This window comes from Castor canadensis, chromosome 11 (genome assembly GCF_047511655.1).
Source record: "Castor canadensis chromosome 11, mCasCan1.hap1v2, whole genome shotgun sequence".
Classification (NCBI taxonomy): Eukaryota; Metazoa; Chordata; class Mammalia; order Rodentia; family Castoridae; genus Castor; species Castor canadensis.
This window is the reverse complement of record NC_133396.1, coordinates 39,529,533-39,601,621: the sequence shown is the minus strand read 5'-3', so window position 1 is coordinate 39,601,621 and position 72,089 is coordinate 39,529,533. Positions and strand designations below refer to the sequence as shown.

General features: G+C 40.5%; 2 protein-coding genes and 1 pseudogene across 2 annotated transcripts; 2 read left to right on the top strand and 1 right to left on the bottom strand.

Moving 5' to 3' along the window:
- Nucleotides 1-21,018: 21,018 nt before the first annotated feature.
- LOC109674460 (C-C motif chemokine 8-like) lies at nucleotides 21,019-22,937 on the top strand. Its single transcript, XM_020151413.2, has 3 exons — nucleotides 21,019-21,275; nucleotides 22,003-22,111; nucleotides 22,615-22,937. The coding sequence occupies exons 1-3, from the start codon at nucleotides 21,200-21,202 to the stop codon at nucleotides 22,718-22,720; spliced, it is 291 nt and encodes a 96-aa protein (XP_020007002.1). The 5' UTR covers nucleotides 21,019-21,199; the 3' UTR covers nucleotides 22,721-22,937.
- Nucleotides 22,938-52,857: 29,920 nt separating this feature from the next.
- Nucleotides 52,858-58,719, top strand: LOC141413624 (protein BTG1 pseudogene; annotated as a pseudogene).
- A 591-nt stretch (nucleotides 58,720-59,310) lies between these two features.
- On the bottom strand, nucleotides 59,311-65,174 carry Ccl1 (C-C motif chemokine ligand 1). The gene is made up of 3 exons (XM_020154702.2): nucleotides 63,458-65,174; nucleotides 62,228-62,339; nucleotides 59,311-61,375 (listed from the first exon to the last, which is right to left on the bottom strand). The coding sequence occupies exons 1-3, from the start codon at nucleotides 63,531-63,533 to the stop codon at nucleotides 61,279-61,281; spliced, it is 285 nt and encodes a 94-aa protein (XP_020010291.1). The 5' UTR covers nucleotides 63,534-65,174; the 3' UTR covers nucleotides 59,311-61,278.
- Between the last annotated feature and the right edge of the window lie 6,915 nt (nucleotides 65,175-72,089).

Sequence of the window (72,089 nt, the reverse complement as noted above, 5' to 3'; positions counted from 1 at the left end):
CATTAAAGATACTTGGGACAAAGCTGGAAAATGAAAACAAAGCTAGATTCTCAGGAAAGAACTCCCATCTCATCACCTTTCTTGAGGACCAGGAAAGAATCCAGGTAAGTTTTCACAGGGTTACCATTGCCTGCCCTCCATTCACAGGGCTGACTCTGATCTCAGGCTCCCTTATGTTAAGCACTGTGCAAGGTGTCAAATCTGCCTTAGGAAATTGCTCACTGAGAAGCTAGCAAGGAGAAAAGAAAGAGAAAAGGTAGAACGACTATTTCTCTAAACAACACAGCCGGACCCAGAGACAACAGCTGCTTAACTTGCATGGCTAAGTTTCATTTCAGCTTTTCACATTGGGATTCCTTGAATGCAAAATAAAAATAAGACAAAAGAGGGAAATTGCCTAATAAAAACAGCTTTCCAACTGAAATTCTGAACAGCCTAGGAGGATTCCAAACTCCCTAGAACTAGAATTTCAATGCTTCTTGGTATCTGCCAACACTGGGATATGATTCCCATTTCCTTGATATGAAAGGAATATTCTTAAGAAGCTCCAGAACTTTATTTCTCCCCTGTTTTAGAGAGGCACTTTTTTCTTGGTTCATCTACAGTTCAGGCATTCCCTCAGGTCTACCCCTTCAACATAGTTGCATCTACGTATCTTCGGGAAACTACGTCCACCTTACCTGCTTATTGATTACAGATAGCTTATTGATCACTCACCATACACTACTCACTCTTTGAAGCAAGTTTTTTATTTCAGATAATCTAATATTTACAGTAGACCCCATTTCCACACAAGGAAAGTAAAGAATTGGTAAGGAAATGTAATATAAAGAAGTTAAATAACTCATGTTTTCTTGACACCAATATAAACTAGTTTTCCCAGTATCCAAGCCAGACTTTAAGCCATCATGCTATTCTGCATCTCTTAAGGGCTAACAACAAACACTTCTCCACCAATTCCTAGCACCCTTGCCATTTGCTCTCTGATATGATCCTTCACACACAGTCATAGGTGAACAAAGTAAGAGAGGCTATTTAGTGCCGAATATCAACTGTGCTACTCTTGTGCACATGACAGATGTTCATATGTCTGTCAATCACAGCATCATATACAATAATCCGGGGTAAGACCTCGCTGTTCAGTTTTGATTTTTGTGTTGTTACATGCTGGTTTGAGGTGTTGCGGGCAGGTGTCGAGGGTCCTTGCCTTCACAGGCCAGGGAACTGGCTCGTGAGGCAGCTCAATGATGAGCCAAAGCCGGTGTATAAAGTAGGGTTTATTAGAGAGAAAGAAAAGGCTACAGCTAGAGAAGTGCAGCACAGCCCAAAGTCAGTAACTCGCTGCTCAGGTGAAGGCTGGGGCTTTTATGGACGTTTTAACTCTAGGTTAGGTGGGTTTTTCTCATTGACTGTGGATTCGCCAGCTTTCTCAGGCAAACTAGTTTGGTTTGCACCTTATTGAGCAGGGAAGGGGAACAATCTTGACAGCATTTTACTCATCAGCCCTGTGGCAGATCTATCAGACCCTTCATCTCCTCTTCAGGATGCAGAAATGCGAGTTATAACTCCTTCTCAGGGTGTAGGAATGCAGATTTCAGGATGCAGGACTGATAGTGCTCTTCAGGTGGGGGATACTTACTCATCTGCCTTAGGTCTCCAGACTCAACAGTGTTTACAACAAAACTTTCTGGTCATTCACCACCAATCTATAAAGATGAAAGATAATTGAAAACTGCCAAAATTCCCTACTTAGTATCAAAGTCAAGAAGGTTTAGCAGTGCTCACACTGGGCAAGTTATTGGCTAATTACTGGATAAATCATGACTACCTCAAGTTGCTTAACACTTAATTCCCTTTTCGTTTTCACTATCCCTTTTGTTTCCCAGTAACTATGACTTTCACAGCTATTTCTGTTGTCTGCTCATGGGTGTGCCTTCCATAGGAAGCCAGCTCAGAGGAGAAATAATGTTAGGTAAGACAACGACTTCATGTCTAAGAGATAAATGTATACTAACCTGACCTCTAAGCCAGCACAGCCCCACAGAGGTCAGAACTACTTGACACACCTGCCAGGGGACCATCCACAGAGATTAGAAAGCAACCATCCTGTAGCACCCTAAATTCTTTTCTGCCTACACTTTCATTCTAAGGACATTCCTGGGCTCCACGTGATGCAAATTCTTTCCTACTAAAAGTTTTCACAGTATTTATAACAAACAAAACATGAGTGAAGTATGTTCTTAAAATCTCTTTGAATTAATAAAACTAAAAGATATCTGATTAAAGAATGGGAATATATTAATCACAAGAAAAAATAAAGCAATGAACATTCACATTTGAAAAGCAAGTAGGCTGGGTGCATTTGCTCATGCAAGTAATTCCAGCTATTCAGGAGGCTGAGACCAGGATAATTGTGGTTCAAGCTAGCCTAGGAAAAAGTTAGTGAGACCCCTGTTTCACCAAACAAGCTTGGTTAATCTCAGCTTTGAAGGAAGAATGAGTAGGAGGATCATAGTTTGAGGACAGCCTACAAACAGTGTGAGACCCTATCTGCAAAATAAGGCAAAAGGGATGGAGGTATGGTTCAAGTGGTAGAGCATTTGCCCAAGTTAAGTAAGCACAAGGCCCTGAGTTTAAATCCCAGTACTGAAATAATAATGATGATGATAATAAAGCAAACAAAATCTATGTGAAATACTAATACTGTGCTTGTTTCCATTTTTGACTTTATATTGAAGTATCATTTGTATACAGTAAGGTGTAGATTTTTTAAGTATATAGTTTTGTGAATTTTACATATGGATGCAACCATTTAACCTCCACTCTGATGAAAATTCAAGATGTTCCTGCTTCCCAGAGCCTCCTTCAGTGCAGATCAAGGAAGCCATTGTGCTGACCTCTACTAGCACAGGTTAGTTTCACCTTTAACACAATAAATGTCTTTTTCTTAGCAATTGCCAAATATTCTTAAGAATAATAGACTCACATTTCTGTAAAGGTGCAAATATTTCAACAAGGTAATAATTTGAGTAAGATCCTTAATTATATTCACATTTTTTGATTTATTAATCCATTAGCTATGGAATTAAATGGAGACATTAATGATGATGTTATATCAGCTTTTTCACAAGTATTGTTTATAATTATGAAAATGGAAAATTCATGACTCTCAACTACAGAAAGGTGCTTCAATTAATTATAGTGCATTGATATATATAGACCTCTGTGGAGCATTTAAAGTTTAAGATTACTGGAGAGTATTTAATGACTTGTGAGAAATCTAGACATGTTAATTGAAAAGGCAGTATGAGACCTTCAGATGTTGATGAGATTTTACATATGATGGGAAAAAAAAGCAAGAACCATGATAAGAAAAATTGATAAATTGAGCTTTAAAAAAATTTAAAACTTCTGCTCTGGGAAAGACACTGTTAAAAGAACAAGCCATGGACTACCAAAAATATCAGCAACATGCATTTCTGATAAAAAGAATTGTATCCAAAGCATATGAAGAACTCTTAAACTCAACAGTAAGAAAATGACCAACCACCAATTTTTTTAATGGGTTAAAGATCTGAATAAATACCTCACCAAAGATTATATTCAAATGGAAACTAAATGTATGAAAAAAATACTCAATGAATTTTGGTTTCCTTACTCTGATCTGGAAAGAGCTTGGAAGTCATCACTCCTGTCCTCAACAGAAGGAAAATGCTCAGCAAACTGAAGATCAACAACTCTTCTTAGACCTACCTGTTGACCTCCTAAGGAAAATTGCTCTCCCCAAAACTAGAGTGAGAGGCAGATACTGGGAACCACAGCTTACCAGGAACAGAAGCCAGTGGAGCTGGGAACTGTTAGAAAGATAAACCGCAGTTGACAAACTTCCATGTCTTAAATGTTAAGAGAGCTTACTTGAGAGCTTATCTCCACCCACCCACCCAAGGGCCCAGTGTCAGAGGGACCCACACGTGCATAGGTTCTACCTTCAGGATCTCCACCAGGTTTGCATGGAGAAGGGCAGAGAAATATTCCCTCATGTTTCCAGTAGGAACAGGGGGAAAATAGCCATTTTGAAATATATTCAGAGGAAAGGCAGCCATTTTGAAAAATGCTCAGAGCCAGTGTTCTCGGCCTGTCCTAAAAGAAAACTGATTTAATTGGGTCTAATAAACACCAGAAAAGGGAAATACCCAGCTCTAGTATCCCACCCCCTGCCTTCCCTATGGTGAAAAGGGGGCCAAACTGCTCCTGTGACAGTCACAGCCCAGGGGCACCAGTTCACTAAAGGACTGAGACCAAATCACTCAATTATAGCATGCTTCTCCTCCTAGACACCTTGACACCACATTAATAGGGCTCCTGTGAAATACCAGAGGATCGCCGCTAAAAGAACTGCCCTGCCCAGATTCAACTTAAGATGAGGTTTCTGGAGAAACTCAGTCTAATTCTTATCTAGATAATGATGTATTTACTTCAGTTTCTATTACCCAATACATTATGCCTGGCTTTTAACAAAAGAATTTTAAGACATGCTAAAAGGCAAGAAAAATACAGTCTCAAGGTAAAAAAACAAGCAATGGGACCTGATTAAGACATGGCAGATGGCTTACATATGTTTCTGACCTAGCTCCTAGCCCTTCAATGACTTTTTTTAACACCTGGGAGAGAATGACCATTCACAACCTGACTCTTATTGCTATGGGTCTTAAAATATTCAAATAAATACCATAAAGCTTTTGAGTGCAAATATAGATGAATGGTCCTATACAAAATCACAAGTACTCTTATATTTGAACAAATGATTTGTGGTTGAGGGGCTATTTTTTTAATCATTGTCATTTTTATGCTTTGTTCCATCAGTAACAGTAATTAAGTAACATGTTAACACACTCCTAAACAGTTAACATAGACTCAGATAAAAGGTCAGAAAGAGGTCATCTCTTCAGCTGCTTGTGTTTAGGTATAATAACACCAAAAAAAAAATATGGCAGAGATTTCTTAATCTTCTTAATCACCAGACTGAGAACTTAAAATAATTATGATTAACAGTATAATGGCTTTCGTCAAAAAAGTGGATAAAATGTAAGAACAGATGACTAATGTAAACAGAGAGATTTGGTTGTGTTTCATAAAGAATCAAAAAGGAAGCACCAAAGATCAAAAACATCTTAACAGAAATAAACAATGTCATTCAAGGGCTCTCCAACAGAATAGACATAGCCAAGGAAAGAAGTAACAAGCTTAAAGATATGTCAATAGACACATCTAAAACTGAAATACAATGGCAGAGAATATTTAAGTTCTACACAGGACAAATACAAAAAGTATAATGTGCAGAATGAGAACATCAAAGGGGAGAGAAAGGAGAAAGGAGCAGAAAAAAAATATTTAAAACCATTAAGGCTGAGAATTTTCCAAAATAATGACAGATATCAAATCCTTACTATATATAGTTGAAGACTTTAACACATAACTATTAGCAATAACTGATATATCCAGCAGGAAAATCAGTAAGGCTACAGATGACATGAATAGCAACATCAATCATCTGAATTTAATTGACATTTATAGAACATTTTATCCAATGAAATAAAAACAAAAGTACACGCTCTTCTCAAGCCCACATATAACACTTACCAAGATGGACCACATTCTTGGTTATAAGCAAATTAAAAGAATGGGAATCATATAAATTATTCTTTCAGACCAGAATGGAATTTAACTAGAAATCCATTACAGGAAAATTGCTAGAAAATCCCAAAACTCTTGGAGATTAAACTTTGTACTTCTAAAGAATGCACGAGTGTTCTTGAGAAATTTTTAAATATTTTGAAATAAATAAAATTTAAATTGGTGTCTCCACTCCTATTTCCTGCATGGGGGCAGAAAATGTTTCTCTGTTATTTCAATTTCTCCCCAATTTTATTTTGTTATGCTAAATTTCTTTCCTAATAAATTTTGCTATTATTTTTACTAAAAAAATTTAAATTATATTGAATTAAAATCCAAAGTACCAAAATTTGTTGGATGAAACAAAAATAGTGCTTAGAAGGAATTTCATAATATTGAATAAAAATATCAGAAATAAGCAAAACCTAAAATCTACAGCCTATGCTCCTACAAAAAGAAGAGAAATATAAACCTAAGCACACAGAAGAAAAGAAAAACGCAGCAGAAAATAGGAAAACAATGAGAAAAACAATGAATCCAATGTTGGTTCTTGAAAAAAATCAATAAAATTGATAAAACTCTAGCTAGAATAACCAAGAAAAAAAAGGCACAAATTACTAATATCGGAAATGCAAGAGGGGCCATGACTATTCATGCCATGAATGCTTAAGGTGTAAAAAAGAAATATTATGAAGAACTGTTTGCCCACGAATTTTAAACTTTAGAAAAATGAGCCAATTCCTTGCAAGATACTCTACCAGAACTCATACAAGAAAAAACAGAACATGCTTATGTCTGCTAAAGAAGTTGGATTATTATTTATTCCAAATCAGAAGCACTAGGCCCATCAGGATGTTTTCAGTGAATGCTAGTGAAATATTTAAGCAACAAATGGTACTTCTTATCTACAATTTGATCCAAAATATAGAAGCTGAGGAAACACTTCAAATTCATTATATGAGGCCAGTATTACCCTGACACCAAAACCAGATAATATATTACAAGAAAAGAAAATTACAAGACTAACAGAAAACTACAGACTAATCTCATGAACATACCTTCAAAAGTTCTCAACAAAATATTAGTAAAGAGGAGCCAGGAAAGTATTTTAAAAGTTGATATTTCAACCAAGTAGGAAAGGCTGTTTCAACACTCAAAATTAATTAATGTAATCCATCTCATCAACAGGCTACAGAAGAAAAACTCTTGGGATGATACCAACAGATACAGAAAATGCATTTAACAAAATTCAACCTTCATTCATGACAAAAAAATCTCAGTAAACTTGGAATATAAGGATACTTCCTCAACTTAATAAATTTTCACAAAAGACCTATAGCTAACATCCTATTTAATGGTGAAAAAATAGATGTTTTTCTCCTAAGATTAAGAACAACAAAGCAAGGATGTTCCCTTTTAACACTCAAATTTTAACATTATACTGGAAGTCCTTGATAAATCATTAAGTCAAGACAGGAAAATAAAAAGTTATACAGATCAGAAAGAAATAAAACTGTCCTTGCAGAAGTGATGATTGTCTGATGCAGAAAATCACAAAGAATCATCAAATCACCAACAGCAATAATAAAAAAGTTCTTATAACTAATCAGTGATTATAGAAAGGTTGCAAAATACAACGTTACATATAAAATTCAATAATATTCCTACATATCAGCAAGGAACAACTAGAACTTGAAATTAATAGCAATACCATTTATATTAGCACCAAAAAATGAAGTACTTAGGAATTAATCTAGAAAACATGTACAATATTGTGATGGTTAATCTTAATTGTCAACTTGTCTACATTGAGAAGCAATTAGGAGGTTAGTAGCACATATCTCTTGGTGTCTCTGAGGGCATTTCCAGAAAGAATTAACTGAGTGGGGAATGTGGGCAGCACCGTTTCATAGGCTGGGGCCCCAGAGAGAATAAAGTGGGAAAAAGGAGAAAGCCAGCTTGCACAGTAGTACAGTCTCTCTCTCTCGCGCTCTCTTTCTCTCTCTCTCTCACTCTCCCTCCCTTCCTCTCCTTCCTGGAGAGGCAAAAGACTAAGATTAGGTAGCAAAATACTGAAGGAAAAGGAGAAAGAGAAGGGGGAGGAGGAGAGGAAGAGGAGAAGGAGGAGGAGGAGGAGGAAGAAGAGGAGGATAGTCAAGTCATAGTACTGTCTTTGAGACTTACTACAAACCTACAGTAATCAAGACACTGCAGTACCATTGAAAGATTTAAAAAAAAAAAATCAATGGGACACAACAGAGTTCTGAGAAAGAGATCCACACAGGTATTTTTGAAAAATGAACAAAGGCAATTCAATGAAGAAAGGATAGCCTTTTCAAACAATGGTGTTGTAGCAACTGGGCAAACATGCAAAAAATAAAATGCATCTAGACCTTAGGCTTTTCACAAACATTAATTCAAAATGAGCCATAGACCTATTTGCAGTTTTAAATTCAAAACTATGAAACTTTGAGAAGATAATATAGGAGAAAATCTTAGTGACCTTGGATTCAGAGATGACTTTATAGATGCAACATCAAAAGCACAATCCATGACAGAAGTAATTGATAAGTTGGTAGTCATTAAAATAAATCATTAAATGAAAATCTACTCTGTAAAAGACACTGTTAAGAGAATGACAAGCCACAGATAAGGAGAAAATCATTGCAGGTAGGGGTGAGGGCAAGATGGCAGATTGTTGACATCACTATAGCCGAGCAGTGACTAACTAGCCTGAAAAAGGAAGACCGGAGGATCCCCAAAAGGCACCCATGGGATCGCATAACCACTGAGAAGCAAAGCCTTCTCCAGAACAGCAAAATAGAGAAGCAACTAACCATGGGAAGAATGGGAAGAAAAACTCGCAGCTCAATACTCACCATCCCCCACCCCTCTCCAGGCTCCATTACTCAGCACTTGCTTGGCAGTAAGTCCTGCTACCCAGCACACACAGGAACTCAGAGATCCATGTTCTCCCCTACTACACAACCTGCTACTTTCACCCTGAAACAGTAGGGATAGCAGAAGGCATAAGCCAGCAGACTCAGTTCCCTGAAGCCTGTGTGGGAAATCAGACCCCAGGACTCCCACTATCCTAAGGCTTAGTTCCCCCATGCTTGCAGTGCTACTGCACTGCTCTTCTGGAGCCCACACCTGTAAAGCAGGCCCCAGAACTCCCACTGCCCACAAGCTTGGCTCCCCTATGCCTGCAGCAGTTGCTGTGACTCTGAGTAGCCCAGTGCCAGCAAGCAAGCCTCAGGGCTCTTGCTGCCTGTAGACTTGGGCCCCCCACACCTGCAGCAACTGCCATGGCTCCTGTAAATAATGCCCCAATGCAAATAGACCCCAGGGCCTCCACAGCATTGTGGGCACCAGACAGTTCAAACCTATTGGCTTTGATGCCCCACAAGTACCCTTAACTTGCTACTCAGTGCCAGGAGCTTGTCACCACACATCTAAGTGAACACTAGGCTCCAGGCTTTGCTATTCTGCTGGCACCAGGAGGCTTCCTTCCCTACAGAGCATGGAGGCCCAGCCTCCCCACTGTTCCTGACAGCAAGAGAGCCCTCATCCCATTGTCAAAGAGTGAGAATGCCAGATTCCCCACTGAGAGGAGGAAAGCTATAACCTGCTACTCTGCAGGTGACACAAGAATCCTGTTTCCCCAAGGAACACAGAAGCCCAGTGCTTCACGTTGCACCTCCCTGAAGTAGAGTCATGTCTCTCCTGTCCAAGAGCTGGAATCACAGCTCCTCCACTGAGTGGTAATCCACTTCTCTGTTGCAGGAAGCCTGTCCCCCACAGTGCACAGAGACCCAGTGCTCCCCACTGTGACTTAGGAGAGTCTCGGCATCCCCATCAAAGAGTGAGAACTCCAGCCCCCTCAGTGAGGGGAGAAAAGAGGTAATCAGCACCACAATAAGAATCTTGCAAGGAGTAACATATCCAGCATATCCCTCTCTGAGGAACACTTCTGGAGCTCCAGGAGAAAAAAACCCTAAAAACCCCAACTACAGGGAAACAGGGATTAAAATCCTAACCCAAAACAACTCCAGATGCATAAATCTCAACACAGAATGAAACAGTAAGACAGCTACTTCCCATCAAAAGCCAATCCCATAGAGTAAGAGCTATCAAATAATGAATTCCAAAAAACAATAGTAAAAATGATTAATTACTTCAAAGAAAACACAAAAGTTAATATTTGACCTCAAAGATAACATGAATAAACAATTAAATGAGCTCAGAGAGAATACAAAGAGATGAATGAAATTAAGAAGACTATCCAGGATATGAAAGAAGAAATCAATAAAGATATGGAAACCCTGAAAAATAATCAATCTGAAATAAACAACTCAATATCCCAAATAAATAGCACAATCAAATGCTTGGTGAACAGAAGGGACAAAGTTGAAAATACAGTATCAGGAATGGAAGACAAAGTAGAGGAATTAGACCAAACCATAAAAGATCATGAAAGAGTGCTAAGAAAATATGAATGGAACATGCAAGATATCTGGGCCACCATGAATAGAGCAAACCCACGAATCATGGATGTAGAAGGAAAGGAAATAAAAACTAAAGGCATTGACAAACTATTCAATAGAATAATAGCAGAAAACTTCCCTAACCTCAAGAAAGAGAGAGTCATCCAGGTGCAGGAAGCTTACAGAACACCAAACCATCAGGACCAAAAAAGAGACACTCCCAGACACATCATAATCAAAACACTCAGCACACAGAACAAAGAAAGAATTCTGAAAGCTGAAAAAGAGAAAAAACAAGTTATATATAAAGGCAAACCCATTAGAATAACAGTAGATTTCTCAACTCAAACTCCAAACACAAGATCATGGAAAGACATAATTCAGGCCCTGAAAGAAAGCAACTGTCAACCTAGACTAGTCTACCCAGCAAAACTATCCTTTATAACTGAAGGAGAAATTAAAACCTTCCACAACAAGGAAAAGCTAAAGGAATTTGCAACCACCAAGACAGCACTACAGAAGATACTTAAAGGACTTTTACATATAGAAGAAACTAGAGTGAGACAGAAACACTCAAGAAAGAATTAAACACTTTTGAGCAAGCAGACCAGTGAACAAGGAATAGGTAAGACTAAACAACTGGGAAACAAGAATGACTGGAAACAATAGGCACCTCTTAATATTAACACTGAATGTAAATGGCCTCAATGCCCCAATCAAAAGACACAGAATAGCAAATTGGGTTAAAAGATAAGACCCAACCACATGTTGTTTACAAGAGACTGATCTCACTGAAAAACAATAAACACTGGTTTAGAGTTGAAGGGTGGAGAAAAGTTTTCCACACAAATGGACTCTATAAACAGACAGGAGTAGCTATACTCATATCTGACAAAGTAGACTTCAGACTAAAATCAATCAGAAGAGACAATGAAGGTCACATCATTTTAATGAAAGGAACAATACATCAAGAGGATTAACATATATGCGCCAAACACAGGGGCACCCATCTACATTAAAAGAAACGCTAATGGCCCTAAGATCACAGATGATGTTAACACAGTGATAGTAGGAGACCTGAATACCCCACTGTCACCAGTAGATAGGTCATCCAGACAAAAGATCAACAAAGAAACTTCAGAGCTACTCCTCACATTAAACCAAATAGATATGGCTGATAGCTACAGAGTATTTCACTCAACAAGTAGGCAATACACATTCATTTCTGCAGCTCATGGAACTTTTTCCAAAATAGATCATATTTTAGAACATAAAGCACATCTCAACAAATTCAAGAAAATAGAAATAACCCCCTGCATCATATCAGATCACAAGGGAATAAAACTAGACCTCAACAACAAAAGAAACCCCAGAAAATATTCAAATACATGGAGACTGAACAACCCACTGCTGAAAAACCAATGGGTGACCAAAGTAATAAGGGAAGAAATCAGAAAATTCCTAGAATCCAATGAAAATGAAAATACAACCCACCAGAATCTGTGGGACACAGCAAAGTCCTGCTAAGGGGAAAGTTTGGAGCTGTAAGTGCCTACATCAAAAAACAGAGACCTCTCAAATAAACAACCTAATGATGCACCTTAAGAAAAGAAAAGAACAAACCAAACCCAAAACCAGCAGACAGAGAGAAATATTAAAATCAAGGCAGGGATTAATGAGATTGAAACCAAAAAAACTATACAAAGAATCAATGAAGCAAAAAGTTGGTTCTTTGAAAAGATTAACAAGATTGACAAACTCTTAGCCAACATGACAAAATGGAGGAAGGAGAAGACCCAAATTAATAAAATCAGAGATGAAAAAGGGGACATAACCACAAATACCAAGGAAATCCAGAGAATCATTAAAGAGTACTTTGAAATCTTATCTTCAAGTAAACTGGAAAATCTAGATGAAATGGGTAAGCTCCTAGATGCATATAACCAACCAAAATTGAACCAAGAAGATATTAACCCGTTAAATAGTCCTATTACATGCAATGAAATTGAAACAGTAATAAAGAGTCTCCCTACAAAGAAGAGCCCTACCTAACTCATTCTATGAAGCCAGCATTACACTCATTCTGTAATCCAATAAAGACGCAACCAGAAAAGAGAATTATAGACCAAAGCTTTAATGAATATAGATGCAAAGATTCTCAGAAAATACTGGCAAACAGAATCCAACAACACATCAAAAAGATCATACACTATGACCAAGTCAGTTTCATTCCAGGGATGCAAGGATGGTTCAACATACGTAAATCCATAAATGTAATAAAACATATAAACAGAAGCAAGGACACCACTTGATCCTCTCAATAGTCACAGAAAAAGCTTTGAAAAAATCCAACACCCTTTCATGATAAAAGCTCTGAAGAAAGTAGGAATAGAAGGAATGTTCCTCAACATAACAAAGGCTATATATGACAAACCTAGAGCCAACATCATACTAAATGGAGAACAACTGAAACCACTCTCATTAAAGTCAGGAATGAGACAGGGCTATCTACTTTCTCCATTCCTAATCAATATAGTTTCAGAATTCCTAGCCAGAGCAGTAAGACAAGAGCAAGAAATAAAAGGGATTCAAATAGGGAAGGAAGGAGTCAAACTATCCCTATTTACAGATGATATAATCCTATAGCTAAGAGATCCCAAAATCTCTACCAAAAACTACTAGAAATCATAAACTCTTTTGGCAAAGAAACAGGATACAAAATTAACACACAGAAATCAGTAACTTTTCGATATACCAACAACACACAGACTGAGAAATAAATCAGAGAAACAATCCCATTTACAACAGCCTCAAAAACAAGAAAGTACTTTGGAATAAATTTAACAAAAGAAACCAAAGACCTTTTTAGTAAAACTATAAACCACTGAAAAGAGAAACCGAAGAAGACATTTGAAGATGGAAAGACTTTCCATGCATGTAAATCAGTAGAATCAATACTGTGAAAATGGCCATACTACCAAAAGCAATCTACATGTTCAATGCAATCCCTATCAAAATTCCAATGACATTATGAAATAGTTCAGAGGAGGCATCATAATGCCTGACTTCAAACTATACTATAGAGTCATAGCAATAAAAACAGCATGGTATTGACACAAAAACAGGCAGGAAGATCAATGGATCAGAAGAGAAGATGAGGACATAAACCCATGCATCTATAGACAACTGATCTTTGACAAAGATAGCAAAACACATAATGGAGAAAAGACAGTCTCTTCAACAAATGCTGCTTGGAAAACTGGATATCCACATGTAGAAGACTGAAACTAGATCCCTGTCTTTCACCCTGTACCAAAATCAGCCCAAAGTGGATCAAAGACCTTAATATAAGGCCTGAAACTTTGAAACAACTCTAAGAAGCAGTAGGAAATATGCTGGAACAGATAGGTATAGGGAATGACTTCTTAAACAGAACTCAAAAGGCTCAACATCTAAGAGAAACAATGAACAAATGGGACTGAATCAAACTAAAGATCTTTTGCACAGCAAAGGAAACAGTCACCAGACTCAAGAGACAGCCCACAGAATGGTAGAAAATCTTTGCCAGCCACTTCCTCCGATAAGGGACTAATTTTCAGAATCTACAGGGAACTAAAAAAACTCAGCCCCGAAAGGATCAACACCCCAATGAAGAAATGGGCACATGAATTAAATTGGGAATTCTCAAAGGAAGAGGTACAAATGTCCAGTAAATACATGAAGAAGTGTTCAACTTCCCTGGTTATAAAAGAGATGCAAATTAAAACAACACTTAGATTTCATCTCACCCCGTTAGAATGGCCAGAATCAAGGGTAACAACAACAAATGCTGGCATGGAAAGCAGTATGGAGGTTCCTCAAACAACTAGAGACAGAACTACCATATGATCAGTGATACAGCTCCCGGGCAACAATCCAAAAGAATGTTAAGACAGGATACAGTAGAGACAGTTGTACACCAATGTTCATCACAGCACTATTCACAATAACCAAGCTCTGGAAACAACCTGGATGCCCTACAACTGATGAATGGATAAAGAAATTGTGGTACATATACACAATGGAGTATTACTCGGCCACAAGGAATAATGACATGGGGTTTGAAGGTAAATGGATGCAATTGGAGGACATCATGCTAAGTGAAGTAAGCCAGGATCAGAAACACAAAAGCCGCATGTTCTCTCTCATTCATGGAAGGTAGATCCAAAGATAAACATATGCACAAAACAAGCGTGATCATGTACAAACTCAGATGTAGAGCATGTTGGTAGCAGGGGAACTACTCTATGGAACTCTGGGAAAGAGGGAAAGGGAAAGAGAGTGACAGAGCATCAGTAATATCACATGACATAGTATGTGAAGGAAGAGGATATAAGGATGAGTACTGAAAGCTGTTGAAAAATGGGGGGCAGGAGGTCAAGGAGTAAGGGAGAACAATCAAAAGGATTAAACAGCCCAAAGTAAAGCACATCCACAGTGGGCATACATTGAGACACCCCTTTGAGTGTCGACTTAAATATTAATAACAAAAATCAGAACTCTAAAATAGGCACAGTGTGTGCGGTGGGGAGGAATACTAGTGGGGAGGAGAGGTGAGGGAAGCAGATTAAGGTGACGGTATATGGTTGATGGATTTCATATGCCTACATAAAACAGAACTAAAAAAAACCTCTTGTAATTGCTTTAAGTCGGGTGGGGAGGGGGCTGGGGGGATACACGATGGAGGAAATGTAAATAATGTACAATATAAGTCTAATTGGAATTGTCACTACAAATCCCCCCGTATAATGAATATATCCTATTAAAAATGTATAATAAAAAAGAAAAACCTTAGCCACTGTAAACAGCTACAGTAAGGTGGCAGGATACAAAATCATTAGCTTTTCTATACACCAACAATGAACAAACTGAGAAGGAATATATGGAAACAATTCCATTCACAATAGCCCCCCCAAAAAAAATCAAATACCTAGGAGTAAATTTAACAAAGGTTGTGAATGATCTCTACAAGGAGAACTACAAACTCCTGAAGAAAGAGATCGAGGAAGACTACAGAAGATGGAAAGATCTCCCATGCTCATGGATTGGTAGAATCAACATAGTAAAAATGGCTATACTACTGAAAGCAATCTACATGTTTAATGCAATTCCCATCCCAATGACTTTCGTCACAGAGATTGAAAATCTACCCTAAAGTTCATTTGGAAACACAAGAGAATGTGAATAGCCAAGGCAATACTCAGCAAAAAGAGCAATGCTGGAGGTATCACAATACCTGACTTCAAACTATATTACAAAGCAATAGCAATAAAAACAGCATGGTACTGACACAAAAACAGACATGAAGACCAGTGAAACAGAATAGAGGACCTGGATATGAATCCACACAACTATACTCACCTCATTTTTGACAAAGGTGCCAAAAATATACAATAGAGAAAAGACAGCCTCTTCAACAAATGTTGCTGGGAAAAGTGGTTGTCCATCTGCAAGAAACTGAAAGTAGATCCATGTCTATCACCCTGTACTAGTATCAACTCAAAATGGATCAAGGACCTAAATATCAGACCTGAAACTCTGAAGTTACTACAGGAAGGAGCAGGAAACACTCTGGAACTAATAGGTATAGGCAAGGACTTCCTTAATAGAACTCCAGCAGACCAGCAGCTAAGAGAAAAGATGGACAAATGGGACTTCATAAAATTAAAAGGCTTCTGCACAACCAAAGAAATGGTCTCTAAACTGAAGAGACCACCCACAGAGTGGGAGAAAATATTTGCCAGCTACACATCAGACAAAGGACTGATAACCAGAATATACAGGGAGCTTAAGAAACTAAACTCTCTTAAAATCAAAGAACCAATTAAGAAATGGGCAGTTTCAGTTGAACTAAACAAACTTTCTCAAAAGAAGAAATTCAAATGGCAAAAAAAAAAAAGCACATGAAAAATGCTCACCATCTCTAGCAATAAAGGAAATGCAAATCAAAACCACACTAAGATTCCACTTCACCCCTGTTAGAATAGCCATCATCAAAAATACCACCACCAACATGTGTTGGTGAAGATGTGAGGAAAAAGGAACCCTAATCCACTGCTGGTGGGAATGCAAGCTGGTGCAACCACTCTGGGAAAAAACTTGGAGACTTCTTAAAAATCTAAACATAGACCTGCCATATGATCCAGCAATCCCACTCCTGGGGATATACCCAAAGGAATGCAACACAGGTTACTCCAGAGGCACCTGTACACCCATGTTTATTGCAATGCTATTCACAATAGCCAAGTTATGGAAACAACCAAGATGCCCCACTATTGATAAATGGATCAAGAAAATATGGTACTTGTACACAATGGAATTTTGTCAGCCATGAAGAAGAATGAAATCTTATCATTTGCAGGTAAATGGATAGAACTGGAGAACATCATTCTGAGTGAGGTCAGCCAGGCTCAGAAGACCAAAAATCGTATGTTCTCCCTTATATGTGGACTTTAGATCTAGGGCAAATGTAACAATGTGGCTGGACTTGGATCACATGACAAGGGAGAGCACACATGGGAGATATGGAAATAGGTAGAAAACCCAAAACATGAAAGCATTTGATGACCCCACTCCAGAGGAGCTAATACAGAGACCTTAAAGCGACAGGGGTTATCATGAGAAGAGGATCAGTAACCAGTGTAAAGATCAGTTAGAGATGAATCAACATGTGTACATGAAAGCAATGCTAAGAATATTTCTGTATAGCTATCCTTAACTCAACTAGCAAAAACGCTTTGTCTTCCTTATTATGCTTGCATCTTTTCTTCAATAAAATTAGTGATAAAGGCAGAACAGGACCTGCCTGGAACTGAGCGGGGGAGGGAAGGAGAAGGTGGGGGAGGGGACCAGGGGGAAGAAATGACCCAAACAATGTATGCACATGTGAATAAATGAATAATTAAAAAAAGAAAAATCATTGCAAAACATATCTGAAAAGGTCTTGTATCCAAAGTATATGAAGAACTTTTAAAACTTAACACTAAGAAAGCAAACAATCCAATTAAGAAATAGACAACTTTACAAATGAAGATATGCAGAGGAAAAGTAATCATATAAAAGTGTCCAATACAAGCTGAGCATGGTGGCTTACACCTGTGGTCCCAACTACTGGGGAGACAGAGATGGGGAGGATTGTAATTTGTGACCAGCCCAGGCAAAAAGTTAGTAAGATCCCATCTCTAACAATAAATATCTGGGTATGGTGATACATGCCTGTCATCCCAGCTATATAGCAGTCATACATAGGAGGATTGCCAGGCAGGGCATTAAAAAAAAAGAGGAAGACCCTTTCCCCAAAATAATGAAAGCATAAATGGCTGGAATAAGACACAAGTGGTACAGCACTTATCTAGCAAGCATAACCCTGAGTTCAAACTCCAGTATCACAAAACAAAAAAGAGATACTGCTACATACCTATTAGGTCAGTTAAAATCTTTTTTTTTAAAAAATGAGAATATCAAATACTGATAAGGATGTAGAACAAATGGTAACTTTTATCGATTTTTCGTGGGAATGCAAAATGGTATAACCATTTTGAAATACTATTTGGCAGCTTCTTATGAAGTTAAACATTCTTACCCTATGATCTAGCAATCCTGGGTATTTACCAAAATGAGAAGAACTCATAGTCACACATACAACTTCACACAAATGTAGGTATAATCATAATTGCCCCAAACTGGAAGAAATATTATGTCCCTAGATAGATGACTGGATAAGCAAACTGTGGTTTTTCCACACAATGAAATATTATTCACCCATAAAAAGAAATGCACCAAAGTCATCCAGTTGGAAAGAAAGAAGTAAAATATCTCTGTTCACTTGATATGATATTTTTTTCTGAACTGGTGATTGAACCCTGGGCTTTGAACACACTACGCAGGTGAGCTATATCACCACTGAGCTATATCACCAGTCTGATGATCTGATCTTATACACAGGAAACCCTAAATATTCCATACAAAAATACTGTAGAACTAATAAATAAATTCAACAAAGAAGTAAGGTACAAAGTGAACGCACATCAGTCACATTTCTATACACTAACAATAAACAATTTCAAAAGAAAATTATGTAAAATATTCTATTTATAATAGTATCAAAAAAGAATAAGATATTTAGGAATTAAGCAAGGAAGTGAAAGGATTATACACTAAAAGCTATAAAGCATTTCTGAAAGAAATAAAGAACACATAAATGAATGAAAATATATTCTATGTTCATGAATCAGAAGGTTTAATTGTATTAATGTAAATACTATCCAAAGCAATCAACAGATTCAGACCCCTGTCAAAATCCCAGTGACTTTTTTTTTTTGCAGAAACAGAACAACCCATCTGAAAATTCACTTAGAATAACAAGGGATCCAGAATAGTCTAAACATCTTTAAAAAGAACAAAACTGAAGGATTTGGGCTTCCTGGTTTTAAAACTTCCTACAAATGCACAGTAATCAAAACGGTAAGGTATTGGCATAAAGGCAGACAGACATACAGACCAAGGGAGCATATTAGAGTCCAGAAAAATAATCTTGACACAGTGAAATGATTTTTAACAAGGGTGCCACAAGACTTCAATTGTCTTTTCAACAAACAGTGCTGGGAAAACTGGATGTACACACACACACACAATTTGGACCTGTACTTAACACCATATACAAAAATTTACTCCAGATAGGCCAAAGGCCCAAATTCATGATCTAGAACTCTAAAACCCTTAGAGGACAGCATGAACAAAAGCTTCATGACATCGGATTTGGCAGTGATTTTTTGGTACAATAAACAAAGGGAAGAACCTAGACAAGTTAGATTTCAAATTTTGTGCATAAAAGGACACGATCAACAAAATAAAAAGGGAAAAAATATAAAATAAAATGGGAGAAAATATTTGAAAATCATTTATCTAATAAGGAATTTAGAACAAATCAAGAATTTCTAAATCTCAACAACAAATAAATCAATAAATAGGCTGATTCAAAAGTAGGCAAAAGGCTTGAACAGACATTTCTCAAAAAAAAAACACATACAAACAGCCAATGAGCACATAAAAAATACTCGACATCACTAGTTATTAGAGAAATAAAAATCAGGACTGTAATGAGATACTCTTGCATATCTATTAGAGTGTCCACTATTTAAAAAAAGACAGAAAATGGCAAGTTTTGCCAAGGATATAGAGAGAATAGACTCCTTGTGCACTGTTGATGAAAATGTGAAATGGTCCAGCCACTATGGAAAGCAGTATGACACTTCCTTAAAAAATGAAATGTGCAACTGTACAATCTCATATGCAACAATTGAAAGAAGGTCTGTGAGAGGTATTTGTTCACTTGTGTTGATAGCAGTGTTATTTACAGTAACTAATACATGAAAGCTATCCAAATGTATTCTAGCTGATGAATGGATAAGGAAAATGTGATATAGTCCTCAATGGAATATTATTCAGCCTAAAAATAAAAGAAATTCTGTTTGTTTGGGGGGGATTATTTTTTCTGTTTGCTCACTCAGTTGTTTAAGACAGAGTCTCACCGTGTAGTCTAGGCTGGCCTAGAACTCACCATCCTCCTGGCTCAGCCTCCTGAGTGCTAGGATTATAGGTGTGTGCCATTGTACCAGGTTCAGGAAATTTTGACAAATGCAGCAACATGGATGACTCCTGAAGATATTATGTGAAGTGAAATAAGCCAGTCATGAAAAGGTAAACACTTTATGATTCCACTTACATGAGGAAGAGAAGTCAAGATCACAAAGAGAGTCAATGATGGTCCCCAGGGGCTGGGGACAGGTACGCAAATGGGGGGACTGAGTTTAATAGTATAGAGTTTTAGTTCATAAGGTGAAAATAGTTATGGAAATTGATTACACAACAATATAATGTATTAATGCCATTAGACTGCTTACTTAACGATTACAAGGGTAAATTTTATGTTGATGTTACTTTTTTCCACAATAAATAATTAATTTCTAAAGTAAGAAAGGTGCTAACAAAGTATAAAAAGGTAGGGAGCAACCTTAAATTCATATTTCTTACTAAACAGAGCCTGTCTGAAAATGCCACATACTCTATGAATCCAACTATATGACATTTGGGAAAAGGCAAACCTATAGAGAGAGTAAGATCAGTGGTGGCCAGAGATTTGGGGAAGAACAGGAGGAACTGGGGGGATTTGTAGGCAGTGAGACTTCCTTATGCTGCTGTAATGGTGATACATGAGGAGAGGGTGCAGATGAGTGCTTTGCAAGCCTGACTTTTTTCCTTCACGTCCATCCAGCCCCTCTCCTCCTGCTGCTCCACTCTGTGTCAATGAAGAGAGTTGGGAAGTCATTAGTGAACGTACTCCTTCCATCTGAACTTGAATGAAATGTTGAGCATCTTAATGTGGTATCACTTGGGAAGAATCTATAGTGCCTAAATAAACTGCTTGGAAACCACCTGCTGCAGGATCAGTACTGCTGACACATCCACTAAGATTCTGGGCCAATAAGACCCACAGGCTCCTGGACTCTATCATTCCACCAAGGCTCTGTGGAGCACCTGTCTGTGCCTAAGGCAAGGCCTTAGAGCTTTGTCCTGGTCCACCTGCTACCCTCTAAGAGGCAAGCCCTTGGCTCTCTTTACTCCATGTGACCTCAGCTCCACTCTTTCTTTCCTACAGAACATTTTTCCATTTCAAAGAAATCAGAATCATTAGTCCAATGAAATCACTTCCTGCATGGTCTTGGCACAACCACATATCCTTCCGCCTCTGTTCCACAAAGTCTAAATAAGCAAAATATAGAAACTGTACAGCTTCCTTCTCTTTGTCTGGAAATCACCACAGGATCTAATACTTACTCAGCACCTTCAGGATCTTACTTCATCTTTCCTTGATCACGACTCTGCCCAGACTCTCTACTATCTATAAGAGGCAGACTGAGCCACCAGAAGAGCAGGGAGAGGTTGAGAACAACCAGAAACCTCCAACTCTCACACAGAAGCTTGCTCTCATACCGTCCACCATGAAGGTCTCTGCAGTGCTTCTGTGCCTGATGCTCATAGCAGCTGCCTCCAGCACCCATGTGCTGGCTCAACCAGGTAAGGCTCCTGCTCCTTCCCCCAGGTTTCTGTTTTCACTACCACAGATACTAAGGTACCAGTGTGCTTCCCAGACTTGCTGCATAGTCTGCACTTTGAGGGTGGAGAAAGTAGAACTAAGAGAGGAATTAGGAAAAGCCATTATGCCACAGCTTGTTGGAGAGAGACAGAATTAAATACCCAGGCTATTAAGGCCACTCAGCATGATGTCTCCTGACATCAGCTTAGGGATGAGATGCTGAGTGCAGCCACTACCTCACGTTGCTTGAGGAAGTGGCACAGAAAGGACCATTTCTCACCGTGGGTGAGGACGTCTGAGGCAGAATAGAAGCAAAAGGACAAGTACATGAAGTTGAAAATTTTGAATCATGGTCCAGTGCAGCTTCCAAAACAGCAGCTATGTAAGCATAACCCAGAGGACTCTCAGCATGTGACCTAGGTTGGCTCTAAACCCCATGGGGACAAGTAGCTGGGAAGCAAGGTCTTAGAACTTATTTTCCCAGTGTCAGAAGTTTTGGGTAAGGAGATGAGATTTCTCCATCACCAGTCAACAGTGGGGAGGCCCATAGTTCATCAGAGGAAACAATTGCATTTTGTGGCTGGGATCTGAAACAGGGTGCTGAACTTGGGAGCAGTGACACCTAGGTGTCCTCCTGCTTTCTCCTTCCCTTGGGAGAGCCACTATAGTATCTCCTAGTGGTCTCATTCTTTGCAAAATTGTTTTCAGAATCTGTGACAGCCCCGATCACCTGCTGCTTTAATATGATCACTAAGAAGATCCCCATCCAGAAGCTGAAGAGCTACACCAGCACCCAGTGTCCCCAGGAAGCTGTGATGTGAGTAGACAATGTCCACACACCCAGTCAAGTATTCTGTCTGAGGAACAAGAGAGAAGATCCATGGCTAAATGAGTCTGACAAATATAGCATCTAATCCCATAGAGGAACTGAGAGCAGACTATAGTCATCTGGCTGTCTTTCCAGGACTTGGTAACATTGTCCCTTTAGTCAACAGCCCAGAGGGCTTCAGCTGGGACAGTAAGAGCATGACTTCCTCTTGAGACCTCTTTATTCTACCCTTCCTCCAGATCCAGGTCCTCCACCTACTGATTGAGGCCATTCTGCATTATGTCTCCTGACATCAGCTTTGGGACGAGATGCTGAGTGCAGCCACTACCTCACATTATTTGGAGAAGTGGCACAGAGAGGACCATTTATCACTGTGGGTCAGGATATCTCAGGCAGAATAGAAAGAAAGGATCAAAAATAGGGACTAATGGGCCATACTGCTGGGCAGGAAACTGAAGGTACTCTGTCTAACTGTACTCTCTCCCCCACAGCTTCAAGACCAAACAGGACAAGGAGATCTGTGCTGACCCCAAAGAGAAGTGGGTCAAGGACTCCCTGAAGCTCCTAAACCAAAAGTCCCAAACCCTAAAGGCTTGAACCTTCACACCTGGACTGAGAGATAGTCAGAGTCTGAGGAATACCTTATTTATTTCCCCCAACCTTTCCCAAGTGCAGTATTTTATCATAATTCCCCCAAAGAGATGTTTGTTTAATAATTTTAAACACAGTATTTCTTAAATAATATTGAATTGTATTTAAGTTATGGATATGTATTGACTTTCTCTGCCAAATAAAGTGACTGTAAAATACAAAATCCTTGTGATGTGTGTATTTTTTTTCTATGAAATGAATTAAATTCCTGGCAAATGTCCTTCACCTGTCTGTAGGGTTGTGAGATCTACCATGGATCATCAGCATATACAAACTCTGTATATACTGATTTGACAGAATCAGCTTTTCTTCAAGTAGACTGATCTTTGTAATGTTGTGTTTAAATTAATGTTATTATGTGACTGTGGAATTTTCAAAAGAAATATGTGGTGTAATTTTAGATGACTTGTTCTCACTTTGCATGTGGTAACATTTAGCAGGGAGGGAGCACAAAGGAGCAGGAGGTGACAGGTGGGGATATGTAAGACCAACTTGCAGGAATGTCCTTTGGCTGGTCTGGACTCAGCCGAAATCAGGGAGAATTTGGCAGGACTACAACAAACAGCCCTTTGGCTCCAGCCTTAATATCACTTGCTCTCATTCATTAGCTTCTGTAAGCCTGTTTCTTTTTTCATGATGTCTATTTTTGCCCAAAATCTCTCTCTTGATCTCTTCAATATTCTACAAACTTTTCTCCCTGGCCCCAGATTTTCTCTGTCTAATAAATTCTCAAACCCAGAGTAATATCACAGGAACAAAATCAGGCCTATTAGGAAAGTAGATGTCTGTGATCACATTCATTTGAGGATTTTCGTGAAGATGACTCCTCCAGATGTCTGGTCTAGAAGGATGATGTGTGCAACACATTGCAAATGAACAGGCTCCTCTGAACTTTGCTAAGAGAAAGGGGAGGGCAGTGGGCCAGAGGGAAGAGTTCCATCTGGCCAGACTCTGAAAAGACAGAGGAGTTGGGATTTTAGAAATAAAATGTTGGAGCCTTATGGTAGGGGATCTTAAACTTGAGACCAGGAAGTCATCAGTGAGTACTGGTTTCAATAAAAATTCTGAAATATAGCAGAATTATGACACTACACGATTAAAGGTAGCATTAAGAAGAACAACCTGGTGTCTGAGCACAGAGTGGAATGAGAAAGGAAAGGTCTGGGAGCAGCCACTGCAGTGGTGCAGGGGAGACCAAGAGGGTCTGAGCAGGGTAGTAGTGAGGGTAAAGTTAGAAGAATGGGCCAGACTAGAGTGATGATATGCAGAATGTTGTAGAAGGAAAACAAAGGACACTGGACATCAGCCCCTAGCTCATAGTCCTAAAAAGCAGTAAGGACTGGCAGTTCTGAGACTCAGAATTAACTAATTTCTGTTATGGTCTGAATGTTTGTTCCCCTTCAAAATCCATATTGAAACCTAATCCCCATTTTCTTCAACCGTTTGTGCTGCTACAAAATAAAGTACCTGAGTTTGTAAACTGTGTAAAGAAAAGTTTATACAGTCTGGTAGCTGGAAAGTCCAAAGCACATGTTGTTATGTCTGACAAGAACTTCCTTGGTTTTGTCACAACATGGCCAGAGAATCAGAAAGAAAAACAGATGTGTGCAGAAGGGGCCCAGTGCATGAGGTGAACTTACTTAAAAACAACCCACTCTCATAATAACTCATGCCTGCAAGAGCCAAACCACTTGTAGCTACCAGTATTAATCCACTCATCAGGATGGAGCCCCCATCACCTAAATAACCTTCTACTAAACCCCACTTCCCCCAGCCTGCCTGCCTGCCTGCCTGCCTTCCTTCCTTCCTTTCCCCCTTTTAAGTCTTGTCCCGTAGGAAAATGAGAAGTCTTTGGGTTAAAAAATGGGAGATACTGAAAGTAAAAAAATTCTAAACTAAAAAAAAAAACAAAAAAAAAACCCACTTCCTTTGTTTAAGGAGAAGGTATATTTGCTAGAGTTCTATCATCCATACTTACTTTAAATTCAATCTACAAATAAAGACATTATTTTCATTAAGATATACACTTTAAAGATTTTTACAACAGGGTGATCACGGAAGGTCTAATTATTCACAGCACTCCAAGCATCCACACTGGAAAACCCTGTCTTGGAGTTCCAGGGGGTTTCAAATGTAGACCCCACTTCTTAAAGGTTCACACTGGGAACCAAGCCTATAGCACAGGAGCCCTTGGGGGGCAACCAGAACATAAATCATAGCACCTGTTGTGGTGATGTTAAGAGGTAAAAGATGGGGCCTTTAAGAGGTGATTAAATCATGAGGAGTCTGCTCTCATGAGCGATATTAGTGATAAAAGGGGCTTGAGGAAACTTGGGTTTTTTCTTTCACCTTGTGAGGGCACATAGAAGGTACAATCTATGACACTGACTCTAGCTGCATGTTGGTCCTTGACTTCCTAGTCTCCAGGACTGTGAGCTATAAATTTCTGTTCTTATAAATTAAGAGTAGAAATGTGGTATTTATACACAATGGAATTCTACTCAGCCATGAAGAAGAATAAAATCTTATTATTCACAAGAAAATGGATGGAACTGGAGAACATCATTCTGAGCGAGGATAGCCAGGCTCAGAAGACCAAAAATCGTATGTTCTCCCTCATATGTGGACTTTAGATCTAGGACAAATACAACAATGTGATTGGACTTTGGTCACATGATAAGGCAAGAGCACACACGGGAGGTATGGGGATAGGTAAGAAACCCAAAACATGATAGTATTTGATGTCCCCACTGCAGAGGAACTAACACAGAAACTTTAAAGCAACAGAGGTCAATATGAGAAGGGGATCAGGAACTAGAGAAAAGGTCAGTTAGAGATGAATCAACTTGGGATGTAACACATTTGTACATGGAAACAATGCTAGGAATCTCTCTGTTAGCTATCCTTATCTCAACTAGCAAAAACACTTTGTCTTTTTTATTATTGTTTATACTCTCTGTTCAACAAAATTAGAGATAAGGACAAAACAGATTCTGCCTGGAAGCGAGGGTGGGTGGGGAGGAGAGAGAAGAGGCAGGGGGTATGGAGGAGAAATGGCCCAAACAATTTATGCACATATGAATAAATGAATAAAAAATTAATTAATTAATTAAGAGTAGAAAAAGGAGTAGAGGCACACAAAAGATCCACCTAATTCTAGCCTCTTGCTTCCACAGCTTCAAGGCCAAACTGGCACAGAGATATGAGTCAAGGCTTCATTAAACCCTGGATCACAAGTCTTAAATTCCAAATGCATGAAGATTCACCCTAAATTGACAATGGGCCACAGCAAAAACCACAACCCCAACTTTAGCCAACTATACTCTACAATTCTGTCACTTTATGTCAAATGACAATGGCCTTTGTGCAGAAAGCATTAAACGTAACAGGATGTAGGTAACATGCACCTTAAGTGACTGATGTTTATGTGCCCTCATTTCAATATTAGTGTTTAAAAAATCCACATCCTTACATAAACCAGCTCATATATATGTTCTCCAATTCTCTCCCTTGTAAACTGGGAACACAAAACTGGGGAGGTCACTTGAAGCTGATACATATCCTCTTGGGCTTACCTCAATTTCACTCCCAACAAGAAAAGAAAGTTTGCTGCAGGTTATATGACTCACTCCACTCCCTCAACATCTACTCTCTGTGTCTTTCACTTCTTGCTTTCTGCCTCTGGGCTCATCCTGGGAACCTTCTTGGGTCAGAGCTAGCTGAGCCTACACTATTGCACTCTTGCCTGAAAATCAGACATGTGGAGGAGTAGACCTTCTGTGCAACAGCCTTCCAGCAGTGCCCTGAAGGCACATGTTTACATGCATCTGTTGTCCTCCTTCCAGTGGTTGTTTCTGGGAATCATTCCGTAGACATCTAAGATCATTCCAGTCCCATTTCTCACAAGATTGATCTTGATAATGTAAACTAAATGACTTCTCCTCCGTCCCCATCTCATCTCATCTTCCTCAGTCCTGATCCCTGACATCCTCTCCAAATGAATTGTCTGTACATAGGCCCTTGTCTCAGTTTATGTTTTATTGATTTATTGTCTTGTGTAGTCAACTTTCTCCATGTCAACCAGCCACCTCACTTGGGCCAGGGATGCAGCTGGATCTTGGTTCATGTGTTGGAGCTATGACTAAGATAAGGGACTTTGCAGCTTGTTCTTTGGAGCTAGGGCTTGCAGCTCACAAGTCAGGGCTAAGGGGATGGGACTAAATTAGCCACATAGCTAGGAGAGTAGTGCCATATAGACAGGCTGAGTAAACAGTAAATATTTTTTAAATAATGGGAGCCAAGTAACTTACTATTAGAGAAGTTTTCATGGAATAATATGGGGAGTTGGAAGGCTAAAAAAGCTTGTGATATTGGCCTGAAATTGGGAGTGCTGGTGTGAACCCATAGTTTTAAAGATGAATAGATGGATAGATAGATAGATAGATAGATAGATAGATAGATAGATAGATAGCAGGTAGACCATGGCTATGGAAATAGAACTAGAGAGACAGAGAGAGAAACACACACATGCATACTGGTTATCTTCACTGCAAGTACCTGAAATAATGACACATGAATAGCAATGTGCACATCACCTGCCCAGTTTATAAATACCACTATCCACTAAAGGAACAAAGAGATCCTGGGGCAGATGGTTGAACACCAGTGCTGGAATATCTTGTGTTAAAGCAAAAAGAAGGGGATTCCAAGATGGCAGTTAGAGGGAAGAAGCAGAAAGCATGCCTCCTAAAGTGAAATCTTGGAGAGATGCTGGAGACACACCTTGCAGGCAAGGCCGCTGAGAAGAGGCAAAACTTTGACCCCTCCACACCTCCAGCCTGCACAGAAGCATCTCCACTTCATGTTGAATGGAGAAACCAGGAGGGCCCCTGGCCAGTGCCAGATGTCCATGACCAGACAGCTTGGGAAGACGCAGAACACAAGGTGAGCTAAGTGGTATGCAGTACTTCCACAGACAACCCTGGGCCAGATCAGCATTGCCGCCTGGACAGACCGACCCCCACCCAGGGAACAAAGAGAAACTGAGTAATAAGCAATAAGAACAATAAAGACACATAGCAAAGAGGGTGGGGGGCCCTGAGCACCAAAGAAGGGGGGAGGTGAATTCCTCACAGAACTGTAAATAAACAAGCCGGGCCTGGCCGGAGAGGGCAGGAGCAGTGGTGCATGCCCAGCAACCAGGAGTGGGAAAGCTTGTGAGAGAGGTGGAGGGAGGAAAACTCCATAGGAGAGGGGGAAGACCCACTTCCCACATGAGCTGTAAACAAACATGCAGGCCTGAGAAAGCGGGTGCAGTGTCACCTCCCTCAGTGTGCTTGGAAAGGGGAAAGCTTGTAGCAGAGGCTCACACACAGGAGAACTCTGAGTAAACAAAGCCTGTGGGGCAAGGTGAGTGCTAAGCTTACCCCAGAGATCTGCATAAATAAAGCTGCCAGCAACAGCAGGCTGACAGCAGTGGGCAGGCAAGCCACAGCTGCAGATAGCCATTCACAAACCTGTCTCCAGACTCATTTTTTTCTCTCTCCCTACCTTTGATGAGAAAACAACTGAACTACACTTGCATGCTGAAAAACTTATTGAAACTGTATTGCATTTGAACTTGGGACACTTTGTGGGGTTCTTTTTTGTTTTGTCTTAATTTTTTTGTTTTGTGTGGTTTTGCTCTATTTTATGTTTCCCCTTTGATGAGACAACTACAAAACAACATCTGAGGCACCATCTCCAGAATTGGAGGCTGAGGGATGAACACCAGAATTATTAAGACTGAAACTTCGTTGCATTTGAACTTGGAGGTTTTATTTATTTATTTATTTATTTTTATTTATTTATTTTTTATTTTATATATATACATTTTTTCTTTCATTTACTTATTTTTTATTTTTATTCTTATCTTTATTCTTTTTATTTTTTATTTTCAACCCTCTCTCCGTCTCTCTAATGCCTTTTCAGCTTATGGTTGATTAGTACACTGTCTCTCCCTGTTTATATCTCTGAAACTTTTTTTGTTTGTTTCCTTGTTTTTTTTTTCTACTTGATTATTTGTTTCTCCCTTTTCCTTTAACTTCTTTGTTTTCCATCCCCTCTCACCCTTCCATTCTAAATATCACTAGTGCTATTATTACAAGCCAGAAAATACTTAATTACACACAGTACAGGGACAATAACAACACCAAGGGCAATGATCAGAAGACAGAAAAAACAGTGAAACCAGTTTCCCCACAGCAAAAAATTACTACAGGAACCAGAGGGAAATGAAGAAAACGGATACTCAGATCCAGACTCCAACAAAATGAAGATAAACTATGCCAAAGAACCCAATGAAGCCCACAAGAATAATTTAAAAGAAGACATGCTACAGGTACTCAATGAGAATTTTATAGAGATGATACTGGATATGGTTAACCAAAATGTACAGGAGACACTCAAGAAATTCCAAGACAACAAAAATAGAGAATTTGAAAAAGCAAAAGAAGAAATAAAGGAAACCATAGAAGCACTGTATAAACACCAAAGTGAAACAGAGAACACGATTAATAATTGGATAAATGAACTCAGGACAAAAATAGACAACATTAAAGAGGAAATGACCCAGGATATGGAAAACCTCAGAAAAAAGAATGAAACAGAATTGCAAAACAAAACGGAGGGCCAATCCAGCAGAATAGAACAAACAGAAGACAGAATCTCAGAACTCGAAGATGAAATGGTAATTAAAGGAAAAACCGGAGAACTATTAATTAAACAATTCAAGACCTGTGAAAAGAAAATGCAAGAACTCACTGACTTCATCAAAAGACCAAACTTGAGAAACATGGGCATTGAAAAAGGAGAAGAGGTTCAAGAGAAGGGAATGCGTAATATATTCAACAAAGTAATAACAGAAAATTTCCCAAATCTAGAGAAAGATATTCCTGTACAGATACAAGAGGCCTCCAGAACACCAAACAGAACAGATCAAAATAGAACTACCCCACGACATATCATCATTAAAACAACAAGTTCAGAAACTAGGGAAAGAATATTGAAGGCTGTAAGAGAGAAAAAAACAAATAACATATAAAGGTAAACCCATCAAAATCACAGCAGAATTTTCAATAGAAACATTAAAAGCAAGAAGAGCATGGGGTGAGATCTTCCCGGGCACTGAATGAAAATAACTTCAACCCCAGGATACTCTACCCAGCAAAACTATCATTCAAAATAGATGGAGAAATAAAAGACTTCCATGATAAGCAGAAACTAAAACAATATGTGACCACAAAGCCACCACTACAAAAGATTCTTCAAGGGATTCTGCACACAGAAAGTGAAACCCAACATAGCCACGAAAGGACAGGCAGCACCAAACTACAGGAAAAGAAAAAGCAAGAAAGTAGAGAGCAACCTCAACTTAGGGACACACAATCAAACAAGTAAGACAACTAATCATTTGCTGGTAAATGGATGGAATTGGAGAACATCATTCTGAGTGAGGTTAGCTTGGCCCAAAAGACCAAAAATCATATGTTCTCCCTCATATGTGGACATTAGATCAAGGGCAAACACAACAATGGGATTGGACTTTGAGCACATGATAAAGTGAGAGCACACAAGGGAGGGGTGAGGATAGGTAAGACACCTAAAAAATTAGCTAGCATTTGTTGCCCTTAATGAAGAGAAACTAAAGCAGATACCTTAAAAGCAACTGAGGCCAATAGGAAAAGGGGACTAGGAACTAGAGAAAAGGTGAGATCAAAAAGAATTAACCTAGAAGGTAACACACATGCACAGGAAATTAATGTGAGTCAACTCCCTATATAGCTATCCTTATCTCAACCAGCAAAAACCCTTGTTCCTTCCTATTATGGCTTATACTCTCTCTACAACAAAATTAGAAATAAGGGCAAAATAGTTTCGGCTGGGTATTGAGGGGGTGGGGGGAAGAGGAAGGGGGCGGAGTGGGTGGTAAGGGAGGGGGAGGGGGTGGGGGCAGGGGGGAGAAATGACCCAAGCCTTGTATGCACATATGAATAATAAAAGAAAAAAAAAGTAAGACAACTAAATGACAGGAATCACCACATACCTATCAGTACTAACACTTAATGTTAATGGACTTAATTCCCCCATCAAAAGGCAACGCTTGACAAAATGGATTAAAAAGGAAGATCCAACAATTTGTTGCTTACAGGAGACTCATCTCACTGACAGAAATAAGCATAGGCTTAGGATGAAAGGCTGGAAGAAGATGTACCAAGCCAATGGCCCCCAAAAACAGGCAGGAGTAGCAATACTTATCTCTGACAAAATAGACTTAAAACCTACATTAATCAAATGAGATAAAGAAGGACATTCCATACTGATAAAAGGTGAAATAGACCAAAAGGAAATAATAATTATCAACCTATATGCACCCAATGTCAACGCATCTGATTTCATCAAACATACCCTGAAGGACCTAAAAGCATATATTAACTCCAACACAGTAGTTGTGGGAGTCTTTAACACCCAATTATCATCAATAGATAGGTCATCCAAACAGAAAATCAGTAAAGAAATCCTAGATCTAAAATATACAATTGATCAAATGGACCTACTTGATGTCTACAGAACATTTCATCCAACTTCTACACAATATACATTCTTCTCAGCAGCCCAAGGAACCTTCTCCAAAATAGATCATATCCTAGGGCACAAAACAAGCTTCAGCAAATATAAGAAAATAGAAATTATACCGTGCATACTATCTGATCACAATGCAATAAAACTAGAACTCAACAACAAAAGTAAAGACAAAAAACATGCAAACAGCTGGAAACTGAATAACTCATTACTTAATGAACAATGGGTCATTGATGAAATAAAAGAGGAAATTAAAACGTTCCTGGAAGTCAATGAAAATGAAAACACAACGTACCAGAACCTATGGGACACAGCAAAGGCAGTCCTGAGAGGAAAGTTTATAGCCATGAGTGCATATATTAAAAAGACTGAAAGATCCAAAATTAATGACCTAATGATACATCTAAACTCCTAAGAAAACAAGAACAAGCAAATCCCAAAACAAATAGAAGGAGAAAAATAATAAAAATAAGAGCTGAAATCAATAAAATAGAAACCAAAAAAACCATACAAAGAATTAATGAAACGAAAAGCTGGTTCTTTGAAAAAATAAACAAGATCAACAGACCCCGGGCAAACCTGACTAAAATGAGGAGAGAAAAAACCCAAATTAGTAGAATCAGGAAGGCAAAAGGAAATATAACAACAAACACCATGGAAGTCCAGGAAATCATCAGAGACTACTTCAAGAAACTATATTCAAATAAATTTGAAAATCTTAAAGAAATGGATAGATTTCTAGATACATATGATCATCCAAAGCTGAACCAAGAGGAAATTAATCACCTGAATAGATCTATAACACAAAATGAAATTGAAGCAGCAATCAAGAGTCTTCCCAAAAAGAAAAGTCCAGACCTTTAAAGAAGAACTGATACCAACCATCCTTAAACTGTTCCACGAAATAGAAAGGGAAGGAAAACTGGCTAACACATTTTATGAAGCCAGTATTACACTTATCCCAAAACCAGGCAAAGACACCTCCAAAAAGGAGAACTATAGGCCAATCTCCTTAATGAACATTGATGCAAAAATCCTCAACAAAATAATGGCAAACCGAATTCAACAACACATCAAAAAGATTATTCACCACGACCAAGTAGGCTTCATCCCAGGAATGCAGGAGTGGTTCAATAAACGTAATAAACTACATTAACAGAAGCAAAGACAAAAACCACTTGATCATCTCAATAGATGCAGAAAAAGCCTTTGATAAGATCCAACACCATTTTATGCTAAAAGCTCTAAGAAAACTAAGAATAGAAGGAAAGTACCTCAACATTATAAACTTCTGAAGAAAGAGATTGAGGAAGACTATAGAAAGTGGAGAGATCTCCCATGCTCATGGTAGCATGGGAGATCTCTCCATTTACTATTTTGGTAGCATCAAAATAGTAAAAATGCCTATACTCCCAAAAGTAATTTACATGTTTAATGCAATTCCCATAAAAATTCCAATGACATTCATTAAAGAGACTGAAAATCTACCATTAAATTTAAATTTATATGGAAACACAAGAGGCCACGAATAGCCAAGGCAAAACTCAGACAAAAGAACAATGCTGGAAGTATCACGATACCTTACTTCAAACTATATTACAAAGCAATAACAATAAAAACAGCATGGTACTGGCACAAAAACAGACATGAAGACCAGTGGAACAGAATAGAGGACCCAGATATGAAGCCACACAACTATAACCAACTTGTCTTTGACAAGGGCACTAAAAATCTACGATGGAGAAAAAGCAGCCTATTTAACAAAAACTGCTAGGAAAACTGGTTAGCAGTCTGCAAAAAACTGAAACTAGATCCATGTATATCACCCTATACCAATATTAACTCAAAATGGATCAATGATCTTAATATCAGACCACAAACTCTAATGTTGGTACAGGAAAGAGTAGGAAATACTCTGGAGTTAGTAGGTATAGGTAAGAACTTTCTCAATGGAACCCCAGCAGCACAGCAACTAAGAGATAGCATAGATAAATGGGACTTCATAAAACTAAAAAGCTTCTGTTCAACAAAAGAAATGGTCTCTAAACTGAAGAGAACACCCACAGAGTATTATTTGCCACAGAGTATTATTTCACCCACAGAGAAATTATTTGCCAGCTACACATCAAACAAAGGACTGATAACCAGAATATATAGGGAACTTAAAAAACTAAACTCTCCCAAAACTAATGAGCCAATAAAGAAATGGGCAAGTGAACTAAACAGAACTTTCTCAAAAGAAGAAATTCAAATGGCCAAAAAACACATGAAAAAATGCTCACCATCTCTAGCAATAAAGGAAATGCAAATTAAAACCACACTAAGATTCCACCTCAGCCCTGTTAGAATAGCCATCATTAGCAACACCACCAACAACAGGTGTTGGTGAGGATGCGGGGAAAAAGGAACCCTCTTACACTGCTGGTGGGAATGTAAACTAGTACAACCACTCTGGAAAAAAATTTGGAGGCTACTCAAAAAGCTAAACATTGATCTACCATTTGATCCAGCAATACCACTCTTGGGGATATACCCTGAAGACTGTGACACAGGTTACTCCAGAGGCACCTACACACCCATGTTTATTGCAGCACTATTCACAATAGCCAAATTATGGAAACAACCAAGATGCCCCACCACTGACGAATGGATCAAGAAAATGTGGTATCTATACACAATGGAATTTTATGCAGTCATGAAAAAGAACGAAATGTTATCATTTGCTGGTAAGTGGATGGAATTGGAGAACATCATTCTGAGTGAGGTTAGCCAGGCCCCAAAGACCAAAAATCGTATGTTCTCCCTCATAAGCGGACATTAGATCAAGGGCAAACACAACAAGGGGATTGGACTTTGATCACAAGATAAAAGCGAGTGCATACAAGGGAGATATGAGGATAGGTAAGACACTTAAAAAATTAGCTAGCATTTGTTGCCCTCAATGCAGAAAAGCTAAAGCTGATACCTTAAAAGCAACTGAGGTCAATAGGAGAAGGGGACCAGCAACTAGAGGAAATCTTAGATCAAAAAGAATTAACCTAGAAGGTAACACACACGCACAGGGAATTAATGTGAGTCAACTCCCTGTATAGCTATCCTTATCTCAACTAGCAAAAACCCTTGTTCCTTCCTATTATTGCTTATATTCTCTCTTCAACAAAATTAGAGATAAGGGCAAAATAGTTTCTGTCGGGTATCAAGGGGGTGGGGGGGGAGAGGGAGGTTGCGGAGTGGGTGGTAAGGGAGGGGTGGGGGCAGGGGGGAGGAATGACCCAAGAATTGTATGCATATATGCTAATAAAAAATAAAAATTAAAAAAAAAGTTAAAAGAAGTAAAATACTTGAAGAATGAAGGAGAAATATGAAAAACACCAAGAAAACATTTTGAGGAGGGGCACACTAGCCATCTGGGACAACTTGCTCATCAAAATAAATAAAAACATTTTAAGTACAAAATAATTTATTTTAACCAACTGAATAAAATCAGAGGAGGGAAACTTATAACACAGAGTAAAATGCTGGCCTATATACATAAATGAAACAAATGGTGGAGACTTTCAAAATCATGATTTGGCAACACACCAGAGTAAAATTTGATTCAGGAAAGAATTATCTATGGATGTTAAAACTAATTGTGATAATTTGATTAAGAATATTGACATAACCTCAAAATTTTTCTATAGCATAACTAGTAATAAGAAGATACTAATTAATATATCCTATAAATAAAAGTAGTGAATTGCAGAGATTTTAACCAGGTAATAGAAGTTAACATCAGCAGTAAAGGCACAAACCAACCTATCTGGCTCCTAATAGAGTACACTGAGAATGCAGCATCACTTCAATTATTCTCCTGCTAGAAATACGTTACCTGGACCTAATCAGGAGGAAGCATTAGGCGAATCAAACCAAAGGAGAGTCTGCTAAGTAACTTTCCTCTCAGGGTCAGAAAAGACAAGAAAATATTGGGACCTATTCATATTGATGGAGACACTAAAGAGACATGACAGTTCAATGTAACATATGACCTTGGATTAGATCCTGAATCCATAAAGGATTGGGACAATGAGCAAAAGTTTAATAATGGGTGTTTTGATCATATGGTAATCCTGGATCTACGTTAATTGCCTTGTTCTGTTGTTTGTGCTATGGTTCTGTAGGTATGTGTTCTTGTTTTCAAGAAAAATATATTGAAATTTTAAAGTATAATTAAACATCTAGTCTGCAACCTAACTGAAATGGTTCAAAAACTCTGTCTATAGATGAATAATTAGGTAGATACATAGAGATAGATAGATGAGAATTGAGTTGCTCCACATCTGTTCTTGCAAAGCTTACTGTGTCATTCTTTTTAGCCAGATGTTCTGTTTGCATGTATCATTCCAACTCACTGTGGTTTTAATTTTCATGCCACTTGCGGTTAATGAAGTTAAGCATCTACTCAAATGTTTGTTAGATATTCAATTTTATGAAATTACCGTCCATGTGTTTTGTCCACTTTTATGTGAATTGTCTGTCTTCTTATTATTAATTAGAAGCATTTTCTACATTCATTCCAAATAGGAATCCTTTGTCAGACACAAGCCACAATCTGTGGCTTACATTTTCATTCCCTTAAAAATTCTTTATTAGGCCTGGTGTGGTGGTTCAAGCCTGTACTCCTACCTACTCGGGACATAGAGAACAGGGGGATAGAGGTTCAAGGCCAGCTAGGGCAAAAAAGTTTGTAAGACCCCATTTCACGCATGCCTGAATATCTCCTTTTAGGCCACTGTTTAGAAGTTTTTATTTTTTGTTCTCATTTAGTTTAGGCCTGCAATTCAGCTGCAACTGACTTTTGTATATGCTAAAAGGTAAGAATCAGGATGTTATTGTTCCATATGAATATCCCATTGATCAATATCAATTATTCAAAAGGCTATTTTTCCTAAGTACTCTGGAGGGAAAACTTTGTTTTATATCCAATGTTCTTTATTTCTGTACTCTCTAACCTGTTCCCTTTTCTAAAAGCAATGGAACCTGTTTAGATCACTAGAGCTTTCTAAGAAGGGTTAATGTCTGATGCAGTAAGGTCTACAACTTTGTCCATTGAGATTATTTTAACTATTTGGGGCTTTTTATTCCTCCTTGTGAAGCTTAAGATAAGCTGATACTTTTTCATGAACAACTTGGTTGGATTTTAATTGGGATCATCTGGATTGAGGGAAGAATAAACAAACTTTACAATATGGACTTTTCCAATGCATGAGCATGGAATATGCCTCAGCTTAGCTACTCAAGTCTCCTTCTTTAATTTTTTTCAGAACTGTTTAACTGTCTTACATGTACTACACAAGTCTTGTCAGATTTATTCTTAGGTATTTGTGATTTTTATAAGCTACTGGAAAGCATGCCACCTACAGAATGTCATTACTTAATGTCAGTTACTAATGTGTAAAAGTGAAATCAACTTTTGTATTATCAATGAGCAACCAAATTAAATTCACTTATTAATTATACCTTATCTGTGGACTCAGATTTTTTTTCACAAAAACAATACTATGGGATGCAAAAAGATGACAGCTTTTTTTCATCCTTTACAATCACTAATACTTTTTTCAGATTCTGGCATTGCATTTGCTGGGTCCTCCACTGCAATGGTGATGAAAGTGGGCATCTTTGTCTCTGTCCTACACCCAAAGGAAAGTTTCAGTTTTTGCTAATAAGCATTATGCTTGCTGCTACTTTACAGATTCTTTATGAGGTCAAGAAAGTTTCCTGAACTTGCTGGTTTGCTTAGGTTTTATTTTTTCTTTTTAGCATACTGGCTTTTGTAATTTAACAAGTAGTTTTTCATTCCAATAATCATGGTTTTTCTACTTTTTCCTGCAGATGTGGTGAAACACATTCATTTGTTTTTCCAATTTTAAAACAAGCTGTTATTTCTAAAAACCAAAACAACCTATTTATAATGTCTTCTTCCTTCAAATATTATTTAATTCCATTTCCTAATATTTTATTGAGTACGGTTACACATAAGATTATGAAAGATACTGGCCTATAATTTTCCTTCCTTGAAAATCCTTCCAAGGGTTTGGCCTTGGAAGTATTTTACTGTTTTTATAAAAAGAATTGAAACGTGTTCCTTATTTCACAATTAGCTGAAAATATTTTTTTTCTTCTTTCAATGTTTAGGAGTAAAGCATCCTGGGATTTCTTTGTAAAAATTTTCAATTACAGATTTAATTACTTAACAGACATTGGAATGTTTAAATGTTCTATCCTGTTTTGGTTAGCTTTAACAAGTTACATATTTCGTAAAATTTATCCACTTCATAAAATGTTCAAATGCCTTGACACTAAACTGTTTATAATAGTTCATCATTTTATTTATTTATTTATTTTGGTGGTACTGGGGCTTGAACTCAGGGCCTCACACTTGTTAGGCAGGTGCTCTACCACTTGAGACATTCCACCTGCCCCTCTTATCATTTTATAATACCTATTGTACCTAAGCTAATATCTCCTTTTTTATCTCTGATCTTGGTAAATTGTGACTTCTCATATTTTATTCCTTGCTCACTCTGGCAAGAGAATTAGCATTTTCTTAGTCTTTTCAAAGAAAAAACTTTGAGCTTTGGCACTTTCCTTCATTATATGTTTATTTTCTGTTTCATTGATTTCTGCTTTTATTCCTATTATTTCTGTCTTTTTAGTTTAGGGTTTTAATTTCCATTCTTTTACTAATTCTTGAAGTAGATACTTCTAATTTTAATTTTTCTTTTTGGTACATGTATTTAAGTCTATGAATCTGCTAAATACAGCATTGGTGTGTCCCACAAATTTTAATATAATGCATTATCATTACAATTTATGAATTTCATTATAATGAAAATACATTTTCATTTCTATTATTATTTCTTGTTCAATCTATGCATCATTTAGATGAACACTGCTAAATTTTCAAGCTTTGAGATACTACAAGAAGTAATCCTTTTGCTATTCGTTTTAACTTAATTCCACAATGGCTGAAGAACATATTCTCTGTGCTTTCAAACCTTCAATGTGTTTGTAGTTTAGCATAGTCAATTTCATAAATGTTTCATGTGTATTTGAAAAAATGTGTATTTTTGCAGTTATTGGGTGCAGATATGTCAGCTAGATAAATTTTGTTCATAGCGTTATTTTAATATGATGGCATTTTCAAGAAAACCAATAGCTGAGTGAATTTCTTATCAGAATAACAATATTTCACTGTGAGAAAATCCAGTTTTATGGGAAATGATACAAATAGAAACACAGGTCTTCAGAAGTAAGAAAGGGCACCATCAATGGCCAGAGTAAGGTGAGGACACCTAGGATCTCCCATTTCTTTTCAACATAGTTCTCAGTGCAGTGAGTTAAGAAAATGTAGAGACACAAAGATTAGAAAGAAAGGACTAAAATGCCATTCACAGATGACATTATTATAAACATAGATAATACAAGCAAATCTACAAAAACTATTAGAACTAATAAGTGAATCAGTCAAGATCAAGATCACAGAAATTGAGCTAATATAGAAAAATTAGTTGGGTTTTCCCATGGACTATCAATATACACTTAATTTTAAAAAATGAAGAGCATCCAGAGGCACCTGCACATCCATATTTATTGCGGCACTATTCACAATAGCCAAGTTATGGAAACAGCCAAGATGCCCCAGCACTGACGAATGGATTAAGAAAATGTCTCTCTACAACAAAATTAGAAATAAGGGCAAAATAGTTTCTGCTGGGTATTGGGGGGGAGAGGGAGGGGGCGGAGTGGGTGGTAAGGGAGGGGGTGGGGGCAGTGGGGAGAAATGAACCAATCCTTGTATGCACATATGAATAATAAAAGAAAAATGAAAAAAGAAAAGAAAAGAAAATGTGGTATCTATACACAATGGAATTTTATGCAGCCATGAAGAAGAACGAAATGTTATCATTCGCTGGTAAATGGATGGAATTGGAGAACATCATTCTGAGTGAGGTTAGCCTGGCTCAAAAGACCAAAAATCGTATGTTCTCCCTCATATGTGGACATTAGATCAAGGGCAAACACAACAAGGGGATTGGACTATGAGCACATGATAAAAGCGAGAGCACACAAGGGAGGGGTGAGGATAGGTAAGACACCTAAAAAACTAGCTAGCATTTGTTGCCCTTAACGCAGAGAAACTAAAGCAGATACCTTAAAGCAACTGAGGCCAATAGGAAAAGGGGAACAGGTACTAGAGAAAAGGTTAGATCAAAAAGAATTAACCTAGAAGGTAACACCCACGCACAGGAAATCAATGTGAGTCAATGCCCTGTATAGCTATCCTTATCTCAACCAGCAAAAACCCTTGTTCCTTCCTATTATTGCTTATACTCTCTCTACAACAAAATTAGAAATAAGGGCAAAATAGTTTCTGCTGGGTATTGAGGGGGAGAGAGGGAAGGGGTGGAGTGGGTGGTAAGGGAGGGGGTGGGGGCAGGGGGGAGAAATGAACCAAGCCTTGTATGCACATATGAATAATAAAAGAAAAATGAAAAAAAAATGAAGAGCAGAAGGGAGAAATAAATCTTCTCTGGGGTGAGTACTAGTGGGAGGGGGTGGGCACAAGGAAGAGGAGAATGAGGGTTATATATGGTGGATGTATTTTATATCCATATGTGAAAATAGAAGAATGAAACCTGTCAAAATTGTTCTAAGAAAGGGGGGTGGGAAAAGAGGGATAATGAAGGAGGGGGTAAATCTGAGAAGTATTGTAAGCACATATATAAATATCACAATGTATCACCTGTACAACTATTACATGCTAACAAAATCATAAAAAATTAGTTGGCTTTTCACATACTAAAAATAATCTATTAGAAAATTGAAAATTTTAATTATTGCTTATTATATCATCAAAATATGTAAGATAGATAAGAAGTAATTTAACAAAAAATATGTAAGATGTCTAGAATGAAACTACTGCACACATATCTCAGGGAAAATAAAGAAGAACCTACATAAATAGATGTAGATGACACTTACAGATTAGAACACTCAATAATGTTAAGGTGTTAATTTAGTATTCAGAGTCAATACAGGATATTTTTCAGTTGTGCCTAACTCTGCTGCTGGTGCTTATGGCAACTTGTCCCAGGACCTGGTTCTTTTTTGGTTAGCATCTAGAATGATCCAATACACTGTTTTATTTCAGGAAAAAGGAGAATCAGTGCAATCATAATTAAATCCCTACAGTCCTTTTTATGTAGATACTTGTGTGGATAGGCAAAGGACCTAGAACAGCTGGAACAATCTTTAAAAATAACATTTTGAAAATGTGTATGACAGATTTTAAGGCTTATCATAAAGCAACAATAATTAGAATACTGTAGTACTAGCATAAAAAGAGATGAACAGATCAATGGAAAGCAGAGAGTTCAGAAGTGCATAGAGCAAGATATCTATATTTATTTATTCTATACTTACAGTTATATAAGTATATGTTAGGGTTTTTCAGAGACTAGAACCAATAGAAGATATAGATGGATGAATAGATGATAAGATAGATAGATGAGAAAGAGAAAGAGATACTGACAAAGAGATTATAATGATTGGCTCACATGACTGCAGGAGATGACACATCAGAAGATAACTAGGATGATCCAGCAACATCAATGGCACAATTTCAATCCAAGTCCAAAGGTTTCAGAACCATGGGAATTAATGGCATAGTTTTAGTTCAAAGGTTATCATGCTGGAGAGCCAGGAAGAGCCAATGTTTCAGTCCCAGTCCAAAGGCAGGGAAAAGAGTTTGTGTCCAAAGGCAATCAAGTAGAAGAATACTCTTGCCGAAGGGATAATCAAGCTTTTTGCTTAATTCAAACAGCTGAAACTAATTGGATAAGGCTCACTCACATTATAGGGGATAATCTTCTTTAATCAGTCTACCTATTTAAATGCTAATATGATCCAAAAACTCACTCAAAAACTCAGAATGATGTTTAACCAAATATCTAAGCACTCTGTGGCCCAGTTAAGTGGACATGTAAAATTAATCATCACTACAAACACTGATTTGATTTGCAATAAGTTTGTTAATGCAATGGAGAAAAAGAAAGTCTTTCAAATGATCCTGGAGCAATAAAATGTTTTATAGAAAAATACTCACCTACATCACACTATATACACAAAAATTAACTTAGGATGGATCAGGGACCGAAGTATAAAATCTGATGCCAGAAAATACCTAGGAGAAAACCTAAGAGAGCATCTTTACAACTTGGAGTAAAAATGGCCTTTTAAACAAAACATAGAACACAGCCATAAAATAAAAATATGTGGACTTAACCACACTTGAAAATAACTATTCATCAGAATGTACTGTTAAGAAAGTAAAAGAGGGTTGGGGTATAGCTCAGAGGTGGAGTGCTTGCCTAGAATGTGGTAAACCATTGGTTCAATCCCCAGCACTGAAGAAAGGAAAGGAAGAAAGGAAGGAAGGAAGGAAAGAAGGAAGGGAGAGAGGGGGGTGGAAGAGAGGAGGGAAAGAAAGAAAGGAAAGGAGAGAATGAAAGCAAGTTAAACACTGAAATAAAATATATCATATTACCTAAAAACACTTTAATCCAGACTATACAAAGAATTCTCACAAATTAGTAAGAAAAAGAAATAACACAATTAAAATAGGCCAAACTGTGAACAATCATTTCACAAAACAAAATATATGCAAATTACCCTTGAATATATATATATAAAGAGGCTCCACTTCACAAGTAATGAGGGAAATGGAATTGAGCACAAAATGAACAAGTACTACTATAAACTCACCCCAATGTCTAAAACAGAAAAGACTGATAATATCAAGCATTGGTGAAATGTAAAGCAAATAGAAGTCTTATACACTGTTGGTGAAATGTCTAGAAAACTATTCAGTAGTTTCTAATAGATGAACATGTACTTATTCATGACTCAGAAATTCCATTTCTAAGTAAATATTTAAGACAAATGAGTCCATATATACCCAAAAAGCCTTCAGCAAGAATGTTCACAGCAACTATATTTATAATATGTCAAACAGGAAACACCACAGATATCTAGGAGGAAGGATAAACTGTGACATATTCATAAAATGAAATATTGCTTATCATTGAAATGAAAAAAACCCTACTGTTATATTTTAGAAAACATTACATTGAGCACAAGACTTCAGACTCAAAAGGGTTCATACTATTTCATTTAGATGAATTTCAAAAACAAGCAATCATTGGTGACAAAAGTCACAATAATCTGATCACTAGAAAGTAGAGCAATGGACAGCTTCCAGCTAAGGAGATGATGGCTTCCTAGCCTAGATAATCAGTGGTTGGGTTGGAGGAGGTTCACATTACCAAAATCACAGGCCATCCAAGAGACAGAGAAGATTTCATTACCAGTCTGAGCCCTTCTCTGCTACTAGCCTCTGGAATTTGTCACATTATCAGATCATCAGAGGCCTGGGCAAGCAAAATGACTCCTGCCAGACACCCTCACACACATCTCCACAACCAGGTACAATTCTCATATGAGGACCTAAATAGCTGCAGATGCAGCTGGCTGAGGGGAGAGGGAGGAGACCAAGGCATTTGGCTCTGATCACAGGAGAGGTCCCCTCTAGTGGCTTCAGCATAGCCTTCCCCATCCTTAGGTCTCCACCCTCTTCCTTGTGGGTACAGCTTCCCATAATTACTGGAGTACTTGGAAGTTTTAGTCTCTCGCACACAATGTTTAGGTTTCCATCCTCCCACATCAGGGTGTCTCCACCTATTCCATGCTGACATTTTGGGCTGGATGATGCTTTATTGTGGCAGACAGAGTTTTTCTGCATTGTAGTATGTTCAACAAGACTCCTGGACCCAAAAAAAACCAAGACTCCTGGACCCTACACACTAGGTACTAGTAGCACCTTCTCTCCACAGTGTGAATTCCCAAAATGTCTCCAGACATTGCCAAATATCCCCTGGGAGCAAAGTCACTCCTAGTTGGGAACCACTAACTGGTGACCCGGCAGAACTGGCTTCATTGCCAGCACCATGTCATCACAGCAGCAGCCTCAGCCTTGCCAGTCATCACTTACCCTCATGATACTCAAGGGCTTCACTTAACAGGCCTTACTGGACCTCAGGTGGCTGGCATATTTTCAGAAATTTGTATGAACTTGAGATTCCACACCACCCTAAAAAGGCAAGAGACCATTATGCCCTTTGTAGTAATGAGAAAACTGATGGCCAGGGAGTGTAGGCAACTTTTCTCAAGATGAGCCAGAACACATTTGGGGCGCTCTTATTCACTATGTGCATCTGCCATATGCTTCACTTTTGTCCCCTTATCTGCAAGTCCTCTAGCTCCTGGCAAAGGTCAGGCGCAAGCTTGGCGTTCCTGTAAATCTTTGTAAAGAAAAGGTATCACTCAGTGTGGTGCAAGTAATTCAAATTTACCCTCGCTTAATCTGCTGAGGCAGTAAGAATTTTTTGTGACTAGGTGCTCATGCCTGCAATTCTTGCTACTTGGAAGGCTGAGATTGGAAGGATTGTGGTTAGAGGCCAGCCTGGGAAGAAAGTTAATAAGACCACATCTCAACCAATAGCTGGGCACGGTGGCATGTGCCTGTCATTCCAAGCTACATGGGAAGCTGAGATCAGGAGGATCATGGTTCCAGGCCAACAGAAGGAAAAAAAAAAAAAAGTTGCGCAACCCCATCTGAAAAGAAAAAAGCTGAGTGTGGTGGTGTGCACCTGTTATTCCAGTAACCAGAGGAAGCATTAATAGGAGAATCATGATCCAGACCAGCCTGGGCAAAAACTGAGAACTTATCTCCAAAATAACCACAACAAAAAGACTGAAGGCATAGTTCAAGCAGTAGAGCACCTGCCTAGTAAGCACAAAGACCTGAGTGCAAGCCCCAGTATCACAAAAAAGGGGGGAAAGTGGAGCATCAACTGGAAAAAGACACAGAGGCCTTCCAGGGATGATGCCAATCTTTATGTGAGTGGTGGTTACTTGTTGCAAACATAAAGTTTAATCAAGCTATGTCTGTAAGATTTATAAATTTTATTACGTTTGATATATAAATGTATGAAAATAAATCTGGAGGCAGAGACAGGAGGATTGTGAGGTGTAGGCCAGCCTGGTAAAGTTAGTGAAACCCTACCTCAAAAACAAAACAAAAACAAAAGGGTTGGGGCACAGCATGGTTGTAGAACATTTGCCTAGCAAGTATGAAGCCTTGGGTTCAATTCTCAGAACTCAACAACAACAACAACAAAAAGACCAGAAAGGTTTTTAAATAGCCTGAAGTTACTCAGACTACTGATCCAGCAAAGCCACTTCCATGACTATGAAGTAAACGATGATGTCAATAAAAATCTCTTACATGTATCATAGTATCACTTAAAATCCCCTAAGATAGATGAAATGCCAACAGCACAGCATGTTCTAGATAAAATGGAGTGCTTACAACAGAGGACTACCCAGCCATTAAGAAATTAAGTTACTTAAAGATATAAAATGACTTTTGACAATGTCTTGATATAGTATTAACTTTTTTGTGTGCGGTACTGGGATCTGAACTTAGGACCTTGCACTTGCAGACAGGTGCCCTACCACTTGAACCATGCCTCCAGTCAAACATGACTTTAACAAAGTGACACCAGCCTGTATCCTGTATCTCATAAAATTCCTAATATTTTCATGTGAAAAGAAAAAAAAAAGACCAAACAAAAATTTCCTCTGTAGTTCTTCCTCAAATTCTGAGTGTGCAAAATGTATTTTCCAAGTATTCAAAGCCACCATATATTATTTTTAAAAATATAAAATCTTTTCAACAGATGCTGCCCCAACAGGTAGTTCCTGTCAAATGTTCCATTTGGTCCTGAGAAGGGGAATCTCCTGGCAGTCACTCTGGGAGTTCCCACAAAAAAAAGGCCTACAGAAGCTAGAAACTGTAAACAACTGAAACAGGTGACTCAAGATGCCAAGTGCCCACTGGGTAGGGAGACCATACACCTCAGTTTACTTGGGACAATCCTGGTTTATTCCAATTGTCATAATAACCATCCCACTCTGGCATGTCATGAGTAAGCATTCGCTTTTGGCTCTGCACTGGTTTCAGAAAATGCCTAGAGTAGAAGTGAGTAGCAAGACTTTGCCCTAAAGGTCACCAACAGAGTAAGATCTGGTACCTTATGAAATCTCTATAGCCTGGCAATATTTAATCCCCTACAGGATTGCTTTTCTCTGGGGAGACCCAATCTTGGGGGTTGAGAATTCCAGTAAGTATTGTCTCCTCCCATTTTCATGAGCCACTCCGCAGTCAGACCTGTGTTCTATGAAATGGAAAGATGGAATTATTCCCATCCTTAGATCCTTAAAGAGGAAGACGAGATGGATAGGAGGAAGCATAAGTACAGGTGCCTCTGCTCTGCTTCCCTAGACAGTTTTAGTTTTAACCTGTTCTATATGCTGACTTCCAATAAATTATTCCTTAAAATAGACTCAAGCAAACAAATCTCAGAAACCATAGAGCTGCATCTATTAGCCAGTTTTACTATGTTGCTATCTAACCTGGCAGGGACTAAGATTGCCTAGTGTACTTGGCATGATGATTTACACCTGTAATCCTAGCTACTTAGGAGGAAGAGATTGGGAGGAGCATGGTTCAGTGCTAACCTCGGCAAAAATGTTCTCACCACCCCATCTCAACCAATAAAAAGTGGACGTGGTGATATGCACCCATTATCCCAGCTTCGTGGGAATTGTAAATAGGAGTAGCACGGTCCAGACAAGGTTGGGCATAAACATGAGACTCTATTTGAAAAATAACAAATTCCCTGTGTGGCAAAGATAGCATATTAGAGACATCACATTTCTGCATCTCCAAGAGTCTGAAACAAAATATCAGGTACATGGCTGTGGGTAGAGGTAGGTGGTATGGAAAGAGACAGGAGTGCAACAGTAAGCAGTAGACAGAGACCAGGTAAAATTCAGAAATACTGAACTTTAGGTTTGTAAAAGAAACAATACCATGCATTAAGTGCTACACAAAGCAGAAGAGATGAAGGAAGAACCCCCTCCACCACCCCCAGTGTGGCTTTAAGCAAAAGAGAAAAGTAAAGCCACACAAGTCTGGCACTCTGCAGCAACACAGTTTCATATGGGAGCTCTGTGACCCCACAGTGAGCAGACACTGGCGATGAGCCCGCTGCACTTCCTAGCTTGCTGTGGAGGGAAGTCACCTTAAGAGAAATCTTGCAGTCAAACCTTTTGACTAGGGAGAGCAGAAGCCCCTGCATTTTTATATCTCCAAGCCACAAAAGCCTCCCCTCTCCACTGGGTGAGTAAGTGACCACCCTGAGAATCAGTGTGGGCCCAGAAAACTGGTTGAAACTTGGACACAGATTCATAGACACAGGCCTACATGCTGGGAGGTGCAGGCTATGCTGCAGAGGGAAGCACAGGAGGCCCAGCCTCTGAGGAGAAGAGCAGACCAGCTGTGTGTGAATACACACAGAGGCCAGGTGTGGTCAGGGTAAACTTGATCACTCAGTGCTTGGGTTTCACCCCCACCAATACAGATTGCCTTGGTTTGATTGCTTTCTACACTCTCAGAGCCCCAGAGGAGCCCAGTGGAGGTGCAACCATTGCTCAGGCATTTCCCACATCCACACACTCACTGGCAGAGTACGCCTAGTGAAAGGGGGCATCCAAGTGGGTGACCCACAGGCTCAGCCCGTGGGAGCTGCTGAAGTACAGCTCTTACATTCACTGAGTTGCCAGGTCTGCGTATGGAGAACACAGCCAGGAATCCAGCACACGAGCAGTCATATTTGTATACAGTGGCAGGAAAGTCAAGGCCAGGCTCAGTGGCAAAAGCCCTTTCTGTTCTAACCTGTTCAGACTTCAGAGAGAAAATGACTCAAATATGCCTTCCTCCCACACCAAGTAAACCGCAAAATAACAAACCTGGGGAAAAAAGTGAAGCATCTCCTTACACAATCTCCTCAGTAAGGAAGAAATGTTAAGTGACCTTTTCTGTTGTTTTGTCATGCTCTGCATTCATTTTACTATGTTTTCCCATGCCTTTATCCCATACACTTCTCTTTTCTATATTGCCTCTTCTTCTTTTCCTTCCTTATAACCATTCTTTTTATTACTTATTAATACTTTTACAATCCTAGTTTATTCTAAAATATAGTAGCTGCTCTCTTTCCTTATTGTGGCATAGTTGTTTCCAATTATTTTACTACATGTTAATATTTGGTTTGTTTTTGAATTGTTGTTGTTACTGTGGTCTGTTTTCTCTCCTTTGAATGGTAGCAGACATCAAAACCTCAAGAGAGGCTGCCCATTAAGATTCCCATATAAAACCAGAAGAGGTATCCATCCTATTGATGCACAAACTGCAATGCATAAACACAAGAAATATGCAAAAACAATGCAATATGACTACTCCAAATGTTTATAACTCCTCAATAACTAAATCTAAAGATATTGAAATGGTTAAAATGTCAAAGAATTCAAAAGTCTAGTTTTTAAAAATGATCAGTGATCCCAAAGAGAATTCAAATAAACAGATGAAATAAGGAAGCCAATTCAAGACTTGAACAAGAAATTCAGAAACTTGAATGAGAAATTCAGAAAAGATACAGAAATTATGGGAGGAGGGGAAACAAGTAGAAATCTTAGAAATGTAAAGCTCAATAAATAGAATTTTTAAACTTAGAGGGAAGCATCACCAATACACTAGATCAAGCAGAAGGAGCAATATCAGGGATTGAAGCCTGAAGAATTATTACATTCTGGTAGCAATAATGAAAACCTAAACATTCATGACCACTGCTTTCAAGAACTTTGAGACATAATCAAGAGACCAAACCTAATGATCCTTGGTGCAGAAGTAGGAGCTGAGATACAAACTAAAGACATAGAAAATCTAGTCAATGAAATTATAGCTGAAAAGTTTCCAAATCTGTGAAAAAATATGGACATATCTTTCCATATCCAAGATGATCTTCATATCATCCCAGAGACATTTAGGAACCTAAACAAACATGACCAAAGAAGAGCATCTTCATACCACATTATAGTTAAAATGCCATGGATACAGAAAAGAGAAATAAATTGAAAGTGCCAAGTTACATACAAAAGCAAACTCATCAGAATTACATCAGACTTCTCATTAGAAATCTTCATCAAGGAAAGCCTATTATTGCTTATACTCTCTCTACAACAAAATTAGAAATAAGGGCAAAATAGTTTCTGCTGGGTATTGAGGGGGGTGCGGAGTGGGTGGTAAGGGAGGGGGTGGGGGCAGGGGGGAGAAATGAACCAAGCCTTGTATGTACATATGAATAATAAAAGAAAAATGAAAAAAAAAAAAGGAAAGCATGGAGTGATATATGTCAAGACCTGAGTATAAATAACTGCCAACCAAAATTGCAAATTTATCCTTTAAAATCAATAGAGAAACAGACCTCCAAAGAGAAGCATGAACTAATGAAATTCATGATTAAGTCATTATTGCAGAGGATGCTTAAAGGATTCCTGAGGATGAAAGGAATCCTTTCACAGTCACAATCACAAGAAGTCAGAAAAAAATTAATTTCATGAGAATAAATGAACAAATGAGAATTAGGAGAGAATCAAACATGCTCAACTCAGTAAACCAGCAAACCTCTAGGATGAGTAGGAAGGAAGAAAAGAATGAAGAGAGTACTTGAATTAACCAAGAAAAAAAAAACAATATCACAGGAATAAGCACATATCTCGCAATACCTTAAATGTAAATGGTCTTTACTGTCCAATTAAAAGACACAGAATGGCTGATTAGATTTAAAAACAAATTCCAACTGTTTGTTCTCTGCAAGAAATATACTTTATTACTTTACAAACAAAGGGACAAACAGATGGAAAGTGAAAGGATGGAAAATAATTTTCTAAGCAAATGTAATCTGAAAGCAAGCTGAGTAGCCATACTCATATTTTCTATAGTAGACTTCAAGCCAAAATTAGACAGAAGAGATAAAGAAGGTCACTACATACTAATAAAGAGAATAATCCATCAATTAGAATGTTGGCACAACCAATTTCACAAAATAAACACTAATGGAAAAAGAGACAGGCCCAAATACAATAATAGTGGGAGATATAAATATCCCCCACATATCGCTAGATTAATTTTCCAGACAAAAGAAACTAACAAAGAAATTTCAGAGTTAAACTATACTGTAGACTATTCTATCCAACAGCTACAGAATACACATTCTTCGCAGACCATTGAACTTTCTCCAAAACAGGTCACATTTGAGGCCTTAACAAGTCTTAACAAAAGCCAAAAATAAAATAATTTAACTTTATCAAATCATAATGGAATAAAACTAGAAATCAACAGCAAAAGAAACTATAGAAAATGTACAAACACATGGAGATTGAAATACCAGTGAGCAACTGAAGGAATCATGGGAGAAATTTAAAAGTTCCTAGAATCAAATGAAAATGAAAACACCATTTACCAGAATATTAGTCAGACTTTGTATTGCAGTGACAAAATATCTGCCATAAGCAACTTAAGGGGGGAAATATTTATTTCAGCTCATGGCTTTAGAGGTTTCAGTCTATAGTCCTTGGCACTATTGACTCTGGGCCCATGACGAGGCAGGACATTATTGCAGTGACCTACTTTCTCTCTAGCTAGGTCCCAACTCCTAAAGTTTCTACCACTTCTTGAAATAACACCACTAGCTGGGAACCCAGTGTTCAACACATGAGCCAGTGGGGGAGGCTTCATAATCAAACCATAATAACCAGAATCTGTGGTATGTGGCAAGGATAGTTCTATAAGAAAGCTTATAGCTATTAGTGCCTTATTAAAAACTCTGAGAGATTGCAAATAAATAACATAAATGTGCCCCAAGGTCTGAGAAAAGCAAGAGCAAGCCAAACCTAAAATTAGCAGAAAAAAAGAAAGAATAATGATCAGCTTTTTTTCTCTTGAAATAAGGTCTTACAAAGTTTTTGCCTGGGCTGGCCTCAAAACATGATCCTTCTGATGTCTGCCTCCCAAGTAGCTAGGATTACAGGCATGAGCCACCAGCACCCAGCAGAATTTTTCAGGTGTTACCCCAGCCATCTATGGCTATTTCAGAAGCAATTAACTAGAGTATTATGTGTGAAGGTTTTTTTCTTTTATTTATTATTTGGCAATATTGGGGTTTGAACTCAGGGCAGGTGCTCTATCACTTGCGTCATTTCGCATAAAAGGCTTCTGCACAGCAAAACAACAATTACCAAAGTAAAAAGAAAATACTACAGAAAGGGAAAAAATCTTTGTTAGCTAGACATCTGACAGGGGATTAATATCAAGAACATATAAAGAACTCAAAAAATTGAACACCAGAACAGCAAATTACCCAATAAATATATGGGCAAATGAACTAAAGAGACATTTTCAAGTGAAGAAGTACAAATGGCTAATAAAAACAAGAAAACTTTTTCGACATCTTTAGCCATCAGGGAAATGAAAACCAAAACAAAATGTGGTATTTATACACAATGGAATTTTACTCAGCCACAAAGAAGAATGAAATTTTGTCATTCACAAGTAAATGGATGGAACTGGAGAACATCATCTTAAGAAAAGTTAGCCAGGCTCAGAAGGCCAAAAATCACATGTTCTCCTTCATATGTGGATTATAGACCCAAAACAAATGCAGTAATATTATTGGACATGGGTCACACACTAAGGGGAGAACACACAGGAGAAATAGGGAAAGGAAAGGAAACCTAAAACTTAAATGTGGTTGATGTGCTCCCTGTTGAGAAGCAAATAAAGTAATCTTAAATTAGCAGAGGCCACTATGGGAAGAGGACCAGGAAGTAGTGAAGAGGTCTGGTAGAGATGAACCAATGTGGGTTGCAACACACATGTACATGGAAGCAATGCTAGGAATCTCTCTGTGTAACTATCTTTATCCCAAACTATCAAAATGATATGCCTTTCTTATTATCTCTTTATGTTTTCTCTTCAACAAAATCAGAGAAGAGGGCAGAATAGGTTCTGCCTCGAAAGAGGAGGGTTTGGGTATTGGGGAGGTGAGGGAGGTGGCGGGAGAGGTGTCACAAACAATGTATACACATGTAAGTAAATGTTAAAATGATAAAATAAAAGGAGAAAATAAAACTACCTTGAAATTCCATCTCACCCCAGTCATAATGGCAGTCATAAAGAAAACAAAAAATGGCAAATGTTGGTGAAGATGAGTGTAGAGGTGAAAAGAAACTCTGTCCACTGTTGGTAGGAATATACATTACCCCAGACACTGTGGAAACCAGTATGGAGCGTCCTCAAAAATTAAAAATAAAGCTACCACGTGATCCAGCTGTACCACTTCTTGGGATATGCTCAAAAGAATCAGAATCAGCTTAGTGTAGAGATACATGCCTACCCATGTTTATAGCAGCACTAGTCACAATAACCAAGTAATGGAATCAGCCAAGGTACCCTTCAACAGAGGAAAGCATAAAGAAAATGTACATATGTACACAATACCATCCTATGAATTTATAAAGAATGAAATTATGTCATTCGTGAAAAATGGATGAAACTGGAGATCATCGAGTTAAAATAAGCCAGTCTCACAAAGCCAAGTGTCACGTTTCCTATCATATATGAAATTTGGGGAGGGGGAGAGGGGGCATGAAAGTAAAAGAACTATTGGGTATTTAAAAGAGGAAAGGGGAGATAAGAAAGGCCAATATATGCATTATATGTATGTCATAATGTAGTTCATTGCTTTGTACAACATATACTTATTAAAAATGATTGCCCAGTGCTACTGTAAGCAGGGGGTGGGATGCTTAGGTTCTAAGATTCTATGACAACATAAGCCATCACAGCATTCTGTAATGCTAGGAAATTTCTGTTGTATAATGATTATCAGTTGGTAAATAGCTGGCTGAATGATTGCTCTGGGCATAACTGCATAACTGGTCTCAGACCTGTACAGGTCCAAGCGAATCAGAGTGATTTTTCCAGTCTCCATATTATACCACCTATTCAGAGCCATCATCCAATACCCCAGAATGTCTTAGTCTTTCTTTCCTCAATGCAAAATCATCTTGGGTTTTGGTGGCAGGTTCCTTTGGGGAAGACATGGGAGAAGATTAAGAACTATGGGTCATTCTTTGCCCCTCAGAGCTGAAAATGCAACTACTGGGATCTTTGGCGGCCACAGAGTTGGAGGTAATGGTGGCTTAGGAGGTCCAAGAGATGTAATCAGGCCATCTTCACTTTTTCTCTCTTCTGTTTCCTTATGTCTTGAAAAATAACTTTTTACTCTAAAGAAAGGGGATGGAGAAAGTAGCCATCTGTCCCTCATACCCTCTTTTCTTCTCAAACAAGTGATCTGTAAGGGAGACCAGGGTGCCCACTCCACAGTGAGATCTCCCCCACCATGCATCCCTTCTGTAACAGGGCTGCCACCGTGATAGGCAAGATTGCCACTGCCCTGTCCTTCATCTCTAAGTTGCTCCACACCAGGGGATCACCAGCAAGGACAGTTGCAGACTTTGAGCCAGAGCTTGCAGGAACTGTGCACAGTGTTATAAACATTATTGGTTCCCAGAAAAGTGGTGCATGAGATCGGGGTGAAGAAGTCTTGTAGTCACATCAATCACACAATGGATCTCTGATTAGACAGGCAGCCCAGTGGATTGGACTGAGCAGCCAAGAGCTTTTCCAGCTTCTTCCAAGTGAACTCACACTCTGGGTTGACCCCTTCAATGTGTTCTACAGAATTAGAGAGGATGGTTCCATCTGCGTGCCAGATGAAACCTCACCAGCAGGAGCAGCACTCAAAAAGGAACCAACATGCAAATGGGAGCAAGGAGAATCAGCTATAAGGAGGAACTTCTCTGGGGCAGAACAAGCCCTTCCAAAAACTACAATGTGATGACTGTATCCAGTAAGAGATGGTCTATGGATGCATCATCTTCTATTGGATGGATAATTTTACTTTACTTTTGCCTTGGGGGCTCCTTTTGGGGATTATAGAATTTAAATCATGTCATAGCTGTGAAGATCTAGCACAAGAGAGAGAGTGGTATGTCAAAGTTTCATGTCTTTGAGGAAACTCATAGATTCATGCTGGAGAAAAAGCCCTATATTTGTAAACAATGTAATAAAGTCTTCCTTCACATGGAAGAACTCATTGGGGGATATTCCATGAATATAAAAAAGTAGTGAGCCTTCAGTGTTGTTTTATTTTTCTGTTTTAAATCTTGGAAGGGCTCGTGTAGCAAAAAAGCTCTATGAATGTAGCCAGTGTGTGAGGCCTCCAACTGTTCCAGTTCCATTTGAAGGCATGAAAAGACTTATTTTGGAGAAAATCCCTGTGAATTTATGGAATTGTGAATTCCTTCATTTCTCTCCTATCTATCCAAAGACACATGGTAATGCACACTAGAGATAGACTTTATGAATATTAAGAATGAACACTGAACTGAAACTCCAGTCATTTGGAAAATAAAGGAAATATTATGATTAACAATTACACTAAAGTCAGGTGACAGCAACCATTGGAAATAAATTCTATAAATGCAAGTATATTGAAAAACATTTTAAGTGACAGTACCATCATTTTGACAATATCTTTCAGTGATTTAACAGCCTGTGAGTCCAAGTAAAAGAACACAATATTTGCTAGGGACTGAAGTCCTAGGGAGGGTTCAGTCTCTCTAGACATTGTACCTAAATTTTTATACCAGCCCCTTTAAGGAAAATCTGTATTTTACCAAATTTTTCTTGTAATAGATCTTGCAGAAGAAATTTCCCCTAGTTTGCTTGAAAATTGTTCTCAATGACCTTTTTGGCAGCTCAGTAGGAAGGCCTGAGGTTTTAAACATGGTAGTGCTGACAATTTTATGGCAAGACTTTTACCTAGCACTTAAATATGTATAAATGTACATAAAGACCAGCCAATAAGCATGACCTGGGGAAATGGTCAGACCTTGTATTGTGTTTTGGGCCTTGAAAATAGCAAGTAGCAAGAATCTACCTTGGCAAAGGCTTTTTAAAAAGTCTCTTTAAAACATACTGTCTCAACAACGGTGTTAGCACCTCCCAGCTTTCTATACAATTTGTAGTTTTCTAAGATTGAGTGAAGTTCTTATTTTTTAGAAAGTGGAAGTCTGATTTGTAACTTTCCTTGTACTTTCCACCATCCACCATATTTATTATGAACTTTGTTAGTCATCTTTTATTTGGTAAATTAGAAAGTGATATAAATTTGTATACTTCATGTATATTAGTTGTGGCAAAGTTGTACAGATTTCTACATTTTGGATGAGAAGTTTTTCTTCTCACTATAACAATTTATTTCTTAACTTGGCCAAAAAAAGACCTATAGGTTGCTAGATTTAGTGAAAGTATTGCAAGGAACATATCTATACTAAAAGAAAAATCATACCCTGATTACTTAATGCAGATTTAACTCCATGTCCTGTATTTCATCTGACAATCTAGCCTTACAGGGGTCTCCCTCAAAGCCACCTGGCCTTCCTATAAATGGAAGGACTCTAGCTCTCTGAACTGGCATGGATCTGATAACTGCATAAGACCCATGATTCTCTTCTACATGGATTCAGATTAGGTTATGCACACTAAATTTTTGTGCCTCAAGCACAAATAGACAAGAAATAAATCTTGTCTATTTATTTCTAGGGATTCCATTAAAGTAGTTTGATTGCCCCTCAGCTCTGTGGCTTCTTGGGGTCAATGTGCCCACCTTCTCTGTGTTTTTTAATAGGCACCACCACCCAGCTTCTGCCATCCTTGATCTTCTCTCTCCCACTGAGAACAGCAACCTGGTGTCATGACAACCATGGTTCTTCAAGAGTGGTCCCCAGACCAGCAGCATCAGTATCAGCTAAGAACATGTTAGAAACACAAATTATTGATAATGTGCTGAGCGTCTTCCTTATATTATCTTAACGACTTTCCCAACATCACAGCAAGGTAGTGATTAGCAATCACTTTCCTCTTTGAGGCTCAGAGAGATAAGCAATTGACTTATCTCTTTGTGAATATAGGACTTGAACCCATGTCTGACTGACTCCAGATCCCAAGCTCCTATATAATATTAAATCCGGAAGAAGAAGGAAGGATAGGTAAGAGTCCTTACAGAAGAGGGGATTTGAATATCCCCTTGCCCACTCAACTAAGTGGATGTGTGGATATGGAGTTTAGGGTATTAAGACTGAGGAGAATAACATGTGGGATTCAATCAGCCAAATTCAGGATTTAGTATGCTGGTGCAGGCATATGAGTGGTGTTAATGATCAACTAGCCTGGCCAATTGAAGTCTAGAGTTCAAAAGAAGCTTGCAATTAATGAATGTGAAATGCCAAGACTTTTCTGGGATGCTGGTAAGTAGCGCAAAAGCTCAGAGAAGTGGGTCTGTTATTATGGACCTGTGCTGCACAAGCTTCTCAGCCAACTCCTAAAAAAACACTCCCAAGGAGGATCTGGGGAACACTGCCTTAATCCAGGCATTAAGATATGCGCTGATGAGATTATGGGACTTTGATGAGGTCATGGGAGAAGGATGGCATCCTTAAGAGCTCTATGGGGGCTGTTTATGGAGCCAAGTTGACAGTGGGGAGATGCTGTAACTCCTAGTAGAGATTCCCTGGAGGGCTTGTTAAAACATTGTACCATGTACTTCTGGAGATAATTTAAGTCACAACTGTTTCCCTTTCCATTATGTTCCTAAATCCTATTTGGAAAGAAATCTGTTTTCTTGGGCCACTTCTGGGTCCCCAATCCTATGTCAATCACAGCCCCAGCAAGAAATAGATGGCACTTAAACCAGGAAGAATTGAGAAAGGTTTAACAAAGAAGCTACTTATGAAGTTGTGGGTGGAGGCAGAGAAATCACAAGTTTGCTGAGGCAGTAACAGTGAGGTTACCAGCCCTCACTCGAAAGAGGAAAGAACAAGCAATGATTCCCCTACACCTTAATAGACAGAGCACAGACAACCATCTTGAGAGAAGCTAAAACTGTAGGTTGAGGCTACACCCTAGTTGAGGCACACAGGAGACAGCAGAGAAAAAGCATATCAACTTAGCTCTTCTTCCTCTTCAAAATCCTGAGGGTCTCCCCTCAGTCCCCACCCAGAGGCCAGCAATGCCCTTGATGGAATCTGCACATGTGTCTGAAGGGACAAGCTTGTGATTTTCTTTTCTCACACGGCCCTTGAAAACCTTTTATGGCAAAGTTATGTCAGACACAAAACAATGGGTTGAGCAGCGCACACTCTTGATGTTTTCTGGAAGAGCTTGCGCAAGATTAAAACAATCTATTCCCTGAAGGATTGAGAGAATTAGCTGTTAAACCCGTGAGCCCTGAGGATGTGTTGAGGGAGGATTTTCAATTACTAATTCAATTTATTTAATAGTTTTAGAGCTGCATTTTTCCATTTATTCTTGCAATTTGGTAAGTTACATTTTGGGGGAAAATTTATTTATTGCCTCTGAATTAAATGTATTGGCATAAGGTTCTCTTCATTTTCTTTTTGGTGTCTGCAGGCTCTGTGATGATGTTTATCATTATTATTTTGTCATTATTCCTGCTGTTGGTTTCTTGTGGCTTTTTTCTTCTTTTCATGGTCAGTCTCAAGAGAATTTTAGTTTCACCATAGGCTTGCAATAAACCTATGTGGGTTCCAACAATTCTTTGTGGTAAATATTGTTGTTTTATTTATTTAAGTGTACTCTTTCTTCCCTTTCCTTTACTCTCTTTGGGCTTGGTTTGCCAGAGTGGAAAGACTTGTTTTGTAAAAGTGAGAGCTCTTGGAAGAGTATCCCAGGATTATCCAAAAACTGAAGTCTTGGAGTGAGGCATGAACAGGGGCAGGCATGCTCGGGCTGAGGGCTTTGTCCAGGCTGCTCCCTGTTCTGCCATGCCTCACTGCAGCACTTCCCACCCCAGCTCCAGGCTCCCAGGTCCATGCGGCCCGCAGGCTGAGCCAGGAACAACAGCAAAGCACCCACCTCCCATCCTTCTCATCAGTGTCTCAAACACCAACTGTTCTCGAAACAAGGGGCCTGGACAGAGGTTGTCTAACCATGTCCCTCTGGTATACAATGTGGTCCCAATGTGGTATACAGTGGTGATGCATGAAGCACCTGTCATCAGATCTGCCTCTAGTATTGGACTTCTACATTGAATCTGGCTCTGTGAAAGACCTCTGCAGTTAATTGGAAGTCTGAAACCACTTTGGAGAGTAAGTGTAAACAGAGCAGCTTTCTCTTCCAGCTTCACCGCTGCTTTCCCATGAGGCTTTGGACAATTTGTTTAGTGTCTCTGCCCCTCAGTTTTCCTATGTGTTGAGTTGGTGTGATAATAAGCTATTTGCCTCCTCAAGACTCAACTTATAACATATACAAAGCCGAAAGCCCTCAGGCCTTCTTTCATTGTTTTCTTTTTCATGATGGAGAGAAAGCAAGCACAGAACAGCTCCTTGGATAGCTGCCTACGGTGAGTGCCTGCAACACATCTCTGCTCGCCTTCCACTCTGGCTCCATGTGTCTGTGTAGCTAGGTGGAAATAGGACCATGCTGCCCAGCCTACAGCTACCCTCATGCATTTCCTGGAACATTCTTCGACACTCTCCAGCTTGGCAGACTCAGGGTCCCCCTTATCACAACTTGACCATGACTTAGCCTTGGAATAAGCTTTCTGAGACCTCCTACTTCCCCTACCCCACCATACTTCCTATAAAAGGAAGGCAGAATAGCCCAGAGAAGAGAGGCTGAAACCAACCCAGTCAAAGCCCACACCTGCACCCTCAGCCATGAAGGTCTCTGCCATGCATCTGTGTTGGCTGCTTACAGCAGCTGCCTTTGGCAACCGGGTGCTGGCTCAGTCAGGTAAAGCCCATCTTTCTTCTTCTTTTTCCTTGTTTCCTGCTCCTTCTAGGAGTCCTTAAGCTAAGGGACTCCCTCCCTTCTAAGCCACCAGAGTGGCAAACGCAGAGTTGCACTTTAACATCTAATTTTAAAGTCAGAAAGAAGGTTTCTGCAAGTCAGCAAGAGAACAATCTACCCCTCTCTCCACACACCTTTCTCCTCTCCTGGGGCTGCCCTTCACCTGCCACATGTGGCCCAAGCTGCCCTCAGAGGGTTCCATCTAGCTGTATGGCTGTCCTCCATCCACAGCTTCAGAACCTTATGGAACAAGGAGATCTATGCTGACCCCAAGCAGAAGTGGGTCCAGCAGGCTATGAGACACCTGGACCAGAACCTCACTCCCTGAGGACATGCACTCTTCCACTCACACACAGCCCCACCTAGAGTGTGAGAAATGACCATTCAGTTCTCCCTCCACTGCCTTTCTGTCTATACTCATTTGGCTCTAATTTTCTAACAGAATACTTTCTGCTTTGTGAAGCAAAAATATATTGGATGTTCATTCATATCTACTATTATTTGACGTGCTCTTGGTTTGGACTTTATTTTGAATGCTGACAATCTTTATTGTTTTTCTGCAGTGCTGGGGATTGAACCCAGGGTCTTGGGCATGTTAGGCAAGTGTTCTACCACTGAGCTATAATCCCCAGCTCAATGATCTTCTTTTTAAAAACTAAGGCCTTGAGCAAGTTGGTTCCTGACTATGAACCCCAGGCCCTTCCCTGGTAACCTATCTTCTGTCTGGTTTGTGGAGGTGAAGTGTGCCTGAGGAACGATGGATCCTGAAATTTAGGGGGTTGAGTATATTGCAAATGTGAGATTTGTTAAATGTGCTATTATGAAAAGACTGTGCAATAGGAGGACCTCTGAATTTTTGCAGAAGACACATTTTATTGAAAATCTCTAACAATGCTGTTTTCTCTAGGGGTAACTCCAAACCAATAGGGGGCGCTCCAAGGTGGGGGTGGATGGCAGAATATGCCAGGGGAATGCTATGTACAGAAGCCTTACTATGTGGTTGGCCTGGGCCAGAACAATGACTCTAGTCTCTAAGATCTGCTTCTCTGGCTCACACTCCATCAACCTCATGTTCAGTTCATGCCTCACTGCCATTCCTTTCCTTCAAAACCTTCCTCTCCTGCCCAACGGCCTCAGCTCTACTGCAAACATCTAGCTGGTCTCCTTGGACCTCCCTATGCAGTCACCTTCCCTGGAGTAATGCAGTCTACATATGTACCTGACCCTCAGAGAGAAACCAGATGTTCATATCCTGGTTAGCACTGTGCCTGACAGAGGAGATGGGACTTGGGCAGAACCAACCTTGGAGGATAGGGTAGCATGGTCATAGCAAAGATTATTCTAGAGGTGGTATAGGATTGGAAAGAGGAGGGAGAGCCTGAAGGGAATATCCCCACAAGGTCAGAGTTTGAGTTCCAAAATGTAAGCATTGGACACGTTTGGAAAAGAAGCATAAGTCTGGACTATCAAGGAATTAGAATATCAGGGATGGGTGCACTAGGCTCAGTTCTGAAGACAGGAGGAAGGTATGAAGGTTTTAGGGCCATCATAGGAACAGTGGGGGGGGGGGAAGAAGAGCACAGCTAGATGGAGTTCTGTGATTGTGGGTGGGATGGAGTTAGAGGGGAAGGTTGAAAACAGCCTATTGTAAAGGCCCAAGCAAGAGGAAACAGAGGCCAATGCAGGGCAGCCATGGGGTGGAAGAGTGGGCCTGGTGGGTGACATGTTGGGGAAATAGGGAGGAAGCCCAAGACACAGAACAAGAGATCTCTCTGAAGCAACCAAGCTGGCCTGTAAATGAGTGCCAGTCCTAAGACCCAGAATCACTCCCCTCCCTCACTGTTCTCCTCAAATCACACATTACCTAAACGGAAGTGTGTGACTGTCCCTTTTAAGAGACAGTTCCTTCCTCTATGTTCCCTCAGGTTCCTCTGCTTTTCCTGAGACTCACTCTTCCAGATGACATCTCTGTCAAACCTGGCTCCCCACCAAGACTTCCCCAGGGAGAGAAGGGCTCTGTGAACACTGTGTAGGTCTTGCCCCTGGGAGAACACTTTGCAACTTGGGACACCAGAGAAAGTTCAGGCCTGGGAGGCAAGAGCTCCTGGGTTCTAAGATCAGATCTGGCCCCGGCTTGCCATATGTCCTCCTCTAGCCCTCAGTCTCCTCCTCTAAAAAACAGGGTCAGTTACATCCACAGGCTCATGGATCCCCTCCAGCTCGGGCATTGGAAAACATCAGCCCCGAGCCCTCTAGGCAGGTCAGGGAGGGAAGACAGTCCTGCCCTCAAATGTGGACTCAACCCTATCCCCAACTTGCTGCTTCTCTGTGGCTTCCTCCACTGCCAACCCCAGAGGCAGAGAAGCACACCACAGCCTGAGGCAAAGCTTGCTCCAGGCAAAGGCAGCACTGACAAGCTCCGAATCATTTATTGGCTCCTCTTGATAGCAGTCAGGTTCCCTGGAACCAGGTCCAACATATCTCCCTCCACTTCCCCAACCTTCCAGTCCCTGTCCTCTACCTCCAGTGCTCATCAAGTTTGCATCCCCCAGAAATCCCCATGAAGTCTAAGAAACACAGCAGGACTCGAAGATTCTTTAATTTAAATATATAAATCAATATAGCTTATCAAGACTGAGCAGAAGCCAGGAGTGGTAGCACACACCTGTAATCCCAGCATTCAGAAGGTTGAAGCAGAAGGATCATGGTCTACATAGTAAGTTCCTGGCTAGCCTGAGCTATGTAGTGAGACCCTGACTCAAAAACCTACTAAGTAAATCCTCCATGACCCAGAAAAGATGGGTGGACAGAAGGAATAATATATGGTGGGAGGTGGTGGGGGACAAAGGAAGTTGCACGTACTCCAGAACCTAGATAGAAATCATCTTCACTTTGGTAGGCAGGGCTTCATCTTTTTCAAGTAAGCTTGAACCCATGTATCTTCAGTCAAGACACAGCTTTCTCTTCTTCCCTTCAGCTTGAATCTGTGAACAAAGAACATGGAAGAGGGCTGAGTCCCCGAGTCACCACATGGGTACATGTCCCATCCCACTTCAGTGCTGCCAGGTGTGCCTAAGCTTCCTCTTTGGGCCTTGCTTTCCCCCTCTGTAAATGAAGTCTCTGTGTTGGACCTGCGGTTTGCACCCTAGGGGGACGCTGAGAGCATCAGGAGTTTTTTGAGCTCCCCAGCACCTGCTGCGGAGGTTATATTCAGTATATCAGGGTAGAGCATAAGACCTGGCCAGCATTGTAATAATTAGCTAGGAGGAAAATGTCACATCCTACTCCAAGTTTTCATGTTTTTGTGCCCATCTGGACCCTCGCTTATTGCTCTGGGTTTACCTGTGCATGTGTATGTGTGTGTGTTTCTTTTCTCATCTGCCCACTTCCTAACTTAGCTATTGTACAATCCATAGTCCGACTCATCCTTTTGCCATCTGGGTAATCTTAATAATGACAAACAAGAGGAGATGCCTGTCCAAGGTCACCCACAACTACAGGTTGGCAAATGCAGAGGCAGGAACTAATGATAACCTTGCCATTTTGCTACACAATGCCTGGTGTTTCTGTTAAGATTTCCTTCCTGCGGGCATACAATTGGCATCGGGGAGTTCCAAGAACACATCACTGTAGGAGTACAGGTGTGCCTTTCCTAGCACCTGCTAGGAAGCTTAGCGCTCCTCCTATCGCCCAAGGATGGCTCTGCAACCAGGCGGTTTTGCCGTGTGGGTTTAGAAACCTTATTCTGGTGGAACAGCGCCATCTAGTGTACACTACTCTCATTCCCGTCGGTGCGGCCCTTCCCCAGGGGAGGGGTGGGACAGGTGATTACTCACATTGTAGCTTTGTAGGAGCAGTTGGAGCTGGTGTTTCTGTAACACTGGATTTTATTCCAAGGAATCTTTTTAGCCACGAATGAGAAGCAGCAACGAGAGGCGGACACGTGCACTAGAAGAAAAGCACACAGACCAAATTTTGCATCAACTTTCAGCCTTTCACCCACAGAATGACTTAAAAACACAAATACCCACAAAACTCCTCCCAGGACAGACCCAGACTTTCTGACAACATCCAGAGTGCGCCAGCACGGTCGCCTCAGCAGCCACCCAGTTTTGGGGTTAGGAGAAGGATCAGAAGACTGGAGTTCAGTAGACCCAGAAACCAGTCTACTGCTGTGATTCTGAGCCCAAGCCCTGGCCCAGACATTCTATCCATAAAGTAAGACTGTTTAGACCCTGATTTCTAATGGATCACCTCATTCTGACATTGCACCGCAGGTGTATGGTTCTGTCCTAATATTTGGGTTCAAGGGCTGGACCCAACACCTGGAAAACCAATCAGCCTGATGCACACAAGACACTGTGGTCCACAGTTCACAGACCTGGTGCCAGATGAGGAACCACACAAGGAATTCAAAAGCATGGGGACGGAGCTCCCAAGAACTAGTCAGCTCCCCTACTCAATCCCTCCACTTCCCTCTTTCCCTGGGCCTCAGCCCTTTGGGGGCCCCAACCCCCACTCTGCCAGCTTGTGTATAGCGCCCTCGCACCCCCCACCCTCAACAGCCTTGTATTCCAATTCTAGCAACTTCTTCTTAGCTTTCACCTTCATTCTAGTCAACATGCTCCCAACAGCGGGCATCATCAGCTCCACTTTACCAATGGAGAAACCACAGTTTTGAGGTAAAGTCACTTGCCCAAGGTTAGCTAACTATTAGAGTCCCTGGTCCTGCCCTCAAACTCTGCCTGTGATTTGTCACACTGTGGAGACAAGAATCAGTCCTTCCTCTGGGCCTTAGGGCTGCCCAGCTTGAGTTAAACACCCTCACAGCCCCTCTCCAGCAGTCTGCAGGATCCAGACTGGACAGAGCCTCCTTAGGTTGAAGCTGGTGGTTCAGCTGTCCATATTTGCCCTCCACTCATGGTTCTTCTACTGGGCCTCAACCCTCAGATCCCGCAAGTCCTCCACTCCTCTTCTTCAGTTAGAGTCAGGGGGTTTAAGGTGAGCTTTGCTTGGACCCCAGGGTACATCCCCAGGGACAAGCAAGGAACTCCAGCCACACTCACTGCTCATGCTGTCCACATCTTGTAGCCACACTGTGGCCAGCAGCAAGCACACAAGGGCCATGGTGACAAGCTTCATCTCAGGTGTCTGGCTCGGTCTTCTGTGGCACAACCTCAATGTGTTTGGTAAAGCTTCGGGTTCTCCCTGTCCCTTCTTGCCGTGCTTTTATATGTAGGCCTCAGAGGGGTTTCCCAAGCCATAAGGAAGAGGTGGGAGTCCCAGAGAGAAGGGGCAGTCAGTACTCATACACAGTGACCATGTGGAACATTCCTTTCCTCATCTCTCCTGGGTAGTATTCATGTGCAGAGAACATGTTGGGCCTTGGGTACTTCCCCAAGTGTAGGAGCAGATAAAGATCTTGATAAAGTGTGTGGGAGCTGTCCTGATTGAGTGGGAGGTAGAGAAAGGTGAATGATAGGAAGTGGCCTGTCTGTGGCTTGTATAACCTACATCATTTCATCCAAGTAGCTCCTGCCCCTGGACCATGATGGAGTGGAAGAGTTAGGGACTTGCACTGAGAGACACCTGCATTTGAACCCACTCTGCGAACTAGTGATTGCATAAACTTGTCCAAGTTGCACATGCATGCAGAATGGAAATAGGAATACCTATCTCAAGGGTGGGTGATAAGAATTAATTAAGATCCTCTGTGTCAAGTGCCTGGATCAGACCTGCTCTTGATATTTTTTCAGTCCTCAACACTTCAACAGCTTACTCTGATCTAGGTCCTCTGTTAGCCTCACAAAAGACAGATACCAATGGACACAGGGTCTCACCTAAGCCTTTTTTGCTTCAGCTTATAGACAAACAAGAAAAATCCACCCATTGTAAGGATAGCAGTAGTTGTATCATGTCAAGGGTACAGAGCAGAGCTCGAGAGTACCTGCTAGCATCTGAGAGCCCTTCCAGAGGATGTTCTTTAAGCAAGGTCTCCTGCAGGCTGCTGTGGACATGCTAAGTAGAGGAAGAGGCTTTTGTAAAGACAACAAGGCACAAAGGAGCACACTTCATTCAGAGTCAGAGGCACAGCAGGAGTGGGACATGTGAAAACATGGAAGTGGCAGGAGAGAGATGAGGCTGAGTAGCTTCAGAGGAGTCCAGGGAGGAAGACATTGTATGCTAGTGCTCAAGAAAAAGTAGTTGAAGCCGGGTGCCAGTGGCTCATGCCTGTAATCCCAGCTACTCAGGAGGCAGCCATCAGGAGGATTGCCGTTCAAGGCTAGCCCCGGCAAAGAGATCGTGAGACCCTATCTCGAAAACACCCATCACAAAAATGGCTGGTGGAGTGGCTCAAGATGAAGGCCCTGAGTTCAAGCCCCAGTACTGCAAAAAACAAACAAACAAACAAACAAAAAAAACAGCTGAGCCAGATCTATGCACTAACATTCTGAGGCCCATGTGCATTATATGGTTAGAGGGTTGGCTGGGCTGATCTACTCTGATCGTGAACTCTACGTTTAAAACCTGCAGTGGGTCCCATTGCCAATTGAATGACATACAAGCAGCTAGCTCCCTGGACATTTTGGCTCTTCCTACTACATCTCAGTGGATTCCTGAGGAGTCAAGTCTTTCCAATTACTCCTTCCACAGGCATTCTTATCTCCAGGATTTTGCTCCTGCTATAACCTCCACCTGCAGAGCCCTCCTCCCTATCTCCCTCTACCCATGTCAAATTCCCTCTTTGAAATAAGTTCCATCTGCTATTCCCAGCAGGCAGGATCCCTGCCTCCTTGAAGCCCCCTGTACCTGGATGACCATGTGTTATCCTCTGTTTGGGCTCCCCTCCACATTCCTCTGGCATATCAGAGTAGAAGGTCCTACAAAGACCATCTGCAATGATGGCTCTTCACATTTCCGGAGAGAGCTTTTGCAGAAGTGTGAAAGTCTTGGCCTCATTTTAGAGTCGGAATCAAAACACAGGTGCCTGTACATGTTAGAGGAAGAAAATGCCAGGTGGATTTCTCAGGCACTGGAGAATAATAATCTTCATAGTGTGATGGGAAAATGAGTTTCAGAGAAAAGTCACTGACCCAGGGCCATATTAAGAATGGGTGGCAGAGATGGGATGGAGGGACTTGAGCCCTGGTTGGCCTCCAAGGGCAGCCTCTGAAAATACTTCCAGATGACAACTGGACAAGGTACTAGTCAATCCCCCAACTGCTTCCTGTCACTCAAAAAATAGGCCAAGTAGTTGCACTCATTAACCCACTGTTGTCTCTGTCCTATTCCCTTTGTCCCTGGAGATTGGTGGTTTTCTATTCCTTTACCCTGACATCTTGGGACAGAGAGGACATACAGTATGTATCAATTGGCCAAATGTAACTGTAGGTCCTTTAGACTTGAGAGGGGACGATGTGGCCACCCAGGAAATTCCTTGCCCTTCCTCTCCTCCCCCTCACTGTGGCCACAGCCAGCCCTGCATGGAAAAGAGAGACCAGCAAGACTTAGTCATGTCTTCCCTTCTTAGATTCCTTCAGCATCTGTTAGGAAGTGGCTGCAGGCTCTTATCACACAGCATCTTAATGTTGCACACAGGTCACCCCCCACACACAAACTCCCATGTGGCTGTCAGGGCACAAAGGCCAAGGCCAAGCAATAACTCAGTAAGATAATTGTGGAATTGAATGAGCTGGTACCGATGGCTGAGGATGGATTCTGTATAGGAAATGCTGTCAGGTTAAACATTATTATTCACATGAGCAAACTGTTTCTTGGTTAGGTATTTGAAAACCAGAAAGTACCTATAGATAGGTTTTCTTACTAGTCTTCTTTTAGGAGCTAGGTACCAATTTACAGAAAATAGATAGAGATCAGATCAAGTTCATCCAGCATGGATTCATCTTAAGATCATCCCCTCTAGTGAGGCCCAGCCCTCTTGACTCCCCCTGCTGCAGCTTGGCCTTGTCAGCTTGCTTTTCAGTTACAGGTCAGCTGGTCCTTACAGACCAGGGCACAAAAATCCCTGAGAAAGAAGGCACATACCCAGTATCACAGGACCATAGAAATACTGTCTTGCTTTGTCTGTCTCATTCTCTCCCTTAGGGAGGAAGCATGCTAACAAGGAAGACCATGATCTCTGGAGTCAGACATATCTGGTCAGATCTCAGCTCTACCCCTTGATCTTGAGCAGGTAACTTAGACTTTCTGAGATGTGTTCCCTCTTGGAAGTTCTGCTGCTAACTAGACATGGTAAAACTCTCCCCTGATTTTAAACTCCCAACCGTTAGTCTAATTTGGGGTTATTTGAGTGATCTCAAATAGTGGATGAGAGAGGAAAAGAAAAGGAAGTTGGGTCATAGAACAACCTCTAATACTTACAGGTACTGGGGATGCCAAGGGGAACAAGGCTGCTTCAGACACTGCACTCATGTGGTTCATAGCTCACCAAGGAGTCAGGTTTGGGGTTTGGGAGATGTGGAGAGCAATCCCAACCAGACACAGTGCCCTGGGGGCTGCAGAGGACACAGAAGTTCCTACCCCTAAAACTAGATCTCTTGGTCCCCTGAATCCTGGACCTCCACAAATGAATCCAGGCAGCACCTCCCAGTCTCTTTCCCTTCTAATGTGGTGCTGCCAACACCCAGGCCAGGCTTTGTGTTGTTGCCAGCATCAGCATATCATTCTCTCTGCTCCTTGTATCTCCCCCTGCAAGCCAAAGTCCCGTCCACAGCAAGGATGGCCTGCACCACATGCCTCAGAATCCAAAGCCTGTCTACCGCATTTCCTTATCTCCTCTTTCTCCCAGCACTTTCATTCTTTTCTGGAGGCTTTTCCTGTCTACTGCTTAGTCACAGTGTGAAGAGGGATCACACATCTTTCACAGCAACAGATAGACCACAGGGTGCCCAAGGATGTCACAGCAGTGACAACCAGTAGCTTTTCAATGTGCTACCAAGCCTGACAAACTTGGCCCCTGTGCTCAGTATGAAATGCAAATGTCTTGGCTCAGCTCATAAAGTCCTGCACAGAGCAGCCAGCAGCGCTTGGGTCACGTAGCCCTGCTCGCTTCTCTCTTCTGCATGTATCCTGGGCCTCCACTGCCCCTTCAGCCTGGAACCTGATTCTGACTGATGTGGTTGACTCCCTGCAGGCTATGCCATCTTGAACTCCCTCAATGAGCCAGTCCCCTTGCCATAGGTGCCTCATACTATTGTCATTTCCTGGTGCTCCACACTCTTCCCTGTCCCTGTCCAGGAGTTCCCAGAGGGCAGGAATCCCTCTGTTGTGGTCAGCATTTCATGCCTTAGTGCCCAGTGCATGTGGGTATACAGTGATTATGCTCGAGAAGGGAGAAGAAGAGTTTTTGATCTCACTTCCAATGGTTCCACTCATGCCATTTCCAGGGTACTGATGTAAGCCAATCTCCCCACTTTTCAGATGAAGAAATTGAGGTCAGTCCACAGAGAGGAAGTGGATAGTCCAAGGTCTAGAGAAAATCAGCAGCAGAACCAGAGATCCCAATTCTTGGTGCTCATGTGCTCTTTCTTCTAAGGACCTGGCCCTGCTCCACTCCCTTTTGAGCTCTTCCAGCAGCCCCCTTCTCTGTCTTTGGCCTTCAGCCTAGGCCTTGAGCCCTTCCTACAAATGTGACCTCACTCTATCCTAAACAAATAATTAATCGCCTCTATGGACAACAAGGTCAAGTTCAAAATAGGGATCTGGTAAACAAGATCTTGTGTAACCTGACCCTGTCCTCCCCCTCCATTTGTAGCCACTCCCTCTGGTCCTGCCTTCTGCCCCCAGGTTCCAGAGGTATCACCCTATACACTTTTACATGCCCACTGTGCAAGCATGAAGGGACTGGGTTCAAGTCCCACCAAAAAAAAGAAAGAAAGAAAAAGTCCCCTGAAAACTCTCTGAGGAGCTAAGGGGCTCAGCACACTCCAGGTAAAAGCCGGTGCCTAGGAGCACCCCGGGCCGTTTGTCCTTTCTGTTTCTGGCCTCTATCCCCACGTAGTAGGAAAAGCCCTGAGGAAGAACTAGGGTGGACCAGGTCACAGTACAGATAAGGAACCTGCGGCAGAGCAAGGAACCATGGGTTGTCACATGAAGACTTGGTGACAGCCTGGGAGACAACCCTGCCTCCTTACCTCCAGACTAGGCTCTTCCACTTATGACTGCTGGCTTTGGGCTGGTGTCTGGAGAGCTAGGCTGTGAACAGAGAGAGAAGATGGACAGCACTGGAGCCCCAGGATGCTGAAGTCCTGCAGAAGCCCACAGCCACCTGGATGCCAGAGCACAGGATGAGCCTTTGCAGGGAATAGAGGGAAAAGTCCAAGTATTTCCATCCCACAGAGCTAGAATACAGGGACAGGAAGTGACAGCAATGACTCCAAAGGGTGCCCATTGAAACCAGTAATACAACCTCTTATGAAGGGGATATCCCACAGGCTTTGGGAAAGTCACTTCCTTTCCTGGGTGGCAGGTAGCACAGCCTGGGACACAGCATGACCCGCAATCCATCTCTCATGTATCCTGTGCCCAGAATTCTGGGAGTCCAGGTAGGCCTGGTCAAGGATGCCTATCTATCAGTGTCCCTCAGGCCTGGCCTGTCTCTAGAGAAGTCCCATCACCAGGTTAGTCTCCTGGGCTCTGGAGGAGCATGGCTGATCACACTCCTTTCCTCTCAGCAACCAAAGCCAGGCCTCAGATGCACTGGTCAACCAAAGTCCAGCATTGAGTGTCCCAGGCTCACCTCCACTTTCTGATGTGGTCACAGAGCACTGGGCATGGGGTACAGTCACCACATTAGCCATGTTACCACTCACTAGCACCTGGTACCCTGTACCTCCAAGTCATCACTGGCATGCTGGATTAGCATGGCCTCTGTCTCAGAGATGTCATAAGGTCTCCATGTACCATGATTGCAAAACATCCAGCACAGAGCTTGACTATAGACATGTGTCCTGTCTTCTTCCCTGCTTGGTTTGTATTCTGAGGCCCGTTACAGCTACTCTCAAAACCGATCCTCGGTCAGCCACGTCCTTTTTCTCAACAGTGCTTATGAGCCTTGCTTCCTGAGAGGCAAGTGAGTTTCAGGAGCCAAGTTCACATGGAAACACAGGAGCTCAGGGATGCTGCCTGCCAAACCTAGCCATGGCTGTAGTCTGCATGTCCTGCTGATCCCATGCCCCTGATCAGAACAAGTTCTATAATTTGCTAGACCAGTACAAAACAACAATGATGGACCCCTGATCAATAACAAAGAACTTCAAGACAGCGACAGCAGAGACTACATGGGTTGTACGACATGAAGCGTTCTTGTTCTGCTTCTAGTTCCTGTTGGGTGGGCACCCATTGGATTACTTCCTGGAATCTCCTACAACACACTGTCCCCTCTCCCTGGCTTGGAAGGTGACTTTCCCAATTCCCACCATTATAGTTTTATCATATTTTAAAGTCTTTGACATAAAGACTTCCTAAATGAGGCATAAGGATACCTTTCAATTCCCATAACCCTTGTTCCAAGTGACCTAATGGCCTTTAAGTCATATCCTCCAGCAGAGTCAAGGTCAGAGCTGCTAGCAGCCGGAGTAACCTAAAAGAACAGAGAAGAGATTGTGGAGAAGGGACAATATGAACATGGTGGTGTTTGTTCTGCTCATCTGCAGTCCACCTTGCCCATTATTTCCCTCTAGGACAAATATCAACCACAGGTTTCTCCTCCCACCAGCTCTGACTCAGTGTGTTAGAAGTAAGCATGGCATAGATTAGGAGTCAATTGAAGGAATCTTTAATCACCACTCTCTCTGCCACCTCCTCTATCCACCTTCAGTGATGGATTCTTTGATATGTAAGTGTGCTAAAGCAGGAAGGTGGCTCTTAGCACCTCTCACCCCATCTTGCCTCATCCCTTCTTGACCACAGCATACCAGCATCCAGAAAGGGAGGGGAGATGGGTAGCTTGGTTCTGGTCCCAGTTCCACCAATCTTGTCTATATCAGTGAACTCAACTATAAGTTCCTCTTAGTTGATAGAAGGGCATGAGCCTCAAAGGAGATAATGCATGGATGAACTTGGTGTCCGGTGGAGCATCGCCATGGTTCTGTCACCACTGCCTCTCACTGATCACCTTTCCCAACCAAATGACTGAGCTATCTCAATCTCCCACTTCCTCTGGCTTTTTCAGTGACATAAACATTGGCTCATGCTCCTTCATGTCACCAAAACTGCACTGACTATAGCCACCAGTGACTTACTGCTTGCTAAATCCTTTTTGGCTAATTTCTCAGAACCCTTGACTCTCCAGAAACATTCCCTGGCTTTGACTTCCATGGCACATAGCCCTCCTGGTTTTCCTCCAAACTCTGTTACTCTGAGACTTGGTAAAGGCTCCCAGTACTCTGTCCATCTCTAACTCTTGATGTCCTCCTATCACTCATGGAATAATAGTGGCCAGTAGCTAAAATTGGTTGAATGCTTCCTGTGTGCCTGTGTACACTTCACACATGTCAATCTGTCCAATCTTCCTAACATCCCTGGAAGTAGGTACTATTTCTTAGCTCCCATTTCAGGTGAGGAAACAGGCACAGAAAAGCTATCCAAGCTTAGTGTGTTCCTTTTTAGCTCAGGCCTGTTAGGACCCGGCACTACCTCCTTCAGAGATGACATTGAGGTAAAATTCCTCAAAGGAGCCAGGAAAAACCATTTTTTATTGTGAATCTAAGTTCTTCAGTTTTCATGAAATTTCCTCAAAATCAAGATCTGTTTGTGGAAAAAAGCTAACTACCATCTCTCTTCACTTTTCCTGTTTAAATCATCAAATAAAGATTTCCTTGGAGCCAGGAATTAGTGGTGCATGCCTATAATCCCAGCACTCAGGAGGCTGAGGCAGGAGGGTTGCAAGTTTGAAGCCAGCTAACCTAGGCTATATGGAGAAATGCTGTCTCGACAAACAAGGGCTGTGGGGATGTAACTCTCTTGGGTAGCATGTACAAATCCCTGGGTTTGATCCTCAGCACCACCAGAAGAAAAAAAAAAGTCACTGATAAAGTGGATACTAATGTACACTGTCTCCAGACACCAGGTCCTGAACAGTGCTCTGTCCTACCCTGCCGTGAGCTGCCTTGCTCCTGCCTGCTGCCCAGACAGCATGTCTGGGAAAGTCCCTCTCAATCAGGCCTCATCCTCTACCACCTGTAGCCCTATATATACACCTTATGTCCCTAGATGAATCCCACGCCCTTCTGCCAGACACAACTTGATCTTGGCATTGTTCCTTGCTTCTCTCTGGAAGGGGAATAGTCTCCACCCTGTTTCATCCTGGCCAGCTGCCACTCTTCCCACAAAAAGTCACCTCCTCCCTGAGGCCTTTTTCACCTCCTCCCAATCCTCCTTCCTCTGTGGATCCCAGGCACTTTGCTCTCCTCTCTGCACATATGCAGACTGCCTCGCAGTGTGATTTATTCATTCTTGTGCCTGCCTTCTTGGCTAGCTCCTTGCCTCACACGATGTGCAGATGTCATCAGCACTGGCCAGTGTTGATCAGTGTGTAGATGAACTAATATGCAGGTCATGTCCAAATGGAAGCTGAGACTTCCACTCATCCACCCCAGGTTTTAACAAACTAAACTAAATAAACTCAGAGGCTTCCTTTGAACACACAGGGACACTCACTGTCCCATGCATGCATAC

What these genes read in the sequence shown, in the direction of transcription:
- LOC109674460 (XM_020151413.2), top strand. Translation starts at nt 21,200, where the DNA reads ATGAAGGTCTCTGCAGTGCTTCTGTGCCTGATGCTCATAGCAGCTGCC. An exon ending in CCATGTGCTGGCTCAACCAG is followed by an intron (nt 21,276 to 22,002) that starts GTAAGGCTCCTG and finishes AATTGTTTTCAG; the next exon opens with AATCTGTGACAGCCCCGATC. An exon ending in TGTCCCCAGGAAGCTGTGAT is followed by an intron (nt 22,112 to 22,614) that starts GTGAGTAGACAA and finishes TCTCCCCCACAG; the next exon opens with CTTCAAGACCAAACAGGACA.
- Ccl1 (XM_020154702.2), bottom strand. Translation starts at nt 63,533, where the DNA reads ATGAAGCTTGTCACCATGGCCCTTGTGTGCTTGCTGCTGGCCACAGTG. An exon ending in AGATGTGGACAGCATGAGCA is followed by an intron (nt 62,340 to 63,457) that starts GTGAGTGTGGCT and finishes CTTTTCTTCTAG; the next exon opens with TGCACGTGTCCGCCTCTCGT. An exon ending in TGCTCCTACAAAGCTACAAT is followed by an intron (nt 61,376 to 62,227) that starts GTGAGTAATCAC and finishes CTTTGTTCACAG; the next exon opens with ATTCAAGCTGAAGGGAAGAA.